Here is a 72089-nt window from a genome sequence, read left to right on the forward strand (position 1 = left end):
AATTTAGGTATAGTCTCTACTTGGCTGTCATGCATCACCTGCTAGGCTACTAATACATCCATCTCCTTCACCAACACGTTCCATATTAAAATGACTATTCATGCCCTGTGGTTGGGTGGCGACCAGTCCAGGGTGCACCCCACGTCTTGTCCAAAGTCAGCTGAGATTGGCTCCAGCTCCCCCACGACCCTGACGAATAAGCGGTAGAGATAATAGATGGATAATGGATGTTTCCTTGGTCATTTGAATGTAAACATAGTATGGAGAGTTTTATTCAGTTCATACCATCTCATTCCCAGGGTGCCAAATACTTCTGCTTTGTCACCTTCTTTGGCATCTGGTACCTATGAACAAGGCACCCTTTAGACGCCCTTTCAATGTCTGTATGAGACACTAAAACACAATGTATTATAAAACAGCAATGTCTGAAACTATTGCTCCAATATCTAATATATAATGTTTTTCAGAACAAATCAATTTTGGTTATGCATTTGTTTTATGACAATTCCGTTTTTAACATCCATGTGAATTAGGGACATTTTGTGGTGATCTTTTCCCTGGTAAGACACAGAGAACATGTACACGGGACTCTGCATGCTTTGTCTCTCTAAACATGCAGGGAAGTTGTGCTGGTTTCTAGTGCCTTTCTAAGACAGTCCAAGGAAGCTTTGTCCATGCTCACTGTGGCTTATAACACAACAAAGTTAGACACACTACACAAGAATCGCAAGAAGTGCTTTTGACCTTCCTCATAATGGGGCCATGGTTGCCAGCTCTAAATGGTATTTTCATTTGATGGCAATACGCTCAATATTGGAGCAGGCAAAGTTAGGCTTCTCAAAGGCAGTGTTCACACTTTCGAGCCATTAGCGCTGAGTGGTGGATCAGACATCTCTTTAAGGCCCCTATGCATCTGTTTTCCGTTTAAATGTCATAAATGTGAAGTGTATATATGCCAAGGTCATGACAGACAGATGGTGCTATAATGATTTTCAGAACTTGGGCCGTGCAGTGGTGCAGGGATTGCACGGGCCTGCTTAGGCTCTCCTCATAGTGCCTTTTCTGTAGCCAACACTGAAAGCCGAAATGCTCATTTTAACCTTCAAAGTACAATTTGTCCTCTTTTTCTCTTTGGTATAGGGAGGAGGGTGCGTAATTATACCTAAATTGCAGCATATTCCGCCAATATTATTTACATGCCTGTCACTTTGACTTGTGGCGGGGCCGCTCACATCCCTTTTTATGTCCATTTTTGCTGATAGCTCTGGGCTCATCCCTGAACTGTCATAATTTGCTGCCTCTCTGTGCTCTGTGTCTTGAGCTGCCGCACACTCTGGCATGCTCACATACACACTTAATTTCTCTCAACCACTGTTTTTCTATCACTTTTTTCAAAGCCCCCCACAGCACTCTCTTGTTCCCACTCCCCTTCTCCTTGTGTCTTCGTTGCCTTGGTGGATGTCTGCGTGGGAGGTGACCTGAAGTGACGGCAGTAGAGATTCACTGAGTTCAAACGCATATGAAAAACCACCAGATATAACACGATATTGCTATACAAACATGCCATGATCAAGCCCTTGCACTGAACCCATATATAAAAAAAACATGAAACGATGATCACAGATCACACAGTGCATCAGTGCAAATCTTTATAGCAGAGACAGTAACTTTCATTCATCAGCTTAGGGAGGAACTGGAAAGATCACCAACTGCCCTAGAAATATTCCTCACAGGCCCCTTACACACTTTTCACAGTAAGTCGGCGTGTCGTAGTGATATCTTTTTATGTATTCATTGATCTCTACTTAGGGCTGGGTTATGTGTTCCCTGTCACCCCCCATGAGTCACTTGGATTCACCTCCATTTACTGAAAGTAGAAACAACAAAACAAACAAAATGTCCAACAATAAAATGATGAAGGAAGGGGGAAGAAATGGAGAAGTGACAAGTGAAGCACCAAGACGGGCACATTCACAGGGGTACAGCAGGACTGCTGAGGCCTATGGAAAATCAAAACTTTGCACATAGTTCTGTAGATGAAGCAAAAAAAAAGGGTTGCTGAGTTTGTCTCTCTACCCTCTCTCTACCCTCCAGGCTATTAAGGTGCTACAAAGGACCCCCCCCCCCCCCCCACACACACACACACACACACACACACACCTCTATACAACACACACACACACACACACACACACTGTCATCAATGTTTCGCAACCTGACTGACATTGACTGACAGCTGGTTCACTTTTGGTTCTGGTGCACTTTTATTTCCTTCACTTTTTCCCCCTGTCTCCATTCTGGTGAGTTATTCTCTGTTTCACATTATGCTTCAATGATCCCCGCAAAGAGGGCATGTGGGTTTAATGTATCATTTGATAATTTTTTTGGTTATTTCTTTTCCAACTGTGCTGGAATTTGAGACAATGTCAAATGGAAAATTGGCAAAGAGAAGCTCTCAATTTCTCTATATCCTAATCTAAATTCAATTTCTGTCCAAATTCATATCTTCTTTCTGTAGTTTCAATTGCTTACCCTGATCAAACCAATAATTAATGTATGGACCTACAAATAATGAAAAAAAAAAAAATCCAAGGTGACCTGAGGACAGTCAGACCTGATCCAAATAGAACTATACAAAATGTGATAATTAGAGGCAATGCAAACACTGCAGGTAGTGTCATATACACATTTTTCACCTCCTGTGTTCATGTTATGTTGTGATGGTTATGACACACCACGCAATCAAAGCGAAAGACAGACAAGGTTGATTAGACCAACTGTAACTTGGACCTGGCCAGAGAGCAGGCTCATAAAAAGCGCTAATACCGGCGTAGTAATGCTGCAGTGACAGTGGTAAGAGAGCCGCTCTGAAACCAACAGTGAACTTAAGAAAAGCATCCAACCACTAGAATTCCCTTTTTGTTTCTGTTTGCTTTGCATTCCACAGTGGACCTCTGTCACTGGTGTAGGGCAACTTTTTGATTGGAGCCTTGGCGTTAAATCCATAGCCGAGTTGAAGGATAAAAGTTAATGACCTTAGCATCTCATTTTCTTGGGGGCCCATCTTTGGTGCGCCTCCTTTGAAAAGCACCTTGCAGTTCAATGGGACAGAACAGACGAGAAGAGTCACTCTGCCATGGAATGTATAATGACATCTCCTGTTATAGCCCAGAATGGTTATAGGCCATAAAACTGCAAGAGCTCATCAAGGAGATCCATGGTCAAAAAGGAGATGAGAGTGTGGTCAAGAGTAGGACAGCCATCTCTCCCTATCTGTCTGTCTCTCTTCCTGTCTGTCTTATATGCATTATCCAATGTGCATCTAGAGACTCCTACAAAATGCATTTCCAATTTCAATGGAGAAGAATTCTTTCTAAAAAATAATCGACCAAAATCTACTTTCCTTTGGTAAATGGTCTGTATTTGTATAGCGCCTTTCTAGTTATTTCAACTACTCAAAGTGCTTTTACATCACATCCTCATTCACCCATTCACCCATCATTCATACAGGAGGAATGTAATTTGGAGGAGACTATTCTTTCATACTCATTCACACACTAAAGCCATGCTTCAGGAGCAAGTTGGGGTTCAGTGTCTTGCCCAAGGACACTTTGACATGTTGATCCATAGGAGCTGGGGATAGAACCCCCGACCTTCTGATTGAGGGACGACCCACTCTACCACTGAGCCACAGCCGCCTCTTTGGTGCACTTTTGCAGTTCAAATATATAAGCAGCTTCTGGGACTCAGCTTGAAACTTTTCACATCTGCTTCAACTCTGTTTATGACTCACTTGTATTTACACTACAGTGAATCCTAATGTCAATGCTCCCTGCTCTTATATGTAATGTGGTCTGGCCACAATGTATTATCTCCAAGTATCAAAGGTTGTAAATCAGAGTTCCACAGGCACTCAAAGGACGCTGAAATTAAATAAGTGTTTCCTCCCATCAGCATGAAGACTGAAATCCAACACCAGGAAACTGGAAAAACATGCATACACACTGTTAGCCCTAGGCTCACACGTTCAGAGCTGTTAGCTCCAGCTACCTTAACCCTGACTGTTTAGTTGGGTGTGAGCCAATGCTTTTAGTCATAGTCCCAAATTTTCACCTCACTCCCTCTTTTTCTGTTCTGAAATATAGCCTTGGCCGTGCTCCCAAACTTAAATTGCTGATTTGCTGTGGGTTAACTGTAGAATGGGAGGGTGAAGTCATATATATTGTGTGTGGGGAGGGTTAGCTGAGTGGTAGATCAATTTGAGAGAATAAAGAAGGAGCCAGATGGCCATTGGATCTCAGTCCAAAGCAGATGGGGGAAATTAGCAGTAGGTGAAGAACTCAGGTACTTATTACACATAGAGTTTGAATTTGAATTGTGCATCACTGCAGTTTAGCTTGACATGATAAAAACACCTGACTGGTATTGTAAACTGTGTCTCGCTGCCACACGGGCAACATTTGCTCTTGTGCTTGTGCTAAAAATCAATGCACATCTCTTAACATGATGCGATCTTGACATGTTGCGATAGTAAATAAAGGCTGCAACAGATATCTTATCTGTTAGATAGAAATTTGATAAATGGCGTAGGAAAAACTGTCCAGAGCCATTACACTAATCACACATCAGCTCTCATTGAGAAGGTGAAATCTCAGGACCTTTAGTTTTATTCAATTAAACTGGAGCAGCTCGTAAACCGCAGCAATCAAATGCCAGATCAATAGCGGCCCAGACCTCGTCTCCCTAAGCCCCGTCTTGTGGGCTATCCAGCCTGTAAATCACAGGGTGCGTTTGGGGAAGACAAAGAAAAAAGAGTGAGGGGGTGATGCCACAGGCTTGTGTCAGTCTAGTGGCACGAGCCAGGGCTGCTCTCACCCATTTCCTGAGAGAGAGAGAGAGAGAGAGAGAGGGAGAGAGAGAGAGAGACTGATAAAGAGCTAAAGCTTCAGCGATGAAGGACGGGCCTACTCCCAGCAGCATACGCACGCACACACACACACACACACACACACACACACACACACACACACACACATTCATTTCTACATTAACATTAACCCAGGCACCATTACTGCTGTGAAGTGCCATTAAGAGCCAGACACAAGGCCAAGGGGAGCAGATATTACTAAACTGTCTCCTCCTCTCAGGCTGCAGCTCATCTCATGATTCTTCGGCTGACAGGGGAGGAACAACTGAAATGATGGAGAGGTGCAACTATGCAGGGGCAATTTAATGGGGTTGATTTTAATAGTCAATTATTTTTAGGGTATTTTAATTGCCAAGTTATACACAGTTTAATAACTCATTTGTTTCTCAGATACACCTCTGAGAAACCCATTTTTTTTTAGCATGTCACAGAAAGTGTCAGATCCCACAGATCTCTGACCCTAATATTTACTCTTATCATCACCATGGAAGTGGCAGAACTACCACAGTGTTGCTGTGCTCCCAAGAGGAATTATTAAGCTTCAAAAACGTACAAGAAAATACACACGATTCATGGTTTCAGTCTTCGCTGAAGACGCTGCTCTTTTTTAAGTAAATTAATTCTGTTTGATTTCTTGATTTACATTACTTAGTTAATGCTTAGGGGCATTTTATTTATCTTTTCACGTGCATTTTAGCACTTTCCATTATTTTTTAAATCATTTCAGGCTCCGTAGTCTTTGGTTACCCACATTACATTAAAGAGCCTTTGTTTAATGAAACAGACCCTAAACTCCAGCTAATCAAAGATATCCATCCAAAAAAAGATTCAGAGCCTATACTTTTGTGTTGCTGCATCAGCTATCATATCAGAGAAGTCTGTGTGGGCCAGCCCAACATACCTTTAGCATATAACTGATTTATATCAAAATTATTATTATTATTTTTTATCAAAAACAAAAAAGACAAATTCATCCTAATGGGAAAATCCTCTTGTTGGCTAAATGTAGTATAAATAATCACAGGCCAAGAGTGGCTCTGGGTACATAAATATTAAATCAGTTGTTTATTTCTGAAATTGGAAACAGATAGCTGTGGTGTAGATGAATAAACACTACTAAGAATCTTGTCATTATTTAGTACTGGCAGGCTGCAGTATGTAGTGTGTGTAGGTTTCACTAAATTGGTATACGGACGTCTCGCCTTGCTAAACATTAGTTTCAGTATTTTCCACAGGAGTGTGATCAAAGTAACATGAAGTGCAGCGCCTGAACAGACAGATGTTTAGCTTGGTTCCTGATAAGATGCAAAGGAGCACTCTATGTCGATGCCTCTGCTTAAGCTTTAAGTCTCATGACGAGTCAATATTGAAGATTGAAGCAAATCTTCTACATCTGGCATTTCTAATCCATCCCTAAAAATCACTCCAACTACATATAGTATATTTAGATAGTTAAATAGATGAATCTCAACATGTTGCCATCATCAAATGAAATTACTTTTGGCATATTAAAAATTGCAACTGCAGTTTTTTACACGAAGAGAAAGAGCTCAAAACACGCAAAGAGCATTTCATCAAATTAGGTATATCCCATGGAGATTTTGAATACAGTAAGAGTTTGCCTGGTCTAATTAGAATATTTTTCCTCAGCTATAGTTGTTTCACACAAAATAACATGAGACATGGTCGCAAGGTAACATAGGGACAGATCAGTTGTCCCTCTTTATACTTCTAATTCCTTTTTTTCCTTTTTTCTTCCTTTTGCAGATATGCAACACAGAGCAATAGTCACACTCCAGCACTGGTGATATGTTGCTTTTTTAAGATAGAACCACAACTGTTTTCTTCCCACTGGCAAATTGTTCATCCTTGTTTGACAAAGACATTTGTCTGTACAGAGTTCAGGGGGGACAACACATCTGTCTCAAACAGTCTGGAAGAGACTAGCAAAGGCTAGAAATAACACCCAAGACAAGACATAATCCTGTTTCTGATCAAAGAAAAAACAAACAAAACAAAAAAGAAGATTTTTAATGTCAGCATTCAGTCCATTAAAATACTCTAGTATATGTAATCTCGACTTAAAAAAAACAGGCATATAAGTACTTTTCTGGTGTAAGTTGCTGCCAATTTCACCACGTTTTTGTCCAAACATGTCTTTCCTGTCTTGTGTTAAAAAAGCAAAGAAGGAAGATTCATAGCAACAACAGATGTCAAAAACAATTACCTTCATCGAAGTGTAATATTTCCCAATGAAGCTGGGAATGCATCTTGTTTCAGACAGGACTGCCCAACAGGGCGATGGGGGCCCAGCTCAAGTACTTTTTTTATTTGGTCTCAAAACACATTTGTCAGTCAACCAAGTCGCAATACAAGGACAAGCTGTCATGAGACACTAGTCTACCCTTCTTTCCTGTGAGTAAAAAATGTAAACAAACAGTTTCAGGTTACAAAGATGACAGTGCTCTTTCGAAATGCATCTCTGAAGGCCCTCTGCGGGGAGACAGGGAATGCAACACCACATTCCTTCATGACTTCCTCTTCCACATTGAATGAATGAGCCAGTGCATGATTCCTTTACGCAAGTATAATTATTTAAGTTGCTTTTACAGCTGCACATACTTATTTTTCATCAATAAAACTGCTTTGTAATTTACACTTGTGTGTTTTCACGTGTCATTTAGTCTTAGCTGGAAATGCTCTAGTCTTACTGACGGCACATAGGTGTTTGCTGTTCTTTCATTCCGAGCATGCTGTCGACATCAAAGCAGTAATTATGGAATAAGCTATTAAAGGCTTGTGTCTCAGCCTGATGCTGTCAGGTATGGCATGGTATTGCCTAAAGGTTTGCTTTGTTTGTTGTCTTTGATTGGGATGTTGCTATCCTCAAACCAGTCAGTAAAAAAAGACGGACTGTGTTTGTATGGTGGTTACACTGAGCATGTGATATCAATAATGGATTGCTGGGAGAAAGCTTCAACTGGCAGGTTGCTGTTGTAATTGGCATGTAAACATATTTGCTTTGGTTTTCTAGCCTGCAACGGAAAACGCAGATGAGCAAACACAAATTCATGCACATGTAGACACATACAGGACAATGCAGTTCACCAGTATTTGGAGAGTGAAATTTTTTTTTTTTGCTTTATTGGCTCTGCTACTGTAGCACATTGAATTTAAATGAAACAATTACTATGAGTTAATGACTTTCAGTTTTGATTTGAAGGTGTTTACATCCATGTCAGGCAAACAGTGTACAAGCAGTGTTGTTTCGTTTTTGACATGGTCCCACAACATGAATTTAATGGCCAAAATCAAAGCAGCAGAGATTCCTGACTAAAAAAAAACTCTATCCTCCATTTCCCATAATGCATATTGTAGATTTTTTTTTCAATAACACCTCTGTGATACACACACACACACATCTTTTAAGCTCTATGTCCCTAGTTTTTAAACTCCCTTTTTAAAAAAGGTCTCATATTATGCCCATGGTCAGGTTCATATTTTTCATTTGGGGGTCTTACTAGAATAGGATAACATGGCGAAGAACACATTATATTTCTCATACTGCACACTGCTCTTTTCACCCTCTGTCTGAATGCTCCATTTTAGCTCCTATCACTTTAAGGCCCCCCTCCCAAAAAGCCCAGTGTGCTCTGAATGGTCAGCTCTGCCAGTGTTTTTTAAAGCTAAAGAACATTTATAGACAGATTTAGCTGCACTTTTATTAGATTTTTACGTTTATATTTCATAATGTTTTGTTTTAATGCACAGTTTTTGAATACAGGCTGTATGCATTTCTCCATGGATTGAGCACTTTGATACTTTGACAGTAGTGATTTAGCACCAAGAGGAGGCCGGGACATCATCCCCACACTCTGAGATTGGGTACCAAGCCAGAACAAGCTCTTACATGAGAAATGCCATTAACACAACTGACCTGAGATTGAAGATCATGAGAAAGGTGGTCACCAGTCCCCTGCAGCCAGACAAAGTACCCTCTGAGAGTCTGCTAGAGGATGTGGATGCAGTGCAACAGACTATCCTGACTAGGACCATAAATGAGAGCAATCAGTTGATATAAACCACAGCAACAGTGATCCTAGAGATGCTTGGCTACAAGATGAACAACAGAAGCCAGAAAAAGCATTACCCCCCTGGGAGAAGGAAGGTGGAGGCGAACATTAAGGCAACACAGTGATAAGTTAGTCAACTCTCAGAGCTACAGAAAGGTGTGGGGAAGTAAGAGGTGCCTAGGAAGTACAACAAAGTGTTCATACCTGAGGCAATGGAGACTGCCAAGAAAAGGCTAACAGCCCTGGCCCAAATGAAGAGATACACAGGAGAAGCAGAAGCCAGGAGAATACATAAGATGTTCTCCACCAAACCTTCCGTACTCTCAGTGGCAAGGTAATAGCATGAGAGCAGATCTGCCCAGAGCTGAGACAAGAGAGGCCTGAGAACAATCAACATTTATAAAACAAAAAAAAAAAAAACCACACAGAGCAAGAAATGTACACAATTTAACAATAACTGGACAAAGAAGCAGTTACATGAAAGATTTACAATAATCTAATATCTGAGAGTAATGAGTGACTCTAGTTTAAGGGCATTGTCCCACTATTTCTACAGTTTAATAACTTTTTCTTATCAGCTAGCTTAAACAGCTAACCTAACTAAACACTCAGTGATGGCTTCTCTCTCTCCCTCTCCCTCTCCCTCTCCTGCTCTCGACCTCCTTCTGGCATCCAACAGAGGACTTCTCTCTGTACTTGTCTTGTTAGATCTTTTTTACTTTTTACTAATACTAGTCGTGTTATTATTATTCATATATTAACTATTGTCATGTTTTTGAGTTGAGTTGATTGAGCCACATAACAATACAGAATCTCTATAGTCAAGAACTGACATTATGGGTGATCGCACAATAGGAAACACAGTTTGATTTTTAATTTTTGGGCCAAATGTTTAATGTGACTCTTGAATAAAAGTCTGCTGTCAGTGTGAAGAGTGGCCAGTATGAAGAGCTGGACAGCACCAGGCCCAGACATGATCCACACCAAAAGAATCATCTGGCAGCATAGATGAACCAACTGCTGATGGATGGGAGTGGTTAACCCAAGGACGACCAGTCCTGATCATGAAGGACCCCAATTCCATCTATCTACTGGCCAACTACATGCTTTTGTACAACATGGAGGCTCCTGCCAAGTATCACAGCAACTGAGTAGGCTACATAGCCCAATATATGCGCAGTAAGTAAGTAAAGCAAAGTTTATTTAGTATAGCAATTTTCACAGAACAAAGTCACAAAGTGCTTTACAGGAGTAAAAGAAAATAAGCAATATCAATATAACAAAATAATAAAAGAAACAACAACAACCAGCCATAGGAATGAACAGATCTAAAAACATACCAAAACACCGCTCTATATGTAAAAACAAGAACCTTAAAATTAACCTGAAACTGAGGTAGGAAGAGAACCAGTCCAGGGCTCTCCCAGAGACACCCACCCACTGCTTGAGCCTTTCAATTAGGATGCTGTGATCTACAGTATCAAATGCTGCGGTCCAGCAGCACCAGAACAGATCATTCACCCACATCAGATGACATCATTATGTCATTGCAGACTCTGAGAAGAGCTGTTTCAGTGGAATGCCTCTGACGGAAACCAGATTGAAATTCATTAAAAGTATTGTTGACAGTTAAAAAGGCAATGAGCTGCTCAGCAACAACTTTCTCTAGAAACTTTTTTAAAAAAGGTAGCTCGGATATAGGCCTGTAGTTTTTGGGGAACATATGGATCAAGGTTGGCTTTTTCCAGAAAAGGCTGAACAGCTGCATGTTTAAAATAAACTGGGACACATCCAGATTGCAGAGAGTTATTTAATATAGTGAGTAGGCATGAACCAAGATACCCAAAAGCATTTTTGTGAAAATAAGTTGGTATAAAATCAGCAGGGCTTGAGGAAATTTTCATACTGCCCGCCAGATCAGAGAGGAGGATTGGAGAAAACTGGTTCAAAATTGATGGCCGAGTTGGATAGGGAGATATGTGAAAAAACAGGAACATCAGGAGGTGCTGGAGAGACAATGTTATTTATGGTGTCAAACAGGACTTTAGGATTGCGCTTACTAGAGGAAATAAGGTTGGTGAAATAGGTGGCTCTTATATCCTTAACCATGTTATTAAATTCAGCTAAAAGGTCCTTAAAATAGAGACAGAGAACTTGGAGTTTGGTGGATTTCCACAACCGCTGAACCCTTCAACATTTACACCGGAATCAACGAATAGTGTCATTCAACCAGGGGGATGGAGTGACAGAGGGCATGAGTCTCATCTTTCTGGGAGCTATTTGGTCCAGGATGTCAGAGCAATGGGAGTTAACAGAGTGGACTAGACTGTCAACATCAGTATCAGAAAACATCAGAAAACAGTACAGCACTCGGGTTAAAAGTTTCAGTGAACTTCTCAATTGAAAGGTGGTTTAAAATACGAGAGCAACGCACATCTTTACTGGGCAGAGAATCAAACGTAAAAGACAGGTTAAATAAAACACATTCATGGTCAGAAACATGCAGCTCCTCAGACCAAATGAAATCAATATCTAAACCATGTATAAAAACAAGGTCCAATGTATGACCTTTTATGTGTGTGGACCCAGACGTGTTGAACAAAATGAAAAGCAAAGTTACATGAAGCGTCATCAACATGAATATTAAAATCACCAGCCATAACTCTGCCCAGCATAGTAATAGAGGATAAAAAACCCCCACTAAAATCAGACATAACAGAGCTATTAAAGCCTGGGAGACGATAAATTAAAAGCCTTGTTTGTTTGGGTGGATACCATCAGGCCTGAAAAAGGAGAAACAATTCCAGAACAAGTTAAAAATGTCAATAAAACATAAATTGTGAGCCCAGCAGGCCGACTGGAGCCAGATGTTGAGGCTGAGGAGTCTACTGAAGCGAGCTGCTCTACGGGCCAGTGAGGAAATGGGAGGAGATAAAGACGGACTTTCCACAACAGTTTAAAAAGTTAAAAAGGACTTTAAAATCATTTTTAGTCAGCTCAGACTGCTGATGAGGTATATCACACGTCCTCACATGTACTAATACACTGGTGGACGGGTAAGGGGTGGCTGTGGCTTAGGAAGGTTGCTGGTTCGATCCCTGGCTCCTATGAGTTAGCATGTTGAAGTGTCCTTGGGCAAGTGAACTGAACTCCAACTTGTAATGTAAAAGGAGCAGTCAAAATACAAATACAGACCATTTACGGGAGTGGGTGCAGCAGCCGCTAGAACTTAACCAGGATGTTCAGGACGGTGGCAACAGGTGTGAAAAAGCAGATATTTCTGATTATAGAATCACCAACTATTACTGTAATTAGGGAGAAGAGTGGATGAGGAGATGAAGCAGTTGGTAGGGGCCTGGTCTGGGCAAGTGATGGGGTTACAGGACTGATAGAGGGTTGCTCACAGCTGGACCAGAGAGCTGGTTGCTGGGCGAGGGGTGAACTGTAAGTGGCCAGGTCTCAAAGAGGCAGCGTGTCATTGGGAACGACGGCCAACAGACATGGGAATGTTGGACGGAAGCTTGAACAAAGCTGAAGTGATGAGAGGGAGCTGTCACCCTGTGGAAATGACGGGTAGATGGAGTGACCTCCGAGTGGGTGGAAGTCCTGGTCATCCAGGATGGAGAATTTGTTGGTCAGCTGGAGGACTTGAGTTGGATTGGGAAGAAAGAGAAGTTTCCCACCATGCTTACCCTTACAGGCAGTAGTCCATGACTCCTCTTGGCTCGGAGTGGAACTAACCAGGGTCTTGGGCTTAGCTCCCAGCTGGGTCCAGTGGTCAGCAGTGGAAATGGGACAGTGGAATCCAATTCAGTAAAGGGTCCGGTGGTGGTCACCAAAGACTGCAAGACCAGGCTGACCTCTGCACCACCTGGACTGACTAGAATAGAGCCTAAGACTCTATGCCACACAAATGGATATGCTGGAACGCTTTGAAATGTACAACAAAGAGAGAGAAGATGATCAACACAGAGGGGGTTGAAGTACCAGAAGGCACCATCACAGATGTTCAGGACAGCTACAAAAAAACAGCTCTGTCCGGAAGAGCACAACCCAAGGAACTGCTAAGATACTACATAGAACCCTCAAATTTGTAGTGGTTGCTGGCTACTGAGCTGGTGCACCAGTCAGTTTTGTCTGACAAAATGAATTTTACATAAACCACCAGCAACTTGTATACAGGAACAGCAGCTAAGTCGTCAACCTATTCCAGCACACAAAATATGGTACCAAGCACAGAACTCGCATTGCCAAATTCAGTGTTCCCACAGTGTATTACACAGGCAATCCGTGAAAAACACCAACAGCTTTAAGCTCACTTTGGACAGACCAACGTTACCTACCATATGTGGCTCAGACGAGGCAGCAAGGGATCAGGGCAGTGAGCGGATGGTAGATGGCGGGAATGGGGGAACATATGGACGAAGGAATGGCAGGTGAGGACAGAATGACGGCCTAACAGCCGGCAGATTTACACGTACGATGCCAGAGGTAGGCAGATTAATGCTTGCTCGCAGTGACAGACTACCCCCGGTTGGGGGTGACGGCATGTAATGTAGGTGCCATTCCGGTTTATCTTCCCCTTCATTCCTCACTGTGAAGATATATAAATACACATTTATTTACAAAATGCAAAGTGAGAAAAATCTAAATCAAATCAATATTTGGTGTGACCCCCTTTGCCTTCAAAGCAGTATCAAATATTCTAGGTAAATTTGCACAAAGTCAGGGATTTTGTAAGATTGTAGTCAGGTGCTAATGATCATCAATTTCATATGTAGGTTGACACACCTACATTAACTGAAACAACGAGAAGAAACCTCGAACAAGACCAGGCTCAGAGGTGGTTTCTGTTGGGGTCCGTGTTGGGTGGAGGTTGGACAGAGGGGGGGGGGGGGGGGGGGTGCACAAACAAAACGGCAACCAAAACAATAACAGCAACTATAGTACTGATAATAGGAATATGACTAGCAATTAATTAGAAATATGGCAACAGTGAAAAACATGACAGTAGTTAACATGAATAATAATACGACTAATTGTAAAAAGTGGCAGTGGCCGACGATCCGCACCAATGATTCGTGGAAGCCAGAGAACCACAGCCAGGAGAACCATCACCATGATCCACAAGAACTTGAGAGATGAGAAATAAACAATTAAATGTTATATTTTTGAAAGCATTCTTACTTTACAGCATTTCTTCTCACCTGCCTAAAACTTTTGCATTGAACTGTGTGTATACCGCCACCCCTCAGGAATGGTGGTGTGCTTTCCTCAAGTATCTATGTGCGTAGTAAGATTTGCTACAAGCTACAGTGCCCAAGTGTGGTCCTTGTCTTTTCATGGGAATAAGAAATAATATATAAAAATGTCCTTATTCTTACCCTTACGCTTAAGTCTTAATCCTAAACAGACCTTTGAAGCAATCAGAATTGTCCAAACTGTCACTCACAAGGTGTAAAATTCAAACTAGTCTCCCAAAGATGCACACACCATGTCACAGCATAATATCATATTTCACTGGACAACTAAGCGAAAACCTTAACAGCATGATTCACAGTCAGTGGTTTGCATATAGCCTGATTCTTTACAGGTCCATATGGAAGTCTGCTGACTGTCTTTAAACTTGGGGAAAAAACTAACAATCTTTCTTTCACTTCCATATGTGAGAATTTCTCCTTTTTTCCATTTGAATGTGCAGTTTTTCTCTTCCAGTGTTCCAAAACTTTTATGACAGTTTTCCTGCTATTTTGATGTCAACTATGAAGCTGTGTTTACTCAGGACAGAGGCAGGGACTAAGGAACGGATGTGTGCGTCAGGGAGGTAGAGGGAGGATTTTGTTAACTGCCAATCACAAGACAACGACACCGATTAGCTTGTGACTCAGCCTATTTACCATAGGAAGGGTGACGAGGGCTGTGTGTCAGTGGATGTGGACCCCATTAGGTAGAACGACTTCTACTTTGCAGAGGGTAATGGTGACAGTAATTCAATCAAATATAAAGAGTGTGGGAGGGGAGGGGTGTTATTACAAAGAGGGCGACACAGGAAACAAGAGGAAGGCTGGCACAATGGAGCAGGGTTGCCGTGGTGATTGTCATTTCTGGCCACCACATTCCGTTTTGATCTTCACAATAGACTGCATCCGCTCTGTTGGCAACTACTCCATATAAACCAGGAAACTGACAAGAATGTCTCCACACTCGGGATAAAAAAAGCCTGACTGAATCCAGAAAGAAATACTTAGAATGTAAATCTAACTTCACAAGTACCTCACAGAGGAAGTAGTAGTGGCAACTGCGACTGCACCAAATTTTCCATTTATATTCAGCAGCAGACACAGCTGTGAGAAAATGCGTGAGTGGAGGAGCAGAAGTAATGTAGCACAACCAGTCAAGCTTAAGTTTGCTGGAAGACTCAACCTGCATGAGCATATTTCATTTTCTATGCATAAGATATCGCAGGGCTGTGTTTGTATAACGCAGGCCCCACCACTTCCCTTTCTCACTCTATTACTTGTCGTCATCCAAAAAAATCAAAACAGATCACAGGATTTCAGATTCAGTCCCATGTCCCAGTACTTATTCATATGTGGTCTTACTGTGCCGTGCACATCTAGTAAAAATAGGTTACTTCAGAAAACTATTTCAGTTTTTTTTCCTTTTCTGCATCTATTTCTATATTTTTTTCTTATTCTTTTCAACAGATGTTATGGAGACTAATCTCTCGTTGAGTCAAGTTGAGTCCCTGCAACACTGGGAATTCCTATACAGATAGTGACATGTAAGCACTGTCACACAGAAAAAATGTGGTTCAATTCCCCAACAGGGAGGTTTGTGTATTTTTTTTGTGTTTGGAATATCTCATCTCATCTATGCACTTAATGGAACTCAGACACTTACATTGCAGAGGCATTCATACCCTTAATACACTGCAGCTGAAAAAAGTCCTGCAGTTCACTAAGAAGGAAAAAATCCTGCAATCTTTAATTGATGAGGCCTCTGTTCAAATAAATCTCGTTGTTCAACACTCCTATTACTACAGTACAATGTCCGGCATCTCTGTTTTTCATCTTGAAAGTTTCAACATGCTTTCTATAAAACATTTCATGAATCCCAGAGCGACTTAATAGCTAGGTCTAAACCTGTCCATGTATAGGTCTGACAAGTGTTTTACTTTATATACAGTAATTGTCAGCGCTAACCCACACATCACAGTGTAGTTACAGAAGCAGCCTGTCAAGTCACAAGTGAGTACAATACTTGCTTAACCTTAATAACAAAGCTGATGAAATAATGATGTTTAGAATCAGAGGCTATTCCTTATTCCTTATTAAATTGTTATTTTTTATGGGTAGAAAGATGGGCTTTTCTTTTCTGAAAATATGTAATCATATATGACATCACACACTGTCAGCTTCTCCAAGCTTCTACCTTCACATTTCACAATATGGGTCAGCAGGTCAGATCTATGGGTCTCGATCGACAAAACAGGAACAACAACAACTTTTAATCTAACTCCCCTTTCATTTTCATGTTAGAAATCTTCTCTGACAAGAACTGTTAATGGTTATATGTTGTAAATGGCCATTGGTGATTTTTATTTTTCCTTTAAGTGAAATGTAATATGGGATAGTGTGGTTAAAGAGGTACACATGCACTTCTAAGACAGGAAGAGGCATGGATTAATTTGGCCCAATCACATGACTTTTTATCCATAATGAATAACAATCATTGCTGTTTAATAAAAGCTTCCCACTACGAGCACGGTAATTAAAAGAGCCTTCATATCTTCCAAGCTGTCGAAGAACAGCGATGTTAAAACCCTGTGCTTAACGCAAAAGACATCCGTGCTTACCTGATGATGCATGCACAGCCATGTGAAAATGAAATACTTTCACAAAGATTAAACTCAAGACTTGAATGAGAGTGAATGAGATGCGTATTAAGCAATTTTAACTTAACAGCATCATCATGATTTTTTAAAAAATTTCAGGAGCTATTTTATTTTTTAATTCTAAATTTTTAGCAAAAGTGTGCATTTCAAGTATTTAAGTACTTGACTTCATTTTCTGTAGTTAACGTGATTATTGAGTCACATACTTATGCTACCATTTCTCCTTAGCCACAGTGTGACATGTCATGTTATTAGTGTGGCAGAATTGATGTACTTGGGGCACTGGGGCAAAAATTACCCATGTTAACCAACCTGTTCTGCCAATTCTGTGCACTGTGTACAGTTTTGTTATGCTTGAATAATGTGTGGCCCCAATTATTCTCTGTGGCAATTTAATTAAACACAATCATTTCAGAATATGCAAACTCTAATAATAATTCTGAATAAAAGAAGATCTTGAAAATAGATTTTAACTCTTTTCAAGACAGGATCTCAAGGTGAACTTGTAAGACCATTAGGAGAAGTTTAGGGGAGATGTAAGATAGGGCTTCAGTGGACCTGATAAAAACTCATACATGTGACATGAGGCCCGAACCAGGCAGCGTTTTTTTGTTAAGGGTATGTACAGTATTTCACTTCATAATGTATACATAAAGTCCAGCTTGAATAAATGTGCTTAGTTGCATTCCATCACTAGTTTTGGGGTTTAAACCCTACATTTATAATGTGGAGACTTGTGATGTACAGATATGATGAGTAATTTCTTTTTCTGTGATAAAAATCCAAACAACCACACGTAAAATCAATATCTACTTCATTTATTGCCAACATCACAGAAAAAATGGACATGTGACTGTAAAAGTGCTCCACTTTAAAGTCCAAGGCTGAATTACCTTGCTAAGCAGTGTGACTGCTGTGGGTCTCCAGACCCTCATTTGCAGAATCCAACTCTTTGTGTGTGGTTTCTGATCACAAATCTGTTTGGAAACATTCACCATTAAATGACAATTTCAACTGAAATTGAAATAAGATGGCCAGTTTAACTGGATCCTACATTTACATGGTGGATTATTGTGGTGGCATGAAACACATGCCTAATGACATTTTATTTCTTTACAATAGTCATTTTATTTTGCTTATTTGTGTCTTAAACTGTAAAACCTAGTGGGTAAGCATACATTTTTTTAGGGAGAGTGACTGATGGACAAAATACTTTGTCAAGCTTAAAGTTTTCTGTCACAAGGATTGGAAAATTATATTTGTGTCTTTTGATTTGCAGAGCTAGGGCATTTCTCCCCTTATAGAACTGCTGACACAGACTTCCAGAATGGCTGATTTCTATTTTGGGAATAGCTGGCTGATTAGTAGGTCAGCTAAACAGCCCCCGGGCCAGCCAGCAGCAACTCAGGGACGGGCCCTGGTCTTGAGACCTGACTTGAAAATGACTTATTTTCTAGTGTTGGCTTTGATGCTTCAACTTGCTGATGTGTCAGACTAAATTAAAGGTGAGATGTAACAGTTAGGTCCAGACATGTCAAGTAAATCACCCATGCATATAATTTGCATGATATTATCACAGACCTTGACCATAAGGGCAAGGAAGGGAGACTCTAAAAGTTCATGGTGATAGGAAAACAAAGGCTGCATTTTGGCTGAATGGTGCCCATACATGTCTGTAGTTTTCATCAGGAAAGAAAAGTATGTTCTGAGAAACCTGTGACATTCCATATTCTCATTTTCTCATGAAATGTGACCATAGGTGAGCCTAAATGGACAAGAGTTCAAGGCTTGCTCCATTTGCTTTTATATTACACCACTCGGCTCAGGGTCCTGAGCACAGCTGCTTTTGGCCAGCCAGGAAATTGGGCCTGAAATTGGCCCTGTGGTCTGCGTGGCTTATAAGCCACCTTGCAGGTATGGAAGTAAATGAGAGAGGCAAACCAACAGCCTGTCCACTTCTCTACATCTACCACAGGCATGTTCTCACCCATCTACAAGAATCTCCTGTCTGCCTGCAGCCAATGGTTACCCGCCAGAGAGACATGTAAGTATATAGTCTGGAGTTAAGGAATCCAAAATGGAGTGGTATCCATTTTCTTTGGCCACCAGTGCACCTACGAATAAATTCCAGATTCTCTGTTCTTTTCTTCTTGTCTGCAACTCACCCTCTTGTTTTCAGTTTCTCTGCTATTGCTGCAAATCGGCTCGGCTTCTGGTATGCGCTGCCTGTTCTCAGGGAATGAATTGAAGAGCTTGAATTTCACTGATCTGGGCAAAAAATGCAGTTGAGTAGAATTGAGCACTGGCTTTCATTATGAACCGAAATTGATCATTCTCTATTCACTGTCTCCGGGGTTTTCAGGCAGTGAATGAGCAAAAGATATATCTTGCTTAGCTGGACATAAGCCTCAATAGAGAGGCAGTAACTGATGGCTGGAAACCTGGTCGTGAATCAAAGCCAAATGCTAGAGGAAACATACCTATAGTGGTTAGTCTTTGAAAAAGGGCCAGTGCTGTCATGTTGGCTGTTCTATCATTCAAATGTCAACCCTAGATTACCACTGAATTAACATACAGCTCAGGTCCTCTGCTTATAAAACCTTTTTGCATCAAAACCTCTACCAAAAGTAAAGAAGGTTAAAATCTGGATAGAACTCAACAAACATATTAACCTTTACTTAAACCTTAATTTCAATCACCATCTGCCCTTCGGTATTGCATACATTTTTCTAGCATACTCATGGATGGATTGTTGAACAGGGCACAGACCTGAGGGCGTGAGGGATCAGAGGGCGCCTGGGCCAGATCTGTTTCAAATAACTGTTAATGTTTAGTTATCGTTAGGAAAAAAACCAAAAAGAAACTAAAATTTAATGCAAAATGACCGTTATGACACAAAACAACTACTAAGAGAAGCAAAATGACCACAATAAGAAGCAATGCAACTAGAAATTGACACAAAATAACTGCAAACCGTACCACTCACATGGTATACACAGTATGTGGCAATGTGGCTGCATCATTTGCCGTTGTTTTACGTCTCTCTGTAGTTGTTTTGCGTGCCTTTCAATGTGCATGGCATGCTTGCGGCGGCAGATCCATCCATTGTCCCATAATCTGTCTGTAAACACCATGTGTACACAAAAGACCCTGCAGTAAGTGAGTTTGCTTTGCAACCTCCTCTAACTTCCAGTCTTAGTCTAATCACTTCTCGACTCTTCAGCCTCAGTGGAGCATTTAACTCCAGACAGAAAGCCTTGAGCTAACACCTGAGAAGAGACAGAGATGATTGCTGCTACTTGAAATAGCTGCACCAGACAAGGAAGAACACTCCAGAAGTCCGATGGGTCTCCAGCCAATGAATTGGAACAAAGGAGACGCAAAAACATACAGTAAAGTGACAGTGACAAAAGAAAGGAGAGAAAGAACGCAAAAGCTTGTAGAATACATACAACAGATTGTAGATTTTAGCCTCCTACCAAGATTATTTTACATTTGGAGAGCTTATTAAGATCATTGAAATCTGAGACCACAGGGGTTAAAGTACGTTTTCCTTGGTCTGTTGAGTTTTTTCACATTTGAGGAGGAAGGGCATCTCTGTCTCAGCCTCACCTGTTCATCATTGACCACATTTTCTTTCTTCTTTTGGTTGCCATGATTTATTTTTTGGGTCTTCCTTTTTTGATGCTCAGTTTGTATCCTAGATACTGGTTATGATTTGTATCTTCTTTCTGTCTCCTTTCCAATCTTCTAAATATGCTTTTTGTCTTTGAAATGGTAGATGGTTTTGGAGCTGGATTCAGGGTGATTAAAAAATGTCAGTGCTCTCCTTTGAATGCCAAAGATCAGTGGGCATGGACATTGCATTTCTTGTTTTTTTTTCCTTGGTGTAAATTTGAAATGTATCTGCAGAATTTAGAAGACTTGTTAAAAGCTCTGATGACTGACTGTAACCCATACTTCAGTTCCATAAAGTAGAGTGGTCGGGATGACACTATCATCCATTCATTCACCATCTTTAACGCTTATCCTTAAGGGTTGCAGGGGGGCTTGAGCCAATCAGAGCTGACTTTGGGCACCCTGGACTGGTTGCCAGTCTCATGGAGTACATGCAAACTCCACATAGAAAGGCCCCAGCCGGCCAACAGGTTCAAACCCTAAACCCTCTTGCTTTCAATGCTAACCTCTGCACCATATATATTACAATGGTGTGGGATTGTGGAAACCATTTTGACTTTTACTCAAGATGATGATGAAGATGGAGTGTTGATCAAGGAAATCTAATCTGCTATTTAGAATGCTACAGAATAATTGACCCAGACAAGTCCTGACACAGATGCCAATGTAATTACCAGAGACTGACATATTTGCACAATATGTTAGGAAAATATCCTGACTGGGGTGCTGCATTTCAGTATTCCACAAGCTTTCCTTGCTTTGTCTTTGTGGTCAATTCTTCCCATATAATTGGGGAATCAAGTGGAATATGGTTGTAGTTGTTTCTTTTAATGTTTGGAAATCTTCTTTTGCAATACATCGATCTATAATTTATTACCACTTTGATTGGGTAATGCTTGTGTTGAGGACCTATATTAATATAACAATCAAGTATCCCAGTAGGATTTTCTTCTTGTAACTCCTCTGTTAGCTTCTCCTTTTAGCTTATTTAGTACATTTCCTCCTTTGGACTGGTAGCAACAGTGGCAGTTAGCAGCTAGACGTTGATATCTAGCTATTTATTTTGATTTGAGAAACAGACCATTTCCTTTTTATTATTATGTTTAGAAAAGTGTTCACAACTTCCAAAGTCTAGGGAAAGAACAACTCTTATTCTTTAAAAACCACAATAAACAAAACTAAAACTAAAATACATTTTTATCCACTGAATATATCATATATTTAATACACCTGAACTGGTAATCACACTGCATCTAGATAATCCATTTAAGTAGATTGGTTTGTGTCAGATATTTAAGCTAGTATTCTAGAAAAAGAGGTTTTGAAAAAAAAAAAGTAGAATCTTTAACGTGAAAAATATCTGATACCCTAATTACCATAGTTACTATGGCATTCTGGCAGAACCAGTCTGTTGCAGGGAAAATGTTATGGGAAAATGAAAGTGTCAAAGTGTCCTTGGGCAAGACACCGAACCCTAAGCTGTGCTTTGGTGTGTGAGTGTGTATGTGAGAGTGTGAATGCTTGCTTTCCTGATGGTAGAATGGTGACTTGGCATCAGTGTGTGAATGGAGTGTGAGTTAATTAATGTGTCATTTTAACGCTAGAGAGGTGCTATACAACCTTACACTTACTTCTTGATTTTTACCTATTTTTTGAGCACCCTTTTTTAAGTTGTTCTGTTCAAAATTATCTGCCTTGTGTGAAGTTGTGGTGCTACAGTCATGATCTCATGTAGCAGTGTTGGTCAACTGTCAGAGCAATACCCCAGAGGGAGTTTCAAAGATTCGATGAGTACATGTCTTACGAGTGAGAAGGACAGAGACAAACATGATTTATTCAGTAATTTGAGAAGGCAGAGCAGGTCTGTGAGTGGCTATGAGCATTGTCAAAATGTCTTTTCAACAGCACAACCTGTTTTGTTGGACTAAAGCTTTCACCAGTGCTTCACTGGTTTCAGCACAATCATCTAAAATATTGTACTTTAGAAATATCTCAGGTGGTAAATGTTTGACTTTTTCCATGGTTGAGAAGGCCGACAATTTAAAATCCAGCGGGAGGTTGACAGAACTGTCACAGCCAGCCAACCTGCTTTAGCGTGCTAACTAAGAAATGCCTGAGCTGCAGTTATGCCCTTGAGAAGTGCTCTTAAAAATAATGGTCGTCAAATATGCAGCTGTGTAATTGGAATATTAGATAAACTCAAAGAAATGTGAGTTATGACAACCGCCTTGGACAAGAAGCAATAAAACCCCTCTTTGAGAGTGCAGTATAAAGGGAGATGGAGGTAGGGCAGGAGAGGAAAGGAGGAGGAGGAGGGGAGAAGTGATATATTTTCTGCCCTTCCCAGCCCAGATTTTCCACAGTGATTGGAGGCCCTCTGCAAATGATGGGGGAGGTAGCTGTGAGAGTGCAGAGGCTGCGCAGGTTCACGGCAAAGTCAACACCGTCCAATCCCTCTAAACCCTCACACTGCTCACCGCAAAGCAGCATGCCAAAATAAAGCCTGTGTATGTATGTGAGCATGTGTGTGTGTTAATGTGTAATAGGAGTGCATTTGCCAGTGCCTGTGAGTTTGCTTGCTGCACTTTTGATCTGTGACTATGTGCAGTAGAATGTGTGTTATTGTGACTGTGTGGCTTATGTTTGTATGCACCTGTGGCACACACTTTTCAAGAGGATCAGTATTAAACTCTTGACTTCTCACTGTATGTCTGTGTTTCCTGTGTGGATTTGTATGGTGATTTTTACCCAGTGTGGATTTGCATATAATGATGAACCAACCAAAAACCAATGTTGTTGTCTATCATTCAATACTTTCTGACATCCATACCCATAGAGAGGCACGTTGATGTGGTTTCTACTAGTTTTGAAAAACAATGGAGCTCTTTGGCCCAGAGGAAGAAAATATCAAGCTTTCGATACACACACAATATTTGTTAATACACTGTTGCCCATAAAGTTGGAATAATTGTTCAATACCCCCAATTTTGTTAAAGCCTGAATACAGAGTTTGCAAAGGTTAATTGTGGTTCAGGTTTCACTGTGATATGTTTGGAAGAGTTTGATCAATAAAGTTGAGAAGATATACACTTTATTTATCAAGAATAAGAGGTAAAAAACATGTTATTCCAACTTTATGGGCAACAGTGTACATACATTAACATTTTCATCCTCAAATGGAAAGGTGCCCTTGAGAAGCACTTTAAAAAACACATGAAACTGGCTCCCTCGTTTGAACCAGAGTCACGTTAGATAATACCACTCCTATGTCGGTACAAAAAATATGAAGCTGCTACCAACAAGCCTAACTCTGTCCAGTAAAATAAAAGCACCTACTAGCAACTCTGCAGCTTTCTAACTGTAAATGTGTTGTATTTGCTAAAAAATTGGAAAAACATAGCCAAAAAATACAAAAATAGACGTGTTAAAACAACTAGCTGTGGTTTTACTTACTGTACCTATTCCTTGGCTATAAGGAATAGCAGTTTCCACTGCTTAAGTCTCTAAGTTTCCACCTCCATGGCAAGCTTCTTATTTAGCACATGATTTTCAAAGGAGAGGAGGAGGAGAGGGTCTCCTCCTTTAAGTTTTTGGGGACCCACATTTCAGAGTCACTCACATAGACTGTCAACACGACGGCGCTGGTAAAAAAGGCTCAACAGCAGCTCTACTTCTTGAGGACACTTAAGAAGACCAACCTGTCTGCAGAGCTGCTTAGAGCCTTTTACCAGTGCTCCATCGAGTCAGTACTCACATACAGCATCACAGCATGGTATGGAAACTGCAGAGGAAGCGACCGCAGAAATCTCCAGAGAGTAATCAAGACATGCCAAAAAATCATTGGACTCCCACTAACCACACTGGATGACATCTTCATAACACGCTGCCTCCGCAGAGCCAGCAACATCACAAAGGAGAGAACTCACCCATCTCACCACCTCTTCACTCTGTTACCATCTGGCAGGCGCTACAGACTCATCAAAGCCCGCACCTCCAGACTTAATGACAGCTTCTTCCCAAAAGCCATCACAGTACTGAACTCAAACCCTACTCACACACATCAGGCCTGACCACCACCCACACACCTCATAGGTGCAAGCACTGTGGTCACTATGTGCAATAAATGTGAACATTGCAACATTTGCACTACTCACTGCTGCTGCTCTTTTATGCCTTTTTATTGTTATTTATTATTGATGCACAAGTGAATGAGCAAATGTATGTTTGTGTGTGTATGTTACATAGTGTATTTGTACGTTTTTTAGCACAACACATTTCGTTGCACTACTTTGTGCAATGACAATAAAAACTTTGACAATAAGGATCTTTAGTCATATACATGGATACTGTCACTTAGCCAAAAACTAATTTCATATGTGTCATCTTGTTTTATTTTTCTGACAATAAGTGGAAAAACCCTTGAATGCATTACTATGTGCAACAGGTCCCTACAGTGTCTGCCCCATGTTGCTTCAATCATGGCTGAGTTTACACCACAAACAAGTCTAACCACATCAACAACAATATCTATTGTCTCTCGATCAGTATGGATTGTTAATGCTTTTTGTGGAATGTGTTTGCATCACTGCACAGGGAGGCTCAGACAGAAAAACTCTGGGAAATCGAAAGATGAAAAAAAATGTGAGTCAAACACAACTGAGGATTATGTTTTACTGTTTCCTGGATATAGCAGCTAAATAAATTGCTGTATTAATGAGGTCCTGCAGTGCTGTCAAATTTTAGTGCCATGCGTCACACTGAATGGTTGAAGCACCATGCCCATAAATGACAATAACTGATTCATTGTTTTTCCATGGGGCAACTTATACGCTGATTCGGCATATCTGAACTATTTGTCTATTTGTTGCCCGCAGTGAATCGCCACCTTATCGTGGTGGGGGAGTTTGTGCGCCCCTGTGAACCAGGGAGCTGTGTTGTCGGGGGCTATAGCCCCTGGTAGGGTATCCCAAGGCAAAGTGGTTCCAGGGGAGGGGCCAAACTAAGAACGGTTCAAAAAACTCTATATGAAATTCAGTGTTCCCTCGGTTAGGGAAACCGGCGCCCCTCCTGGAGCCAGACCAGGGAGCAAGCGTCTGGTGGCCGGGCCTGGATCCACGGCACCCATCTAGGCCAAGCCCAAAGGAATAATGTGGAACTGCCGCCCTGTGGGTCTCAAGGAAGTTCTGCCAAACCATTCAGCTGCTCAAGAAGGAAAAGCGGGGCTTGGCTCAGGCTGTGTTCAGCCGGGGAGGAGAACTACTGACCCGGACTGGGGATATCGTCGGGAGGTGGAAAGAGCACTGTGAGGAACTCCTGAACCCGATCAACACGTCCTCTGTGGAGGAGGAAGAGTCTGAAGACTCGGGGGTAGCCTTGTCCATATCCCTTGCAGAGGTCTCTGAGGAAAGTTAAGAAGTTCTGCAGTGGCAAGGCGCCAGGGGTGGATGAGATTCGACCTGAGATGCTGAAGGCTCTGGACATTGTTGGGCTGTAGTGGTTGACCTTCAATTTTGCATGGAGGTTGGGGACAGTACCTGTGGATTGGCAGATTGGGGTGGTGGTCCCCATTTTCAAAAAAGGAGACAGATGGGTGTGCTCCAGTTATCGGGGTATCACACTGCTCAGCCTCCCCGGTAAAATATACTCCAGGGTACTCCATCCAATTGTCAAACCTCAGATTCAAGAGGAACAATGTGGATTCCGTCCTGGTCCTGGAACAGTGGATCAGCTCTTTACCCTTGCGGGGTTGTTGGAGGGGTCATGGGTGTTCGTCCATCGAGTCTACATGTGTTTTGTAGAGTTGGAGAGGGCCAATGACCCTTTCCCAGGATTTCCCTTGGCAAATTCGTGGGGGGTACTGGGGGACTATGGGGTACGGGTTTGTTGCTACAAGCTACTCGGTCCCTGTATAACCAAGTTGAGTGTTGTGTCAGTGGGTGTTGGATTTCGTCGAGGATGTCCCTTATCACAGATCCTGTTTGTGATTTTCATGGACAGGATCTTAAGGTGCAGCTGAGGTGATGAAAGCATCCGGTTTGGAGATGTCAGAATTGCATCTCTGCTCTTTGCAGATGATGTGGCTCTGTTGACTTCCTCAGACTGTGACCTTCAGCATGCTCTGGGGCACTTTGCAGCTGAGTGTGAAGCAGTCGGGATGAGGGTCAGCACCTCCAAGTCTGAGGCCATGGTTCTCTGCTGGAAAATGGTGGATTGCCCGCTCTGGGTTGGGAGCGAGTTGCTGCCCCAAGTGGGGGAGTTTAAGTATCTCGGGGTCTTGTTCACGGGTGAGGGTAAAATTGGCCGTGGGATGGACTGGCAGATTGGTGCAGTGTCAGCAGTAATACAGGCGCTGTACAGGTCCATTGTGGTGAACAGGGAGCTGAGCTGGAAGGCAAACCTCTTGATTTCTACGTTCCAACCCTTACCTATGGTCATGACCTCTGTGTATTGACAGAGAGAATTAAATTGCGGATACAAGCGGCTGAAATTAATTTTTTTCCTTAGGGTTTCTGGGCTCAGCCTTAAAGATAGGGTAAAGCTGGAAAGCGTTACTCGGGAGAAGTATGTCTGGAGTGCCCTGCTTGACCTGTTGTCACCGCGACCCAACTCTGTATAATTGGAAGATAATGGATGGATTGAGTCTATTTGTGTAGCTTTTTGCAAAATGTGTTTCTAGTGTTTTTATCATTGTAAAAATGTTTTGAATAGCTACCTCAGTGTTGCATATGTTGAGGTTTCTGGATGCATGAATGAGAAAAGATTTGCAAGATTTATAAAAAAAAAATCTATGTTCCTAGCTTGCATGTGCTAAGCTGATATTTTCCTTTTTATGATGACATGAATATTTTTTACAGCAAATCCAGTAACTTATCAACTACCCATAACTGAGACCACAAAGATATAGTCTGAATATTGCATTATTATACAGGTTTATTATGTTTTATACTGTAAAAAAGACTTTAACGTGAATACATATTTTGTTAGTTTGCTATTTTAACTCTGTGACACATTCAGCATAGTGTTACATGATTGTGTGTGTACCTACATCTGCAAGCAAAAAAAAAAAAAGAAATGCTTGGGTACTCATCTCTCCACCCTCAATCGTTCACGCTCCACTGCCAAGTCAGAGGTCTAATTATGCATTTGAGCGTGAGAGTTTAATTTGCACTTTTCATTTGGAGTGATTGGCACTTGCATAAGTTATGCTGAATACTGTTTAACTACAGGGGAGGCAGGCGGTAGGCTCCATCACCGTGCCACCGTGCCACTCAACTCACCCTAGTTATTCTTGTTGCAGCTAAATGTATATTCATGTCTCTGCAAACCTGAGTATTGGAGTTAAAGGCCTTGTGTTGAATTTAGAAGGTGTGTGTGTGTGTGTGTGTATGTGTGTGTGTGTGTGTGTGTGTGTGTGTGTGTGTGTGTGTGTGTGCTTATGTGTTTAGGGGGAGGTCTTGGAAAAACATCGTCCTTTTACCTCTGTGCTGGTGTGATTCCAACATCATGATCTCATGTAATGCACTCGCTGGGGTGTGTGTGCACCTGGAAGACTGAAATATTTTATCTGAGCACTGGGAGACAGAGATGGGATTCCCAGCATTCCTGTTGTGAGGGCGAGGCCTGCCCCTTGGGTGCCAGCGGGTGCCGTTGTGAAAAACACATAAAAAGACAAACAGTCTCATTGAAATACATGAATTCACAGTATCACTCAAACATATCAGCATTCTCACTTGAGCACACATACTGTAAAGCAGGCGCACACATGAAAGCAATTGCTTCCTTGCGCATACACTGCCGCCTCACCCCACCTGCACTTTCTGTTCCACTGTGAGAACCAGCTTAACAGCCAGTATCCACTCATCTTCCCCACCTCATTTACCTCTTTTTTCTTGTCTTTTGTCAACTCCCAATTTTTTGTCTCTCCCAAAACAATAATTCATTTTTTCTTTCTATTTATCAGTCAGACACTTAAACTCTTTTCACCACTGAAAACTGCATCACTCACAATTCCCTTCCTTTCCTCCTAAGCAAACCTTGCTGTGGTCAAGCACATTTCAGGAGCACACTGCCCAGCACTTGCCACTTATTGCCCACCCTTTTGTGTTTTCATTTTCTGCACATCTCTGCTGACACATACACATAACTCCCTGATTAATAAACAATTTGTAAAGGGAGGAGGCAGGCAGATGTTGGGGAAACAATTGAGAGAAAAGAAAATTGCTGCACAAAAGGTTTTTAGAAGCACCCCCAACTTTTCATAATCCTGCCTGTCTGTTATGATGATAGTTAACCGTGTCTCATCTTTTTATAGAGCTCTGCCTCTTTTCTGGCACCCCGTGGGCGTGGGGCATCTCATTCTAAGAGATAATAATGGAGCCATCTGAAAGCTGTGATGGTCACGTGATGCAGAGAAATCAGTGGCGTGTCAATCAAGCTTTGTGCAGCAGGACTCGAGAGCAAATGTGAGTAAGCTGAACTCTGTGAAGTAGAATTGACAAAGTGTTGTTGAAGAAGTGTGCGTCCTTGTATTTTTCCATGGAGAGTTTTTGCTGATAATGCATGCTCTTATTTTAGCACTGCCCTACTTCACATTCAGGTAGTTGCGTTCTCACCCGCCCAGCACACCTGGTCCTGCTGATGCTGCTGGTCACCGAGCAGCTGTACGAGAACATTTCTTTTGTTTGTTCCTGTCATGTGGCAGGTTGTGGTTTAAAATTACTTTGTGCTTTATTGGGGCAGTCTTACAATTTAGTATTGCACTTCCACGAAGGTGGGAAATGCAAAAGAAATATATTTATCCTCCAACTCCACCCTAACTCTAATCCCAATTTGAAACCAAAATGCATGTACAAGGTTTCTTAACCCTAGCCCTAACTGCCCTATGTAGTTTCAGTTTTGAAAAAAAAAAAGGTTCAGTTAACAGGTAGGCACTGCATTTTTAGCAAAAATCACTCAAGCAGGAGGAAATTGTGAGTTTTTAGCCAAAAGCAGGACGGTGTATGTGGAATGAAGTCAAATTAAGCAACAGTAGTTTTTTTTTTAACTTCTTAAACTCCCCCTACCTACCAGTAGGTTAGGTTAGGGGCAAAATAGGGTTTGGGTTATTTAAAGATCTTTGTCTACCTTAGGAAGCAATTGGGTTTGAGTGTGACAGAGCAGTGATGTCAAGATGTATTAAAGGCAGGGTCTGCAAAATTGGAGAAACTAGAAAGAGTAGCTTGATTTTGAAAGCATCTAACTGAAAATATCCCACCCATCCCTTCAGGCCTCCCTCCAATGTCACTCCGCCACAACATATGAACAGGCACTGCCTGGCTACTGCTGGAGGATGAGTCCAAAATAGTAATGAGAATTCATAAACACAAGGAAAATAGTCATGGCAAATGTTACCTTTACCTTGTAGTTACAGCTCTGTTGGCTCAGAGGCAGTGATTTGTGCTAACAGGTTAGCTCACTTCATGACAGTCAGTTGCAATACATACATTTGAGAACTAGTTCACTCACTTTAGCCTTGTGGAAGACTGCGGTCGTGTGAAATGAGTGCACTTGCAGAATGCACACAGGTCAGGTATGTAGGTAGATATTCAGGGTTCACTCTGACTCAATAAAATGATTGGACTGGTTTACTACACCCCAGTGGCAGCCACAAATACCTTTTCTGTTAAATATTTCCTTTATTGTTTGCTGTCAGACTGTTAATTTGGATGGATCAATGAAGCTTTACTGCCCAAACCACAATAAGAGCATTCAAATCTTAGTGACTCATTTATTTGATATCAGACAAAGAAGGGGACTTTACATTATATGTGCTGCTTCATAGTGATATGCCGTACAACTTGGTTCTCAGAATAATGTGCTGTGTAGCTGTATTTGCATTTTGTCCCTGTGTTCCCCCAGGGCCTCTGCTCATTGTTTATTTCAGAGAGGCATGCTGCATGTTTGTGTTGCTTCATGTACAAGTCTATTTCAAGCTCATAAAACCCCCACAACAATCATGTTCACGACTGTATTTACTGTTACGTTGTTTCCATCAATTTTTCAGCACAAACCTTACTTTCACTCTAATTTCTGTGGCATGGCAAAGCTCTACAACCTGATTTGAATGACAAGACATTAGTTTGTTAAATTGTAATGGAGAATCCACTTATCTTTCCCTCTGACTGTGCACTGTAGCAAGAATAAAATTGTGCAAAGCTCATTTGGCAATATGCTAAAATTCTTGGTAAAATGTTAAAATTATGTGCCGCCACCACAGAAACAACGTCAGTGTCAATCAACAACACATAGAAGTCCGTGTAGTTTCAATGCCATACTGATTTTACTCATTTAAGAACTGTCCATCCAAAACTTCATTTTCTAGAATACTAGCTTACATATCAAACATAAACCAACATCTTTACTTTTTGTTAATATACATCATGTAGATGCAGTGTAATCACTAGTTCAAGTGTGCTAGATAAGTGATATATTCAGATGATATATCTTTTTATGACCCTATTTGCAACCCCAAACTGAGAACTACAAATGGGGTGCTGATTTGTATCAAACTGCATGGCACGGCTCTAGGCAATTGTAGTTTTTAGAAGATGTAACTACTGAACTGAGAGTTCACAGAGGAGTTCCAGTGGATGCTAAAAACCATTTGTGTAATCAGATTTTAAATAGGTTATGTAATTGTTAAATGGATGAAAATTAGTTTTAACATATTTGACTACCCACTCAGTTCTTGCCCATACTCATATGATACCTGAAGTCAAGAGGTCCTTAAAATGCTGTATTATAAACCTTAAAACAAGCACTGAGGTCAAAGGTCAGAGGTGAGTATTACAATGAAGGAGCCATGTAGAATCTCAATAGTGATGTATGTTCCTTGCCAAGTTGAGACCTTTCTAATGATGTCTTTGGTTTATTTCTATGACAAAGTCTTTTTTTCAGTTTTTCATTTCATGCACATTAGGCATCCAAGGCCTGGTCTCAGAGAACACGTTGAAGGCCCACTTATAAAGTGAAATAAATAAAGTAGCCTAATGTTGAAACTAAATTGAACATTTCAAATGTATTTGCAGAATGAAATAGTAGGCTAAAGGTAATGAAATTGAGAAAGTTGAAATAAAATACTGACCATACAAAGGAAATATAAGTTTGAGTGCTTTATTGTTTTAAGAAAGTTAATTTCAAAATCCTAAAAATCCTAAACCACATATTCTACTAAATATATCTCAAAAGGGTGTAGACTAGGGTTACGGCCAGCCATCCGAAATGGAATGAAGCCCAGAGAGTCCAAAACAATACTCAAATGCGGCCACAACACGGTGCACTTATTTAAGATATATCTATTGAATATATCAAATAGAACAGCCGATTTAGCTGTACTAGATACTTAAGATACTTTAGAGCTAGATGATCTATGAACAAATTCAGTATGTAAACAACATAAAAGTGTCATGGTAATAATAAAAGTTATGTAAAGTAAACGGGCGGTGAGGCTTATGGGTAATGATGCTGCTTCTGCTGTGACAAACGAACAACAAAACTTGATTGTTTTTAGAATCGAGGAGGTAATAATTCAAACTGATGGCCTCGACGGTAGTCCATCATGCTGTTGAGCTATCAAGGACACCATCGTGTTTTTATGTTGAGAGATGTTTAACAGGAAAGCGGTGACAGTGAGGAAAATCGGAGCACCTGTGTCTCCGGTGAAACGGTCTAGCTGCTTTCACTATTAAAAACTGGCAAAAATGAATTGAGACGAGATAATTTTTCAGGATGGAAAGTTGAATGGATTAAAACGGACGGTTATAGCATTGACTAGTCATATTGCTGTCTTGTAAAAGACACGGACCGCCGCTGATTGATGTCGACCGATAAAATAAAGAGAGGACAACAAGGACAAAATCTTGCGATCAAATGTTGAAGAATGTACCGGTTGTAGTTAAAAAAAACTAATAACAAGACAGCCTCTGTGCTCCCAGGTCCTACAGAAGTCCCGCTAATAGATAAAAAGACGTGATGCAGACAGAAAGATAATCCAATTGAAATATATTAGTTTGGAAATTGTGCTGAGGGATGCAAAATTCATGTCCACTGACAGGGATCAATAGATTAAATTTCAGTTATTAATGTCCATTAACTTTGTTTCATAGTTTGTGGTGGTGGCAAACAATCATTTTAACATATTACATGCCACCACCACAGATTCAGATTCCAACCTGATCTCTCATACCATCTGAGAGACCAGGTTGGAATCTTCTAATCCTCTTCTGCTCCCCATAGAAATAGATAACATGCTGTCTCTGTAAATCTTTAAAAATGTCTGTTCCTCCCATATAAGTGCGGATCTATTTGTATTTATTCCCCCACTTCAACAGCACTGCATGTAGATTGCCTTGTGAATTATTAAATGGACCAGATTGCCCTATCACAGTAGAAGAATGGGAGCGGCAGTGGCTTGCTATAAAGAAATCAGAGCAAAGAGATTAGGAAAACTAAAACCATGTGATGGGGTGGCGATGTCTTTGGAAAAGACGGGGGAGCAGATAACAGCCCCACTCTTTTATTCATTTTAGGAGTGAATGATAGATGAGCAAGCGAACAACTTTTAATCTTCTTTGAGGCCATGCGGCAGAGGACAGGAGTGAGAAGGATGTTTATTTACGATCTTCACCATGCCGATGCAGACTTGGCATTCCTGCAGCGGACTGAGATGTAGTAGAGACATATGGCTTAGATCAAAGTATTGAGGATGTTCGACGATAAAACGGAATCTCATTTTGGAGTGACAATGTGCTATCCCTGCTGCTGCAGCTGCATCTGCTCTGCATGAATCCACTGTTAACCTGGAGAGACACAGAGAAGCCGCCATCGGGGGTTTGGCGATATACTCAGACTGGTTATTTTGTACCTTTCCTTTTTTTTTTTAGCTTTTATTATTTTTATCTGACCTTTGATCTCATACTCTTGCCTCTTTATCTTTGTCCTCCCTCGCTCTGTTTCCTGTATAGCATTTTTATGAGTCTCTCCCAAAAAACAAGTGAACTTAATATCTCATTTTCCAATATTTTCGATGTTATTCTGTCTCAAAAGCAGTTTTGCCAGGTGCCTTACTCTCCTTCCTCTCCTCCGCTGACCCTGTTTGTGCACACTTTCACAGTGGGGCAGAGAGGCTTTGGAGCAGAACAACAGCAAGCAAGGCTCCTTGATGTGGCCCCTTTGGGACTTCCCTGCAGTGGGGCTGGTGTTTAATCAAGCCCCTGGCTTCAACTCCCAGCAAGCCTATGCTCCCCTGACCCCCGCCATCTGTGGGGCTGTGGAGGTTCATAGAACCCACAAGCTCTATTATAAGCTACCTGTCCTTGAGCGTTCTCCATTTTTACAGCAGAGTGTATTTAGCTGACATTGCTAATCCACAGTATATAACTCATGTACACATACTTTATGCTTACTACACACACACAGCTGAGCTGTGAAATGGTCAAGGGGACAAAAAGTTCAAAAGACAAAGATAGAAAAGACAACAGCAGCAATCAAGGGCAGGCATCCAATCTAGGTGTCGGTTCTCACAAACTATCATATTATTCCTCAAAAATGATCCACTGTCCAAATGTGAAATATCCAACTTGGCTCCCACTGAAGCAAAAACAAACAAAAGCCAGAAACCACAGATGTATTTTTTTCCTAATGGTTCTCCTCTATTACCGCTGTTTTAACTTTATGAGTGCTTCAGATAGCCATCCAGCCAGCAGCGGCGGCTGTTACTCTGCTCCTCATCACAGGGCCCTGACCAGAGAGAACTTCTTATCAGCGCCACATGTGCCACCTATCTTAAGCCTGCGCCGATGGATTTGGCTGAGCGCTCAATGGCAGTAGTTTTAAGCAGATTCATATCGGGGTGATTGAGCGAGCTGAGGCTTTGGTCGGCTAGTGTTAGAGCTGCGGGTGCTGTTATTGCTTACGCAAAGGGGAGACAGTGACACAGCAATCACAGTGTGATGGCTGGAGAGGCTGAGAATTCCCAAAAGAAAGAGGCAGAGATGCGTGTGCTTGTGTAGTGGCTTATAGTGCATATATGTGAATTGTATTGCATGTAGGATAGATTGCACTCAATATATCCTCAAGAGAACACTTGTTTAACTCTAAACAGTGGTTCCTTCTGAAGTGGCAAGATTATAATAATCCCTTAAGAGAAAAAATGCACAAGCACATAGTGTGACATAAAACTAGACAAACATCAGTGAGGGTGAATGAGGGTTGTCAAGATGACATGACATGAGAACACTATCATATCAGACATGTTTGATTATTTTCCCTTTTTTGAACTATTACATAATTCAATTTCCAAATACATATGGAAATGTGGAACAAAGTTTAGGTGACATAGTGACTGAAAAATGATTAAGGGGTTAAAGGAATAGTAAAACATTTTGAAAAAAAAGATCAGTACCACTCGCATGTTTGTGTGCCAAGTGTAGAGCAATAGATGATTAGCTTAGTTCAGCATAGCATAAAGATCAGAAGCAGGGGGGAAACAGCTAGCCTGATCTCTTCAAAGTGCCACCCACTGAGTGCTGACTTAATCCCAAGGAAAGAGGTTCTTAATGAGGAATGCATTTCTCATATGACGCAGGAATAAAGCTCAAACCTCAACAACCTGTAGTCGATTATTTTTACAACAATGCATCGAGTGGTCATTTGAAAACAACGTGGCCTCTTTTAGGACAGGACATCTTTTGATTGATTTGATGGGAATATAAACTGGTAAAGTATCCAGCCTTGTGGGACCGAAAACGAGGAACAAGTACGAAAGAAATGCATATTAGCGCACTGTGGAGTGTTTGCTCCCAGGGCATATGTGGCTCCTGTGCTGGGACCTTTTTTCATTACCCAGTCTATCAGCATGGCAAATAAGAGCTTTGACCCCTCCTGACCTGGCCCCCTGACTCAGATAAGCGCTGCAAACACAGTGTGAAGTGGCACAGGCAGTTACGGTCACACACCATGGAGCACACTAAGCCCACCATTCTGCCACACTGACAGACGACACCCGCACCCTTGAAACAGTCTGAATGTTTCTATGTGTGTGTGTGTAGAGGGGGGGGGGGGGTAAGAAAGTAAATGTGTGTCTTTGGGAGTTGGGGCATGTTTCTAAGCTTCTGCGTTAGCTGATATTTATGTGTGCACATGCTCCCCTGCACACATGCATGTCACTTCCTATTTGTTGTTGTGATGTGTTTTCCCTCACCTCTATCCCCAACATACCATCACGGCGCTGACAGATACATCACTCTCTGTGCTTTATAGCCACCGAGGAAACAAGGTAAACAAAGCCTGCAAAAGAAGAAGCCATGTTTCTCTTTTATAGTCTACAATTTTTCACGGGCTTTAGGAAAGGCTGCACCTGAATCATTGGCGAAACGATGGCTGGCGAGCCGTAACATTTTTTAAACAAACTTTTGCTGTATATCTCCCGGTCTTCTGCACTCTGTGGATGGATTTTTCATCTTCAGCTCGGCCCCCTTTTCCTCTGCACAGTACTCAAGGCCTCTGTCGGGCATCATGGGTGATGACAATCTGGCCTCTGTGTTTAATTTGTCTGTCCTTTGCAGATAATGGCGATGGCACCAAGGCTATAGGGAAACTATGGGAAGATACACAGGGGGGGGGCACTTTCTGACAGAGAGAGTCCAGGCTGCTCTCAGCAGTAACCACAGATGAGGGCAAAGCTTTCAGAATAAAGCAGCAGAGTACACACAGGGCTTGGGTTGATTTAAACACAATTTCTAACTCAAATTTTGTTTTTTGTAGCTGTGAAATCTGTTTCTCAACCAGGACCCAGTGGACCCCCAGTGGTCTGTGTCATTACTGCAGGGATTCTTTGGCTTTAGGAAGGGTAATATCAGTATGTTAATCAGTCAGATGATCTACAATTTTGGTTCTGACTCACATATCTGTACATACAGCCATGGTTCTCAAAGGATGAATCCTACTGACTTTGGTGATCCCGTGACTTTTCATCTGGCACTATAATGAAGGATACTTTTGGTTTTTGAGTGAAATGTCTTGACAGCTAATGGATCGATTGCCATGAAACAATGTTTAGTAAATGTTAGTATGCTAATACGCTAAACTAGGATTGGCAACCATGCTAAAATTTCGCCCCTACATATCTTACCGTTGTCATTGTGGGCAAATAAGATCACTGATGTTAGCATTTAGCTCAAAGCACTGGGTGTACAGCCTCACAGTGCTACTTCCAGAGAAGGAAATAAAAAAAAAAAACACTTGTAAAAGCACTCTGTGTTTACCCAGCATATAGTCTTTAAGATACAGATTGTGTAGATATATCCAGTGCTGATCCTATTCAACATCAACATCAGTTGCACAGTGAAAGCTGAATGTATTCGGATAGAACTGAATTCAAAAGCTTAGAGCCTAATAACTGGTAAATGTAATTACACACGTCAATCAGCAGAAAATATGGAAAGGATGCATCGGTTTGCCGTTAAAGATAAAGATGAGATGTTATGTGGTAGTTGCAGGTACGCACTGGACACATTGCATTTTCAAGCCTCCACCCCAGCAGCCAGAGTCTGTGGTATTTTGTTCTCTTTTGTGTGATGATGATGATAATTGTGTTCAAATATGTCTTTTACAAAATTGTGCCTTTGTTTTGCCCTCTTCTTCATAATCACAATAGATGCAGCATTTTTATTCTTATGTGACAGCTCAAGTTTCAAGTTACTTTTTCTGTGAGTTAATTGGTTATTCTTTCCTTTCTGAGCACTTCCATTCTCTTGCAGTGGAAGGGAGGGACACTTGTCAGGACTGCTTTCTTTAAATTTCAGACAATTGTACAGCCACTTGAATGTGGCTTTGTATATACAACTTTAATGTTCAAGTGGAGACTGAGCAGGGGATGCCAACAGTTTACCTGAGGGAGGGGGGCTCTTGAGGAATGTCATCTCATCACAAGGGATCCCATTCTCAAGGCAAGGGTCCTTGTGACATGGCTTTTTTTTTCATTTGCTTGTTTTCGTGACGGCCTGAATCTATTTTGAAGTTTGCCAGGGCCTTTAGCTGATTAAACCCTCTTTCATGCCCTTGTTGCACAGTTGACAGTACAAACATCCATTAAACTGTAATTTCTGTAATTTCCCTCTGCTGTCACAGCAAATCTTTAACAAGGACAATACTGGTTCTTTATGTTGCACAAAAGTGTATAAAAACCTTTTCAAAAACTCACTATTTTAGATCACAGTGAATAAATGATCCCGTGGAGTATCAGCCCTCTAATTCCTATTCCTAAGAATAAAGAGTTAAAGAGAGCTCATCCAGATCAGCATATTTTCCTGTGAACAGACTGGTCCAGTGGTCTCTTTGAATTGTTGGGTAGTCTTGGCTTTATTAGGAGGAGTGTACATAGAAAGCAACTTGAATAGAATAGTGGGTGTCAGGAAACATGGATCCCTTTCTGCCGTGGCTCTGCGAGTGAAACAACACTCCCTCTTCCGGTTTAAAACAACAGAGGGTACTAGTAAAGCAAGAAAATACACTGGACCTGAACATAAGTGCTACATGTCTAAAGTGAATTCTGAGAAATGACTATGATCTCTAGTTCATAGATTGGTATTCAAAGTTGTTTTTTTTGTGATTTACCTTCCTGTAGTCTCAAACAATTCAACAATAGCTTTCATTACTATGGATTAATTGAATGTATTATGACATCTTGAATAAAGCAAAAATCGTAAGGATACGCAAACACCAGTTGTCAGAGGAAATGATCACTCGGTAATTCATTCAGTTTCAAATAAATTACAGACGAAGACAAAATCTGGTTTAAAACTGTTTTGTACAAGAATTGCCTCCAAATGGAGAAGCGTATATAATCCTTGACTCTCAGAGGTAACTCGCATTTACTGTGTTTTTTTTCCTTCTTCAAGCATATGGTAATTAGCTGCACTTCAGCAAATATACAAACAAAAAGCTGAGGACTGAAGCATATGTGAAGGCTTTTAGTTGGGTCATATTTTCCACCAGACACAGAAAACAAATGAGGAAAAGGAAAAGCAAGCTGAGAGATTTTTTTGTCATCTATCTCTGGGACTGACATTTCAACTCTGTTACTTTCAGCATCTATTGTTCTTGGTGGGGCGAGTTTTCTTTTTCCTCTTCAGGCACGACACAAGGAGTGCAAAGTCATATCCCCAGCACAGCACCAGCAAAACAAAGATGAGATGCAATTTCCATCTTGAGGACCAATTCACCCCCACCCCCCCCCCCACACACACACACAACCGACACATACACACACTTTTGTGAGCTTTTACTTCAGGCCTCTTCCAAAAATATAAAAGCACTTCAGATATTGATTTCTGCTTGACATCGGGTTGTGAAATGTGGACCAGATCAGTGGTAATCCTACAGAAGTGCTGCAAAATGAAATACCTTGTCTGTTATTTCAATAAGATTCACATCTTTATACATGCCGTGCATTATCCCCGTGTTTGCCCGTGAATGCAACTCCTACACTCACAGTCAAGATGAAAAGGAACTATTTCCTTCTTCATCAAAGTAAGACACTTGAAGAAATGACACCAGCTAAAGCAAAAACACCAGTGTGGGCACAGGTGGACAATTTAAATCACAGAGTTCAAAGGGTTTAACACAAACACAAAGCCTATGCTTACGTTACGGGATCACCATTAGCATTAGCAGTTGCTAATCCTTCTGGGCGAAGCTCATAATGCATTCCTAAATAAAACACTAATTTTAGTAGAGTAGAGCAAGGTAAACTTTACAAAATAATAAAATTAAATGAATAGTACATTTTATAGACAAATTTAAAATGAATCCGATCCAAATACATTCTTTTACACCAGGTATAAGAACAGGTAACTGATATCGTACATGTTTGCTTTGAATGACCATTTACTTTTGAGCTTTTCTGAGCAATTCTGTGGTGTCTTTCTTTATTTGCATTGCAAAGTGAGGCCTTTACTCAGCTAACCTGGCTTTGGCTAAATCCCTTGTAGGGCTGTGGGGGGAAGAATGTGCAAACAAGCTCTGCATAATGCTGTCATTAATGGACTGCACTGACTTAGAGCATCTGGCCATATGTCATCTGACCTTTGAACTCCATTATCACTCCATAATGCAACTCGTCAGGCCTCAAATTGAGAATTTGTTTTTCAAACTCATGTGAGCATCGGCAGTGTGAACATTAATGACCTAAATACACAAGGTGACGTGGGCAGATGGTTGTTTTCGGCTTCATCTATTCCGTCATTTTCTCCCAAGTGTACCATTCTCCTCGCTGCTCCCATGTTAAGCGTCATTCCCATTTTTCCCCAAGCACTTGCTGACACCCAAGAAGAGTTGGGCATACCAGGAGGGATGGTGTGATAATGACAAAAAGAGAGAACCAGACATTTAACAAAATGCTATGTGAACACTAAAAAGGATGATTGTTTCTGTGTGATCAATAGGTTTTAGACAGATTAGCAGGGTAGCAGTCTTTTCCTGGCTAACTGGGTGGGCTTTGTGCATTGTAGGCTGGTACCATGGGAGACGCGGCACGAGGGAATGGGAAATCAATGAGATCCGAGCGCACATAAACAGGAGATGTAGGTGTAGGTGAAAGTAGGTGTGGATGGGTGAACGATTGAGATTGAGAACAGACAGGCAGCATCAACTAAGCCAATGCCATCCCTTAAGACATTACAGTATATCCTTATTCTTCTCTTAAATTAAGGAGCCAGTACACTCCATTAGAACTGCATTATGGAAAGTCGGATAGCTTTGGACCCTTCCAGTCCCAGCCGCTCATGCCCCTTTCCTTTCTAGGGTAATCCAGCCCTTTTCTGTTTTATATTCCTCCTTTGTTCCATTTATACAAGGTCTCAGAAGATGCCTAAAATGTTGGTTCCCAATCCCGACGCTATGGGGGCTCGTTCCAGCCCACAGAACATTGCTATCAGGTAGCGGGGCAACAATATGATTCAGCAGAAAAGCTTAAATAATTTAATAACTTTATAGACTTTATGTGCAGTATTTATCTTGGAATAGATGTTGTTAGTGCTCGATCTTTCCTCATCACTTAGCGTCAAGCTCACACCAACCAAATACTGATTTCAGACTAAGTCGTGAGTATGCAAAGTAATCCGTGTGTAGAGTTCTGACACCGAAACTGGAGCCCAACCTGAGCCTGAACGTTATACAACCAAGTGGTCCAAGTTAGTCTAAAATCTTTATGTCTACAGTCTAATGTCACTCATTTGTTTTAAAGGCCCTTATGTTCAGTCCATCATTCACCAGTCTTTATCGTTAGACCACTGATTCGGATAAGAAAATTGACTGATAGTAATAAGTACTGAGTTATAATTAGAAGCCAAAAAGTACAGCTTCCAACAATGCAATGTTTACTAGTTTCAAGCAGAAAACATGCTCTGTTTTAGTCTTATTAATTGCCACCGTCCCTTACACTGTCTTTACAATAGAGTCACGTCACTTCCTCAAAATTCATGGCCCTTTCCCCAAATACTGATACTTTTTTCCACTTAGAAATCCCCGAGTTGTTCCACAGCAGTTTGCCCCCCTGCTTAGTGTCTATGTCAATCCCCTGGCCCCTGGGACTAATCTGCATAGTTATAGGTTAAAGGGTCAGCCACTGGGTCCTGATCCTGTGGAACATACTGGCTGGGATTGCTTCACCTCTCCCCCCATCATTTCACAACACTTAGTTCCAATGTGCCTCATATTAAGTCTTAGTGCAAGGCCCTCTACCCCCCCACCCACCCATCCGAAACCCCCTGGTAATGGTGTTAAATGGGAAAATGCAAGCCTGGAAGGGGCCTTAGGACTTTCTGGAGCCCAGAAATAAAGACATTCCCTGGGCTGAGAAGCTGACCCAAAGCCTCGGGCTCAGGACCTGTGTGAACCTGGTTTAATTATATTAGCTGCAGCATTTAGACCCCTTAGCCTTGGCTTTCAAAAGCACTTTAAGTCAGGACGGTTTTCATCACCACCTGATTTGAAAAGCCCCCCTCTGGTGTTTTGGTGTGCTGCACTAAGCTCTGTCATCATAACTATTTGTCAGACAAGGTCATGTCACATTAACTGGTGATGTACATAAGGCCCCTTCTCCTATTTTTCATCTTTCCATCACAGCTTCTTTTGTAGTGAACCACTCCTGACTGACAAGTCCTGCTCTTATATATTTCATTTTAAACAGGCTGGGTGGTCAGGATCACACACACACATCTGAGAACACACCGGCAAATATGTGTCAGTGCAAAATGTTGTTTGGTGCAGTTGCCATATTCAACTTCTTCCTTTCACACACATCATGTATAACGTGTTGAAACATGATGTAACCTGGCAATCAAAAAGTAATTTAACTTCAAGGAGAATTAAATGACATTCTGGTGGATAACTTGTCATTGTCTATCAACCACTGTCAATTACAAGAAAATAAATTGTGTCACTGATCAAGTGACACAATGTATTTATTTATTGTTTTATTTATTGTTCATACATTTGCCTCCGTGATGGAGCTACTCTCTTACAGACAGTTGCAGTTTGGTGAGCCAGCTGTTGACTACAAGCCCAGTTGGACATGGTTAAAAAAAAAAATTAAATGAATAATTAACAGTCACTTGAAAGCGTGAACATGCAGTGCCTACCCATGTAATGCTCCTCTGCATAGTGCATTATCATATCCCAAAGGACTAGAGAGATGAAATTAGTGTTGTGTTCCACCTAATTGCTCAGCTCTGGCAAATTAACATGCCCTTATTCAACCTTATGTTTGAGAAATGCTATTCATGCTGTTTGTTTCATGTTTAAATCAATGTATTTACACATGAAAAGATTAACCACCTCTCGTAATTACACTAAATTTTGCATTCTGTGTTAGCTGCCTCCACGAAGCACTGCCGTCATTTTTATTGACAGACATAAATCAGTAGAACACATTCTATGGGAAATATATATAACAGGCTCAAAGCAATACTAGCTAGTCCTTTGCCTGAGGGAACTGCAAGCTGCTCTGATCAATGCTAGCATTTTTTGCCAATGCTTAATGCAAAACTAACTTACAAAGATATACTATACTGTGTGTACTGATAGCTCCTCTCTGAGACCGGTTGTACACACACTTGCTAATAAAAACTAAGCTCTAAAGAGCACTACTAGGAATGAAGTCACTTCATATTTATGGCTCTAATGACATTAAGACATTAAAAATAAATGTCAGCTAAATGTGTGTATTTGAGACAGCTCTCTTTAAATCAGGCAACACTTTGAATCTCTGTCAAAGTTAGCCTATATTTTCTCTGACTGATGTATAAGTTGGCAATCCAGCCATGAATAGGCATGAGCCGCCTCTCTTTTTACTAGTGTCCACTATTTATCAACACTGGACTTATTCATGTAATATAATACTGTGAGAAGACAGCGGTGTATATTTCGGCGCTTTATTTTATTCATGTCTTTTTAATTATCAATGTTTTTAACCTTTTTTTTTTAATGGAAATAGAGAATTTTGTGTCATATAGTGAGTCAAACATGAAAAATCCAGTGTACATTAAATAAAATGTAAAATTAAGGCAATTTTGAATTTAAAAAAATATATTTTTTAAACCGGAGAATCATTCATTGTGTGTATTTTTAGTAATGATTTTTAGCCTGAGTAGCAGCATGGGTATTTATAGCGTAAGGTTGCCTGTGCCTGTGCTTTGTGCCACAGATAAGGATGGAGAGGCCACAAAGCAAAAGCTGACAATTCTAACAGCCTGTCGAAAGGCACTGACGCTGGGATGTAGTCACAATACATTGAAATATTCCGTATCAAATCGTCCTACCAGTAATGTATTGATTCCTACTATTTTTGTGCTCTTGTAATGTGCATAAAATTTGGCAATAATCTGTTGGTCCAAATCTGGAGAGAAAGCAGAGGGAATCACTGCTGGTTCAGATCATGTGGAAACTAAAAAAAAAAGAAAAAAGAACACAGTCCCAATGTTTGCTGGGCCATTACAACTAACACTACTTAGTGATGTGGCGATGGAGAGTGCAGTTGCCATAGTGCTGCTGTGGTAAGGACTCGGCCCTAAGGGTAAGAATACAGTTGTATCTGTGGGCCCTGTTGTGAAATCAGTCCTTCCATAAAGAGAGGCACTGGGTACAGCAACATAACCTGATTATTTAAATCTCTAGACATGCCGACATGGTCGATCTAATATAAATGTACTGTGTTCTTCTACGCATCCAAAAGGTCACACACGCACACACACACACACACACACAGTTTATACAGTGAAACTGTTTGGAATGATGCAGTTGTCCTCCTAATAATTCCTAAACTCTATCAAAGCTAAAACAAAGATATACCAGAAGCTAAAAATCCAATTCTATATATTTCAAAAATATTGATAGATATGTTTTTTTTAAAAAAGGCCCATCATTAATTTTCTGATTTTCATTTCAGAGTAGAAAATCTTTTGAGGCAAAGGTACATAGATTCAGGAATGGACTTTAACATTTGTAGATTTTTGACAAAAGATAATCAACAAGTCTTTTTTTGGTCAAATTTTTAATTGAAAAAAGCGACTCAATATTACAATACAATAATAACAACAACAATAATAATCATACTAATTACATCCCATTTACTGCTGCAGCACTGAAAACCTATTAACATCCTCTTTCCATGGAGTGGATTATTCCTTGATATTGTTTTTCACACATGCACGCACACGAGTCAAAAAAGGAGTGAGGGAAGGGAATCAAGGCTTGAATGCAAATAAAAACTGCACAGGTTAAACAGACCTTTAGAGAACCACACATAAAAGCAGAGCATCTGACACCAATATAAATCTTCACAGAGATCACATTTACATTTGACCTCTAGACCGAATAAAGCACAGAGAGGCTCACTAACTCCTGTTCATCAGTGTCATATTTAGCCTGCGTTATGTCTCGTTTAGGTCAATCACTTCCCTCTTACCCAATATGTTCGCTTGCATTTCCCATGTTGAAGGAACTTATCCTGCTAAGTTCTTTAACCATTCTTCAGAGAGCTGATGATTTATTCATTACGTCCGGTGGCCCATCTGCAGGGCTCAAACACAAACGCAGTGTGGAAACACACACTTGACCACTATGAACTTTCAATTACTTTCTGTTTGTCTTCATGCCACAGGATGCAATGGTCAGTGTAAAATCAGAGGCAACCAGTGCAAGCCAGGTCTTCTTTGGAGCTGATTTACTGAGTCTTATCAAGATGCTTTAATGTCCAAAGGGATCAGTATATTACCGTTCATGACATTGCGATGTGTACTCCTTTTTCAGACTTCATTCAGTTCAATAGTTAAGTCTGTAGCTCATTAAAACTGTTCTGTCCAAAACTAGGCCTAGGCTAGTGATTTGGTCAGTGGCAAAGGTGATTCAGTAAGTAAATCCAGTAGTAATTGCAACCATAAACAATTATGGTTTAAATTGATCCAATTTTATTAGTGGTTTTAGATGCAGTTGGAGATATCAATAATAATATGCTGGGTTAGTCCAAAAAATGCTCAACATATATTTATTTCTATATATACTGAGTATACTTTATATATACAGTATATGTTGGTGTACACTGATGCTAATGCTAATGCTAATGTAACCCTTGGTATTACGCATAAAAACTGACAGCAGTAATGCACATAGGTGACAAACAGTGATGTAACCATCAATATTGCACACAAGTGACAAGAGTAATTGGAACATTCAATGCATTTATGGTCACTACCTTACTCTGATGACCTGCACTGAATGGAGTCAAATATCCTTCCTATCCTATTCCCCATCCCAGAATATCCCTTCTTTAGTAGATTGGATAAATTGGAAGGCTAACTAGGTCACTTCGCTCGCTGGAGTTTTGCAGTAGCTAGCGCATTTGACCGCGCATGTCCCTGCCCGCGACCCGTAGCAGAGAAGAGATCTCAGACTGGCCGCCCTGTACGTCAATCAAGTCGCAAACCCCAGAGGGAGGATACAAACATTTATTCATTTTCTAAACCGCTTAGTCCTAATTAGGGATGATAGATGATAGACTGATGTCACACGATCTACCCGCACTACCGTTGCGATCGACCGGTAGATCGCAATTGACATATCGGGCACCCGTGATGTAAGGTATCCACCAGATTTAATTCTCCTCGAAGTTAAATTACTTTTTGGTTGCCAGGTTACATCATGTTTCAACATGTTATACATGATGTGTGTGAAAGGAACAAGTCGAATTTGGCAACTGCACCAAACAAGCAAAAAATAGATAATATAAATATTAATTAATATTAGTCTCTCTAGTCTTTCTAATCAATTTAGGAAATCCTAAATCATCACAAGAAATCTAGAAGCAAATCATGACCATGGTGTATCAGTGAGTGATGATGCTGGGGATGCCAGGAGCACGATGAACAAAAGGTTAAAGGAACAGAATTGAACTATTTGTCCAACCTCCTTTCTCCTCTTACAACTTTCTCTACAGCAAACTCCTCATTGTCCTTCTCACGGACTGAAATGCATGATGTTACTCTCACTTTTTCTGTCTCTCGACTCTTTCTTTCTCACCTACTTTCTCAAATACGTTTATAAATAGATATAAAAACTGTGTGTTAAGACAATAGCTGAAAAATGGTAGAATGAAGCACTACTGTGTGTGTGTGTGTGTGTGTATGTGTATGTTTTGTATTGTTATCTTGGTTTCTTAATAGGTTTTCTCTCTCCTATGCATTATTCCTAATCTTACTACATTTAATTCACAAAATGATTACACATTCTGATGTTTTGTTGCAGGCTGTACATCACACAGCAAGAGCTGTTGCCATCCTGCAGCAAATATCTTAATCCCAGCGAATCAAGCATGAAGAACTTCTCTTTGTTCCGAATTTTATTCGTTCATCTCGCCTCCTTGGTATGATCTCTCTTCCTTAATCTCTCTCCATTTTCATTTCTCACTCTCTCTCTCTTTCTCTGTCGCAGCCTTTAGGTCCTTCATACATTCTTTCTTTTTTATTCTCCCTCTACTTCACATGCTTTACTGGGCGGCAGCATAGGGGTCTGGAGAACTGCCTACTTCAGCCAGCTTAGGTAAATCAGTTACCATGGCAATCAAACACAAATAACCAACAATGGCATGTTAATTATGGTTATTACTGTATGAAGACTGTTCCAAGAAAATGAGCGATGTTACTTTTCTTTGGAGGGATTAAAGAAAGAAAATGTCAGAGGTGAGGCAATTTGGACAACATAATTCATAACAGAGCGTTGATTGCAGTGTCGGGCCCCGCAAGCAGCACTGTTTTGGTGCAAAACTGATGGTCCATGAAAAAGCTTGCTGGCCTTGGCTCTAAGGGGGTGACAGGAAAATCTGGTGTTAGCAGTGTGGAAATATTGCCACACTTAAACCACACTGTAACGTCCCTAAACGTGACTGATCTAAGTGAACATACCTTTGGCTAGTTCCACTGGAATTAATAAAAAAAACCAAAAAACTACAAAACATGAATGCACCAAGATATAAAAGTTAAATCCACAGCACCTGTTTGGTAACTGTGTCGAAAGTGACTCATGAAATTACATGCAGTCTGTGAAAATATAATAATAAACAGAGGGATAATTATCACATCTCTGCTGTTGCTGCTAATAATGGCCCTTTTTAGCCTCTTAGAGCTTTTGATTCTACAAACCTTCCTCAGCTTCATTTCCAGCCACAGCAGACCGGAAAAAAAAAACAACTCACCAAAACAACAAGAAAAAAGTATCAAATGATGGGTAGACAAAGCTGGTGAACATAATCCTGATCATCAGGGGAAATGTAGACAAGTTTCTGAGACATTTGCAATAGAGGTCAAACCTCTATTCATTTCTAGAGTATGATGAAAAAAATATGTATCATATTTCCTGCCTCCCAGGTACTAATGGACCTCACAGGCCTGCTAATGTACCATAGCTGCTACCTATGTGCTGTTTGATAGCTGTCTCTGTGGGGCTGGTACACATCAGTACACATCTTCAATTGATATTCCGGCTCTCAAATCTTATCTCACAAAAGGCTTTGATAACAGCCATGTTTACCACTGCGGAAGGCCTACATTGACAGGGAGCGAGGAGGAAGCAGAGAGACCGAGATGAGAGAAATAACAGGAGGCGGATCAACAAAACGAAGCTTTGCCATTTCCAAACCGTCTGTTCCTCTTGCATCTAGCCATTACTTTCTCCTTGTCAGCTTTCTGGTTAATTAGATCTAATGGTGTCTGTGTGTGTGCGTTTGCATGTGTGTTAATGCTGTTTCCATGGAAATAGTCTCTCTCTATTACCCCACAAACAGAACACTAGCAACTTGCCACCTTTCATACACCCACGTTAAGTTGACTAATGTGATACTTACTACAGCTTCTAATGCTATCTTTTGTCAGGCGGGATTTGCTCATCAGGGACTTTCCAAGTGTGATTCAAACTCATTTTCCAAATCTGATGCACATGTGTGGTGGAACCACATTTTAAGTAGTTTCACAATAAGAGGAAGGGTCACGATGTTCATCAAGCTTATCAGTTTGATTTGTTTTTTTCTCTAAATTCAATCGCAGGTTTATTTTAGCAAAGCACAAAACTAAACTAAAGCATTTTCTGTCATTGATAGAGGTCGAGATGCAAATGTCAGGTCACGGAACGAGGTGAAGAAGTACAAGGGTCAAAAGCCTGGAGGTGGTGTGTAGCTTCCTTTTTTTTCTATTTTCAGCGGAATAAAATGAGAGTGTTGTCTATCTTGGGAAGTGCAGCAGCCTGGGAGGGAGGGGTATCACCGGGAAGGTTTAAGCTGCTGTCAGTCAATGTCACTCCTTGCTATTTAGATTCCAATTACACCTGTCAGCTCAGTCTGAGCCCTCATCTGTCTCTCTCTCTCTCTGTCTCTGTCTGTCTCTCTCTTTAAACCCTCACACACTCCACGTCCCTGTGTTCAACAAGACTATATGCTCATTCTCTTCCTTTCTTTATTCATCAGTAACTCTTGCTGCGTGTCAGTCAGTATTACCGCCTCGTCAATTCTTTGCCCCACTCACACTCTGCATTCATTGCCGCTTTAATCCTCGTTGTTTTATACTAACATGCACAATGGCGATGCATATGTTTCACTTCAGACTTAAATATGGTGAAAAATAGCCGAGTGATTGAAAGATTACTGGCGTTGGCATGTTACCATGCTGAAAGAAGTAGTCACAGCTTCTCTGGTCATTTGTCCTAACTGACAGTTAGAAGAAGAATAAACAGCCCAGTGTGCAGGTGTGTGGATGGAAGAACAGATTAGAGTTCTGATAATCAGTTTTAACCTGGGATAGCCCTGTCTAGAGTGAAACAGGCTCTAATTTCTTCCATTTTAAGTGTAATTTTGTGCATTGGCCAAAAGTTTGACTCATTGCAGCTGCTGGTGTTAAGTGTCTAACTTAAAAATAAATCAGTGTAAGCTAAACGTAAATATTCCGATTTCATCCACAATTATAGTATTAAGCAAAAATATCAAATTTACACGTAACACAGCTAACTGTTTCACCACATCACTGGTCTAGCAATGTTGAAATATACAGTATCTACAGCAAATCACTCCAAATAAGGCCAGGGATGAGCCAGGGGCTTGCAGGGTAACCAATGGGAGACCTGGCTTTACGAATGGATACCTGCCCTACCCAGCAGGATGGATAGATGGATGGACAGACAAATGAATGAATGAGAGGCTTCAGTTGCGGGATGGGTAGCTGGAGGGTTGAATAGATGGATTGAGGGAAAGGATCAGGATTGGTGACAGTCTCTGAGTGTTTATATCCTGCTATCCCTCAAATAGAAATTCTTGGTTGGGTGGGGTATTACAATGAGATCGCTCCCGGGTATTAAGGAGATCCACAGTGTCCATGAAAATCATGTTTTCCTTCTTTTTATTGTGACCCTTCAACACTCCAATGTATCTTTTTCAGTTCATCAGCCTTCTAAGGTTAGTACTTTGTATCTGTGAAACATGGATGGCCTCCCCACATCCACTGCCCTGCTCGCCTGGTGTCCACAGCTATATGGCACCTGGCCATCCGAGCTGGAGGAATCCATTGAAAAAAGCAACAGCAAGGTCAATACAGGGTGTGTGATGCTATTTGAAGCCACAAACGGCTCGCTTGCACACATGCAAAAAAGCGTTGAGCATAGGGATGAAAGGGGGCATCTAAGTCCTGATGTGTGTGAAAGCTGTTGGGTCCATCTGTGGCTAATAATGTTTAACACATTGGAGGCCTCTCCACCACAGTGTCTGCCACTCCATAAATCACACACATCTGGTTGACTGATCCCCCCCCCCAGCTGGATACTGGTGGCAGGGAGACACACACACGCGCACACACACACACACACACACACTTATACACTTCTACGTTCACCCCATCACACATACTCATTTATCATTGCTTAGGTTGACTTCTGCCTGCACGTGTGCAGCCTGAATGCTTAGATGTTAAGGATGGAACCAGCTACTAATTCTTTGAATCTGAACATGTAAAAAAAAAAATCAACTGACTTTTTTCAAGTTGAACTTGCACCTCTTCTTCTCAGAGTCATAAGCACAGATATTAAGCACACACTGCTATAATGAGAATGTGGAAGAACTCACTCTAGCCCATCCTCACACTTAAAAACAATAACAGCGGTGTTTAAAGGGGGTCAAAATAATCATAGGTGACCTCTAATGGCTCTCATAATTATTACTGGGTCAAACACAGGACGCCACTCAATGTAACTTGCATCACAAATGTAATATAACTTAAGCCACGTACTTAACGTGACTTAACTTCCGTAAATAAAGTACTTATGTCAATCCAAAACTAACCAAGTAGTTTTGGTGCCCACACTTAAGCAAGTACTAGTGGTGCCATTATTATAAACACTAAAAAATTACTTTATTTTAATCAAAGCTTACTTGTATTATGTAAACCATTCAGTAGTTATTAATTAATTGTAAATGTGAATAAATTCTTCTTATAATTTGAGTTTTTAGTTAATTAATTATTTTTTTCTGTTTAGAAAAATCATGCAATATGGCCTAATGAATTATTCTGCCTTCTGCTGTTGAAACACTAGTTCCATGTGTCTCCACCATTTATTTCCATGAACTCCATAATGAGTCACACTTCTATCTTGTTTTTCTTGTTTTGGAGATTGGGTTCATTTACAGTTTATTCTTTATTATTCGATTAGTATAAATGGCAGTAGAAAAATAATTTGATACAGAAAACAACAACTTCAGGTGTCGAGACCATTTACTTCCTATGTAAAACCGAATAGAGACAATATACACGTACAGATAATGGAGTTGCATTGCTCCTCTCACCTGTTGCTTTCAACTCTATTACTTAGGGGTGAAATGTGTATTTGCAGCGATCCGTGATCCACCAAGCGTATTTTTAAAGTTGTAAAGGGTCGCCATCAAATCTTACAATGGCAGCTTCATTAGTAAATGAGGCTGCTTTGTCATTCACGTCAGATGCAAATTGCAAAAAAAGTATTTTCTCCTGCTTGATGTCTGCAGGTGATTTGTGGAAAACTGTGTGACAAGCAAATTGGAAAGCACTTCCTTTTCCTTATATTTTAGTTAGCCAAGCCATTAGTCGAACAACATGAAAAATGCAGTTTTCACGACAGGAGCAATTTCGCCAACGCTGAGGCCAACTCATTAGAAACAATATTCCTGGCTTCATTTTTCCAATCCCGGGTGCTGCTCAGTAACATTTATTCATCATTTCCCCCAAATTTGTTCCCTTGATCAATAGTTCATCTTAATTTTAGCTGCCTCACCTTCTGATCTGAGTGCCACAAAACATTGTTTGCTGTTAATATAGCTTTAATTGAAATGTCAATGAAAGGGGCGAAAACAGCCCGTCTGGATCCCTTGTTTGTGAATGGCTTAATCGATATAGCAGCGCCGCTCTGCCTGCAGAGACAATAGACACATTATATGGAGCACTCTGTCATAACCCGCAATCTCCCCCGGTGATGAACACAATAATCTCCACCATGTGACGACTAAGTGGGGCATTCCTGGCCCCCCTGACAGCTGCCCACCTGACTTGATTGATGATATTGTTTTTAAAAAGTGAAAATAGTTGAAGGTTTTCACTACGGGGTGGGGGGGGTACTCTCTCTCCCTCTCTCTCTCAAAAAAAGTCACATTCCACCAGGAATAAAAGACAGCATTGTGGAGACTAATCCACTTCAGTAAAAGGACTTCTATTCTGTGGTCAGCTAGTGTGTGGGAGAGGACATCAAGTTATCCTCTCAGTGTGGCTGTGAGTGTGTGCGCATGACTTTATAGATTCATCATGTGTGATGTCATTGTAAATTTTGTGTGTACAGTGTGTTCTTCTAATGTTGATGTGCAAACGACTCTGCCCACGACCCTGTGATGCTTTTTTTTTTTTTTTAAGAGTATTTGTTACCAAAAACACATTGTGTGCATCCTTGAGACATATATATACATACATATATATATATATATATATATATATATATATATATATATATATATATATATATATATATATATATATACAGTTTGATACCTGCATTGTTTACATGCACGTTTACATTAGCAGTCTTTTGCCATTTGCTGGCACATTATTGTGTGTAGGTGTGAAATGATTATTTGTGCTATATCTCTATCTATCTCTATCTCTACTCTGCTCTCTATACACATACACATTATCCTGTTATCAATAAGCATTATCATTATTAGCCCGTGCTATTTACTCCTGGTAAACAGGGCACTCAGGCATAGATATGGTACAAAATGTTACACCAGATTACACGCAAAGGTTCACAGGTTGTCATGTAGCCTGCTCATATGTTGCCCAGTTGCCCATTGCATTCAACTTGGTGAGCTTATGGATGTATTAAGAACTGTGGCACAGACTTTTTGGCACAGAGTCGTACGTTTCTGAAGTAATATGAGGGGTCACCTGAAGTAGTCCTGAAAACCAAATCAGTACTTTGAGTTTGCTCTGTTTTACTATTAGTGTCCATTTTCCGCTGGCCACTGATCCAGGGTCTGGGCTTGTCCCCCCCTGCAGTGCCTTCCAGCTCCTTCAGGGGGGGACTCCAGGACAGGTCAATTGCGTCAAAGTCTGGTTTTTGAGCCATCCAACCAGCCATCTACCTCTATCTCCATACGCAGACTTTCATCGGACTTTTATCTCTTATGGGGCGGCTGCTGCTCAGAGGCAGAGTGGGTCGTCCATCAATCGGAAGGTTGCGCTTCGATCCCCGGCTCCTACAAGTCAGCGTGTCGAAGTGTCCCAGGGCAAGACACTTAACCCCAACTCCTGAAATATAGCTTCAGTGTGTGAATGTGTGTGAAAGAATAGTCTCCTCCATCTTGGATTCCTCCTGCGTGAATGGGTGCATAAGGATGTCATGTAAAAGCGCTTTGAGTAGTTGAAATGACTTAGAAAGGCACTAAATATAAATATTTACCATTCATACGCTTTATTGCCCTTCAGCATCCCATGCAGATGTTTCACACAGACATTACAGGGTGCCTTGTGTATCAGTATCGAGCCAAAGAATATGACAACAGCAGTATGAGGATGGAAGAGGCCTACACATGCTAAAAGGTGTTCAGTACCCAGAGAGCGCGTTTCTCCTGTGTCAGCTTGTTTCAGGTCTGGATTCCCTCAAACCTAGAGACTGATGCTCATTCCACACACACACACACTCACTCCAATGGCACTGCTATATTCCTCCTTCCTATTCTCTTTCTTCTCTCACACTCCCCCTTTTCTTTGCCTTTACACTCCTCTCATTCTCCCCTCCCCTTCACGCCACTCTCATTTTCTCTTCCCCACCTTCTTTTTTCTCCACTCCCCTTCATTCCGTCTTTCTCTCTGTCTTTCCCCAAGTGCCTGTCCTTTTCCTTTCACTCATCTTGCTTCTCTTTTACCCCTAATGCCTCTCACTTTCTTTCTTTTTTTTTTCTTTCCCTCTCGGCCTCCTTGTCTTTCTCTTCGCCACCCCCCACTTCTCTCAATCTCTTTCTCTCTCCTTATCAGAGCTGAGGATGAATAGTGAAAGGCAAGGAGGCGAGGCTGCGACTCAAATCCAATGCCTCGTGTGTGGGAACCTCATTGTGGCCGGCGGCTCAGAGAGAGAGAGAGAGAGAAAGAGAGAGAGAGAGGGCTAAGGTATCACACTTCACCCCCCGTATGGTCGATAGAGCAGACCCTCTCATCTTTCCCCGTCTTGAATGGCATCACTGTGCCAGCCAGCCTGGGGTGGGAGGGGGGAGTGTGGGTGATGCATGACCTGACAAAAACAGAGATGGAATGGATATTTTCTTGTCTCATATATTTTCAGGAACACGTTTTATTCTTTTTATTGTTTATATGACTTTACCACAAACTTTCTGACATGTCATGTTTTGCCAGATGCTTTCATTGCGATGAGATTGGCTGACTACGAACTTTTCAAAGGCATCCAGCTACAAACAAACATATTACATGCGCGAAAAGATTTGGCTCAGGTGAGTTGGTTTACCCAAAGTGACAGGTACTGTAACACCAGTGCTCGAAACACATTGGTCACTTCAGTTCAACCTTCTCATGCATAGAGGTCACTACAGTGTACGGTTTTCTTGTATATGCATGAGTTTTGATGGCATAGTTGCACATCAGCCACTGCAATGGATGCTACTGCATCATCTCATACACTGCTACCCAGTGGGAAGCCATTGCAAATGAAAAAAAAAGATGGTCGACAGACAGCCAGAAACACCAAGTTGCTCATTTTTTTTCTGTTCAAACCTTCTATAAAAAGAAACCCTTGCAGGTATGAAAACTATGGGGACATCAAGTAACATCTAAGGAGTCATGCAATTGCTAAATTTTCCAAGTATTGATTTTATATTGGGAGGAAATTATGATTAATCACATGTCCACTGAATTGTACATCATGCATCACTAGTTATATTTCAACTACTGGACATGTAAATGTATCTTTATAAAATATGGGTTGAAAAAAAAAAAAAGTTCAAATCTTGTTTTTCATGCCTAAAGATGAATAAAAATACTTAGTAAGTTAGTTATCATAATTCATGCATGAAAGGGTTCATTTGGATTTTCCAACTTAGATCTTATTCTGAAAGTAGTAGTAATTTTCCAAATAGGATGTAGGAATATTATTCTGATTTTTAAGAGTATTTTTTAGCATACAGCATGCTCAGAATGTGTCTCAGTTGGGATTTTTCACAGCAGTTTGGGTCACACAGCCTCTTGCATATTGTTGGCCCTCCCTGCTCAGCTGCCAGACCATAGTCGGGAAGCACAGAAGAGATTTTGTTGTTCTCCAAATACCTCTGTCTTGAGAAGCTGCAGTCTTTATTCATTGACACACTGTAACTTGCACTGTACAGTCATTGTTAAGCAGTTAACTAGCTGTTTGTCTGCAGCCTATTTCTCCTTTGCACCGTTACACACACACACACACACAAACTCTCCCTGTTCGCTCTCCCTGTGCTCCATCACACATGCACCACTTACACCTCATGTACTACCTTGTCTCTTAAAGGAGCCACGCTACTCTTACAATGGTAAAAGAACTGTACTGTACTTGTGTAGCACCTTTCACGTCTCTTCGACTACTCAAAGCGCATTTAACACCATATTCATATTCACTCATTTACACACCATTCATACAATGATCACAGGGGTTATACCAACCTGCTCATCAGTAGACTAACCTTTCATTCACACATGCCAAGACACAGCTTCTGGCACAGCTCAAGGATACTTTGACATGACCTGTTCCCTCTTACAACATTATTTATAATCAGTTCTGTGTGTTGGAAACAAACCAACCAGCCAACAGTAAGCCATGCTGGTAGAGATATGCATGCCCAAAAAAAGAAAAGCCCACATTTCCTGTTGAAAGGAGAATGATTGTAGTCCATCCATCCATCCATTTTCAACCGCTTATCCGGGGTCGGGTCGCGGGGGCAGCAGTTTTAGCAGAGATGCCCAAACTTCCCGGGCCCCAGACACCTCCTCCAGCTCATCCGGTAGGACACCGAGGCGTTCCCAAGCCAGCCGAGAGACGTAGTCCCTCCAGCGTGTCCTGGGTCTTCCCCGGGGCCTCCTTCCGGTGGGACATGCCTGGAAAACCTCCCCAGGGAGGCGTCCAGGAGGTATCCGAAACAGATGCCCGAGCCACCTCAGCTGGCTCCTCTCGATGTGGAGGAGCAGCGGCTCTACTCCGAGCCCCTCCCGGATGGTCGAACTCCTCACCCTATCTCTAAGGGTGAGTCCGGCCACCCTGCGGAGGAAACTCATTTCGGCCGCTTGTATCCGAGATCTCGTTCTTTCGGTCATGACCCAAAGTTCATGACCATAGGTGAGGGTAGGAACGTAGATCGACCGGTAAATCGAGAGCTTTGCCTTTTGGCTCAGCTCCCTCTTCACCATGACGGACCGATACAGCGACCGCATTACTGCAGACGCTGCCCCGATCCGCCTGTCAATCTCACGCTCCATCCAAGGAATGATGGTAGTAGCGTGCACAATCTTTGCTATGCATAGCTCCCATGGTTACATCGGCATTACCTTCACTAAGTAGCTGGGTCTGGATCGAGACAGATGAGAGTCTGTATGAACCTCACTGGACCACCCTGACGCATCAAAAACCTGGTATGAGCTTGTAGCACGTAAGTGAATCGAGGTTGGTGTTAAGATCTGCAACGAGGGTGTGAAATCATACCCCACCTGAGGCTAAAGGTAACTCATGACTGGCAATGTTAGGAGACAAGTAAGGGGCAGGTCAGTCTTAACTTTAAAACCACCAGGGTTTTTTTGTCTAATTCACAAATTCCAACTCAAAGTAATTTGTCATTCTGAAAGAAATAAAAGGTAATCCAGAGGACTACCTGAGTCTCTGAGAGGTACTCATCTTCAGCTGCTCCAGGTAATGTGCTTTGCTGTGTCAGTGTTTTGTAAAGATAAAGATAGAATGATTTTACAGTGATGTGGAACTTTGTCTATATTTTGAGTATCTCCAGGAGCCAATTAACTCACCAACAAATCCAAACGATACAATAACAACATATGACAGTTTTCATAATTCTGTTGTAATTGGACACCAGAAATGATTCTTCTTTTCCCCCGTCATGAGAAATTATTAGTCATTCCATTTATTTTTCACAGCTTGTAGTAACACTAAGTGGCTAAAGGTATATGGTCACCTGAACAATAATCATGGAGTCAAATGGAGTCCATTTGATCCCTTTATCCCCGTGTCTGACTTTGCATGAGAAGAGAACAAGTGGTCAACACAGGCACAATTGGGAGCAATTGAGTGAGACTTTGTTTAAGCTGCTCTCTGTTCTCTAGACTGTGCCAAGTTTATGTCATTAGAGTACCAGTCCTGACAGAGTATAAGAGCTTGTTTGCACGACCAAATGAACTGAATAAACTAAAAAAGCTTAAATTGGCTGAAACTACCAACAAAACCCCAGTCAGCAGTCTGAACCAAGCTGTTTGCTATTTCAGATCACCAATAATCTGACCGGTTTTATTGGGTGAGGAGATGAGAGAGGCAGACGGCTGAGCGACAGGGGGTGTTTTCAATGTACACTCACCTGTCTGCTCATATTAAATTATGCATCCTGTGAGTTTAGTTTGCAGTGTGCCTCATATGGTCAGGCTTTGAAAACCCTTGCACCCTCCACAAGTACAAACCCCCTGCATTCTTCTCAGCATCCATTATTCAAGTAGAAGTCAGTTAGGATTGTATAACTGATCTGTGACACTGATGTGTCAATATTTGCTAAAACAATCTCATGCAACATGAATGGAGACTTTGTATTGGTTGTGAAATGCTGTTAAACACTTAAAGAGTTTACTTTAAGGACCATACCACTGGTTTTGCGCAACCATCTGTGATTACAACTTACAACCATTTACCAAATCAACCAAACTCAACGAATCTGATGGCCGGCAACATGTGGTTTACAGTTTGAACCTGGGGCCTTTCTGTGTGGAGTGTCCATGTTCCGAGTGTGAATGGTTGCCTGTCTCTATGCTGCAGCCAAATCCTCGGCTGAGATGGGCTCCAGCCCCCCTCGACCCTAATGAATAAGCGGTATAGATAATAGATGGATGATAGATGGATAAATAGATAAAATAGAGTAAGTATAAGTAAGTAAGTAATAAGTTTTGTCATTCATCTTGGGCAGGGGTGTCAAACTCAAACTGGCTTGGGGTCACTGACAGCACTGTTATCTTACAGGAGGGCCACTACAAAATTCAAGTTCAATAATATAACTTGTCATGTAAACTGCAGTTTAGAAACATTTTCCAAGCAGTTTCAGCTTCTACAGGTCTACAGGTCTTTTGTTCTTGCTTTTTAAAAAAAAAAAAAAAAAAAAACTAAAATAACTTAATTACAATAATCTAACAAAGCTTCACTCTCCAGCAACAAAGTGAACACAGCCACAGCCAGTGTTTGCTGAAAGAGGAAGACACTGGACATAAAATATTGCTAACTTGCAGCATGCAATCCTTCCGTGAGGTTTTCCCTGCATTTTGGCAATTCATTCACTCACCATGTCACACTGAACTTCCGAGGCAGCGTCTGCATCCTCTTCGGTTCTGCAGAGACAGGAGTCCTCTCTGCAGCTGTGGCCTGCTGTGTGCTCTCCTCTCCCTGCTACTTCTCATGTTCATCTCCGTGTGTAGTCCAGTGATGCAGCTTGAGCTTATATTCCTTTAAAACTGCGACTTTTTCCTTTCCTTTCCTTGGGCCGCAAGTGGCCCGCGGGCCGGCAGTTTGAGACCTCTGATCTTGAGTCTTCAGCTATCACCATCTTTGTTGGGTACTGATTCCAGGTGTTTTCCTCTGCTGTGAGGTTGACTTTATTCTTCAGTTGTACAGCAGAGTAACTTATCAATGGGATGATTAACATTTCCAGGCAAGCATTGCTCTCTCTTAAGAGGAGAAGCCATTTAATTTTCTGTAGATTATAGATTAATTTAATGGCAGTGCATAAGGTCAATCAGCTACATCAACTCCTGAACAAGAGCAAAACAGTAATTAGTTCATATATATATGTCTTTCATATCACTATTACATTTTTTTCGTTGACTAAAAATGTTATATTGATGTAATATTACAATACTATTACAATAAAACTCTCTTTATCAAATGTTAGTTTTTATTTTGTATTTTCATTGTTAAACGAATAATTGTAGACAGTTTTCAATGACAAAATCAACACTGGTGACAAGCTATACTAATTTCTGCACTCTCTAGCAGGTATGCAGTGAAGTTGATGAAGCTGTTCATCCTTCCTAGCCACAATGTTTTGGACAGAAAAGTGATTTGATTCATGTAGCAGTGTCTTCCCAAATACTAGGTTGGGTTGTCATAATAACTGATCCAACATGGGACCAGATTTGTCCAGATTTTTAAGGGTTATTTGAAAATATTCAATTGAATATTTAAATTAAGTTAAACTTCTTACAACCCATCTGTGTCTGCGTCACCAGTGATATAGAGTGTTCGCTCATACAGTGATGACATGCCGAATACTTGCCCACTGTCTTATCATTGTTTTTTTAATTTACTTATTTTTTGTTCATTCATTCATTCATTTATTCAGACAAGTGCATGTTTGTCCACTGCAGGGTAAAAGCCTTTTTAAAAGCCTTAATGGCATTGTCAGGATGATCTCCCTTGTATGCATCACACCAGCATAAATTATTCACATCAGTACAAAACGATTTCTGACCTTTTAGCAAAGGTTGATAAACAGTAACACAATGTGTATGTCTAGGGCTTTTATTGTGAAGGGAAAGAACAGAAGATGTGGAACTGAGAGGTACTACCTTTGTCAATGAGGACGGAAGTAATATAGTTTGCTGTCTTCATTCTGACTACATAGACTCCATGTCATTACCCTCGACTACATAGCTAATGTTTAAGATCAAAGTAAGAATGAATCAGTAAGTATGAATGAAAATCAATGAAAGTCTTGTCTTGTAAAATATATGGTGTAATCATAGCAGCAATCCTATCACAAGTGTATTAACCAGTGGGAACATTTCCTCATCGTGGTGTCCTTACATACATTTATAGTAAAATACAATTATGGCTGAATACAATGTACTGTATAAGCTGACCATGAGGTCCTGTGTCTCTAATGAATATTTACTTTAACGCAACTAGACTGAGGACACACTGAGCAAAGTGGACAACAGGCCCACATTCACCATAAGCTTCTACCAGGTGTGAATCTTTAGCTGCTTTCAGCAACTGGGATGCAGTGTTAGTCATATGGACGCCTATAACATAAGTTGCCAAAGCAATGTCTTGTGTGTCTTTCATCGTTCAGCCCTAGAATAAGCTAATGCTAACAGATCCACAATAAGTCACCGCTACTAGCTAATTGAATTACTTAAAGATGAACTTCATTTTATCAACACTCTTAAATAATGTGAGAGTGAAACAATACAATGGGTGTAGATGTAACCCCAGAGTGTGATTTGCTGCTGATTTTAAAATAAGTTCTGATAGTCTATGGCTAGGTTTGACAGTGTTTAGCGAGATTAGCACAACATTGTGCTTGGGGAGAAATTTGGCAAACGGGCATGTGCAGGTAGGGTGTGTGTGTGTTTCGCTACTCGGATGAATACAAAAAGGACTAAAAGATTACATTTTTACACACACACTGCACTCCCAGACTTAAGAAATGCTAGCAACACATCACATGGAGGAGCTGTAAGCAAATGTCCAAATCAGTTGGAGTATCTTAAACTTCTGTGCTTGCCTGCATATTATATAGTGGTCAAAAAAATTAACACTTAACACTTAATCATCACAGTTGTAACACCAAGTCAATTAAACTTCAGGGATATCAATCTGTACAGTTAGGAAGCAGATTGTGAATCAATTTCACCTGTATTGGTGCAAATGAAGGTGACAACAGGTGAGGCAACAGTAAGGTACGGAATGGTTTTTATAGGTGGTGGTGACAGACAATTGTTTCTCCTGATCCTTCCTGACTGATTTTTTCCCTAGTTTTACGTTTTGCTAGTGTCCTTGTCACCCCTGGTAGCATGAGGAGGTACCTGCAGCCCATTCAGGTTGCACAGGTAGTCCAGCTCCCCCAGGATGGCAAATCCATACGTACCGCCGCAAGAAGGTTTGCTGTGTCTCCCTGCACAGGCTCTCCACAGATGCCAGGAGAAGGGTTGTTACACAAGGAGAGCTGGACATCAACCCAGCAGCAGGGCCAGCATCTGCCAGAGCCCTACAAAATGACCTCTAGCAGGCTACTGGTGTGCATGTTTCTGACCAAGCTGTCAGAAACACAGTCCATAAGGGTGGCATGAGGGCCTCACGTCCTCTAGTGGGACCTGTGCTCACAGCCCAGCACCATGCAGCTCAATTGGCACACCAGAATTGGCAGGTCCACCATTGCTGCTCTTCACAGAGGAGAGCAGGTTCACAGTGAACACATGTGCCAGATGTGAAAGAGTCAGTGACAGTTGAGGAGCTCACTGATGCTCTGATCCAGTTCTAGGAGGAGATCCCCAAGGACTCCATTCGTCATCTCATCAGGAGCATGCCCAGACGTTGTTGGGAGTGCAGAAAGGCACGTGGGGCCATACACACTGCTGGATCAACCTTTGATTTTTGGTGTGATTTTGAATACAGCCTTCAGTTGGTTGCTAATTTTTGGTTTCCATTGACCGTTGATCATTTTGTTCTCATTGAGTTACACAATGTATAGTAAAGACTTTGAACTTGAATATTTATTGAGATCCCATGTGTGATTTAAGTGTTCCCTTATTTTTTTTTAACAGTGTATTGCTAACATTATTAACTTACTGTTGTAGAGCTGCTGCAATGCAATCAGTTAAGCTGACTTATTTCATATTAGGAGGCTTGTGTTGCCTGCTATCCCACCTGGTTACTTGGCACATCATTCTGGTCACATCTTCACTCTGATGCAGCTTGGTCATTAGTGTTGTCAATACTGTTTACATTCATTTGCCAAAGTGTCTTGCACACTTGTAAAGCTCAAGGTTATTGTTACGGATGTGTGAATACCTCTGAATTTTACTAAATGAAAGGTTGAAATGTTCTGTGACCAACAATTTAAATAGTGTTCTACTGTAAATATCTAAAAGTATTCTAAATATTTTTCCTCCACAGCCTCCTGGAAGCCCGGCACATCAGCTAAAAATGCATGGCATCCCCAGGCATCAACATCAACTGGTGAGTAGCTGTTCAGAGCCAATCGCAAAATTCAAGAAGGAAGAAGCCACAGCAAAGTGAAAGCAGAACCAACCTTATGAAAGTTCTACAAGCTTTTATTGAAAATCCATCCAAACAACAAGTAAAAAATAAATACCATATAAAGTAACTGTCTTTAAATAGCCAAATAAATTTGGTGTTGGAGCTCATCTTTGAGAAGGTTTTCCTGTACCCTGCCCCATATGTGAATGAGGTGCTTGAGATGCTGGAGGTGGTAGCCAGCTACATGTTGAGGTTCAGTCAAGGACAGGTCTACACCCCACAAACAGTCCTTGAGCATCAGGGAACTGTCCGTATCAAGACCACTCCGATTCCCCGGCCCAGAAAGCCCCAACACCAGCTTAAAAGCTTCTGTAGGCCAAGTATCTGTGACTTCTGAGCAAAGTATACATGATATTTAGTCAACAGTACATAATGACACATATTTGTAATTTTTCTAGTATTGCTTCTGTGAAACCTAACTGTTGTTTTTTGTAAAATATGTCTTTTTAATCTATTGTAATACAAGCAAGACTGCTGCAGTCGTTACGTTTAATAACTTTGTTTGAAAAGTTGTGTGGTATTTGCTGTGGCGGTCTTTCTGATTATAAAAGTTAAGTCTATATAAACTGTTCTATGTCCATCCATCCATCCATTTTCAACCGCTTATCCGGGGTCGGGTCGCGGGGGCAGCAGTTTTAGCAGAGATGCCCAAACTTCCCGGGTCCCAGACACCTCCTCCAGCTCATCCGGTGGGACCCCGAGGCGTTCCCAAGCCAGCCGAGAGACGTCTTCCCACCGAGGAGCTGTTGTTTGTGCATTAGGAAAATTATATTGTGCTTTTACAGTGAGTCAGTGGTTGATAAAGGTAGTTATTACCAGAATAGATGGATTTAGCCCTTGCTGTGTGGAGAAGTCACTTTACTTGACATCTCTGCATGTGACAAGTGGGTTTAACACCTTTCCCTTCTTTCTCAATGTCTTTTCTTTGCCCCCTCTCTCTCTTTTTTCCACTAATGTCTCTAATGTTTTTCTTTCTTAACATGCTGTTCTGCTTTTCCCATTCTTGTAGGTGTTGTTTGTTATTTCCTCCATTATTTAGCATTCTGCAGAGGCAGTTCTCCTCTTCTCCCAATTGCCCCGGCTCTCTTTCTTCTATTTATGTGTATAATGAAAGCCTATAATCATATTCTACACACCCACATACTGTCTGAGGCTTTAAGATTATATGTTGCGGGGACTAAGAACAACAGAATCATCATATTAATGGTAGCAGCAGAAGATCCTCATCATTGTTGCAGTAATGCTTATAAACCACTCTGTCTATCAAACTTGCCAATTATTTCCTAGATTGACTGTTGTAGGAGGGATATAAATGAGGAGCAACAGATGCATAAGTACGAAATACAGTAAACAAGTAAACAAAGGAGAGAAATTACTGTTACATATATCATTAGTAGTAAATGTCAACATTAGTATGAGTGGGGAAATTATGTATCCCTGCAACAAAAAATGTTTCCATCGTTTAACTAGCTTATGGGACATGGTGTATTTAGAGAACAACAAATATGACTCACATTCACAGCAAATTTAGAATTCATGCTCTCTTAACATATTAATTAATGTGCTATTATTGTATAAAAAAGACCCTTTGTCTTTGACAGTAGTCAAGATTCTCACCAGATTAGCAGATACGGGGCTAAAAATAAAAAAATTGAATTGCCAGAAAATCACATATTATTCTTTAAATCTTTAATTACTTTTCGCGAGCACATTTTTTTCTACATAGGACAAAAACGTATTAACACACGTCGGTCTAATGGGAAGTGGATGTGATGTGATTGATGTCTATCATGTCTGCTTTTTTTTATCTAGGATAATGCATACATATTTACACATTACACCCATAAAACAACCAAAAAAAAAAGTTATCTCTTCACTATTTGTCCCTTTGGCACCTTTTAGTTTGAACTCGTGACAGTTTGTAAATATGAACATGCTGTGCACAGTTTGCCGACATCAATTACCTCTGCTTATTAGCCATTCTCAGAACTTAAACAGATACGTCTTTCTCTGGCCACCAGCTTCAAAAACACTGCTGAGGCTTAATAGCATTGTGTATGTATATGTACCTTGTGTGTATATTTACCTAGGTGCACGGGTGAATATGTGTAATTTCCAAGCAGCTCTCTTCAGTGTCCCATGCCCAAAACTAAATAAACGCCCCAACACTTTGCCTGCCTCTCTGTCTCTGTGAATAGCTTCTCTGTGGTGCTTCATGCTGTGGGGTCTGTCCTCCCGTGGTGAGCGAAAGTTCGCTGCCATTGCGCCCCAAATCACTGAATCATGTTCAGTGTTTATGATTGAGCTGTTACAAAATGCCGTCTGTCACCTGACATAGCCAGACATTCCATAGCCTATGTAAATCATGTAAAGAAACGTAATGTCTTCCTCCTCCTACAACCTGGTAGGGTTGTCATAGTAGTGTATTATGCTCACATGGTCCATATTCCTGAATGGAGTTGCATATTACCGCATTGTGTGAACAGACACAAAAAACCTTGGGTCAGGTTGTATCCTTCCTACATACAGCAGGAATGGTTGTTGGTCTCCTGTATACTTTGCTGTGTACACTGTGTCAGTGCTGCATTATCTGTGTAATGCTAATTTAGCTAGTTCTCTCTACAACTGTTGGATTTCTATACTGCAATAGAAACTGCAGTAAATGTCCTAGATAACATGTAATAACTTTGGCAAAAAAAATAAATTAATATGGGAAAAAAAATAATAAGGCTGGCTCCAGCTGATGGATAAGCGGTATAGACAATGGATGGATGGCTGGATGGATGGCTAATAAGGAATATTTCCGTCAAAATTTGGGGCCCATTGTTGCAAAAACTGCATTGGATGCCAGTAAACTTACATTTTTGTGCTGGTGAATCTCATTCCAGCACTTGTTGTCTGGTCCAGTTCATGTTCAACACAGACTTTTTACATTACAAATAAACCAAGAGGTTTCTTTATTGCTTCTTGCATATATGAGTGTTTTCTATAACAATTTACTTTATTAGAGAGGCTGCTCTCAGTAACTGTAAATGTTTAGTAAATGCAGTAAAACTAAAAGCTGTGGTGATAAACTTGACAGGACAGCGGGGTCTCTCAGGAGAAACAGAAATAAACTTTTAGCTTCGGAAATAAATATTTTGGGCAGTTCGAATAGAGGTCAGGATTCATGAGGAGCGATGCAGCTTTACCTGGGCTCTGTTTGCAGGTGTAGAACATTAACATTAAATCCTGCCAATCATTAGCCAGCACCATTACAACCTGTAATGAACACACCTGTAGACAGATGAACTGCTAGACTAGAGTCTTTCTAGAGTCAGAGTACAGAGACACAGAACTCAATTTCCAGGCTCAGTAAAGTAATGTTACATGAGTATCAACTTAGATCAGGGTTGTCAAACTCAATTAAAGAAGGGGCCAAAATTTAAAACACAGTCTAAGTTGCGGGCCAAACGGGCTTAACATTTATGAGTCTAAAAGTGACTATTTTATTATAGTATATAATAAAATAATATATATTTTATTCAGAAATATGAATTTAAACAGCCAAACTTCAACAACTTTTCCTCAATAAAATAAATACAATTTTTAATTCTTTCTTTCTTTTTTGTTCTATCCTGATGTTTTGTCTCATAGTATCGTCTTATATTTATATTCTTTAATTACGGCTACATTAGCTCCACAAACAAGACACACAGGTTCACCTCCGATATCATCAAACAGGTAAAACTCTGCCTCCCACCTGCTTTGAAAGTCCCTGTTTTCAAAGTCCACTTTTCATTTAGCCATTTATTTTGGGGGGGGGCTAGCTTACGTGTCACTGTAAAGGCGCTGACCGATGCATTTATCCGCTGATCAATGTGTCATTGTACCAGCTGCACGGGTGTTGACTAGCGCGGCAGCTGTTCAGTGCATTGTGGGATTTGTAGTATGAGTGGTGGGAGCGCTATTTACAGGCGGGCCATTATTAATAGTCACATGAAATTATTTCGCGGGCCGTTTCTAATTGTATCGCGGGCTGGATGTGGCCCGCAGGCCTCGAGTTTGACTGATAATATCTGACTGAGATAATATTGCTGATTTGTGGTCACTGTTTTGCTAAAAGACACTTTAACATGTGGGCAAGAGGAGATGGGGTTTTGAACCATCAACACTTTTACAAATAAACAGCAATGCAAATAAATGGGATGTAATTGTAAATAATTCAGAGGCGAACTTTGATGCGGCTGACTATTCAGATCAAGTGTGATTTTGCAAATAAATGGGTTAAATATACTAGTCTATGTCTCCACCTTTCTGTGGAGTGTTGTTGTCGGAGTGCTTATTTTTTTTCCAACAGAACCTTAATAATTTATTAACAAAACCATGTTGCATGTTGATCCTTCTTCCTTCACTACCATACCACTGTAATCTAACTGAAAACTTCCCTCTCTGTTATACAGCCATTTTTTCCTCTTTCTTTTTATTTCTTTCTCATTCACCACACATACACACACACACACACACACACTCACACGTATACACGCACAGACACACAAACATACACTCACTCCTGGGGCCAATTAGTCAAGTTGAAACGTCTTCATTTTTCATTTGAGTGTTCAATGATCAGTATAATTGGAATTAATAAGCCAATTTCATTTGGCAGAGATAGGAATTTTTGGCACTTGCTTTGAGCATCCTCACAGTTGGTTATAGAGGAGGAAACCACAAAACAAGGGTCTCATTAACTTGGTCAATTACAGTCGAAACATATCACCTTATTAATCTTCCATTGCCTGGCATAATAAATATGCTTTGGTATGATTATCAGGCCACTATTTATACTGTATAGTATTCATCACTGCATCCCAGACCATATGTTCACTGTAGGTCTAACCTCACTGTACCAGGCTGTGCCTTAAATGGCTTAATAGATCTTTGTTCTGATTGTATTTATTAGGTAATAAAAAGTAATGCTGCTCTGCATTTACAATGGATTAAATGACTCTGTTTAATGTGAACAGTGATGCTTGTAGTGACAAGTGGTTCTCTGGCCAACAAACTTGTTTTCGGCGGCAGAAGGGACCTGTTTTCAGCGAAAAGCAAAGTTAGTGACTACCTAGTTTCTAGCTGGTCAGGAGTTGGAAACTAAAACTGGCTACCGCACTGAAACTGTTATCTATGCAGCATAAAAACGTGTCTTTAAAACAGTAAAACTTGCCATGAAATAATGCATAATGAGGGAAACATGGAAGGTATTCAGTGTTGATTGTACTTGAACTGTCTGAAATACCTCATCGTCATGGAAAGTGGCTTGTTTGTCCAGACGAAGTCTAGAAATGAAGGGATGTTTCCGGGAGAAGGTGTCAATCCTTGTCTAGGAGATGGCTTCCCTCGCCCTTTCATCTTCTACCTTCCCACACAGCTGTGGATGACCAAGAATGTCTCCTAACACACACACACACACACACACACACACACTTGCTCTCAGCACATACAGTACCCCCTCCCACTCTCTTTTATGCCCACATACAAGGGCCTGTACACATGCACCCACAATCACAAACTGTTCCCATCTCACTGTAATATGAACAGACATGTTCACAGTGCTTCTCATTTGGGTGTCATTGCACTGCCTGGTCCCCTTTGTTATATTAAAAACTCCACTCCTATCATTGTCAAAGCTACAAGCAGATGGTGGCGAATCTGCTTGGCTCTCACTGAGGTCATGTGAAAGCTGCTTTTTTCTCTCTCAGTTTATTTTGGAGGCAATACTTCATATTCCTCTCTGCGCGGAAAGGATATCTCTCATCTACAGTATGACACATCTTTGTGAGGGTGCAAGATTTTCTGCTGCTTCACACCATATTTCTTCACTCTCTCAGGGGTGGTATTTTTGTGTGAATTTGCACTCTCAAACACATTATAAATAACCCTGTTTGCAGCAAGTGGATGACTTGCCCATCTGTTGCAGAGATCTCATGGATGGCTACGTATCTCCAGAAGGTTGGAATTCAAGTAAACTCATGAAATATTGAAGGCATTCACTATAGCATGGTGGTTTTCACCATATGTTAAATATAGTGTGGGTGACACTGACTTCAGTCACATATTAGCAAACGTCTAAATTGTCCCCATGGGGTTGTGATGTCTTGTGACTGGCACGGTCACAAGACATGTATCTTATTTAAATATAACATCAGAAACAAAATGCTAATACTGTTAATACTCATTCAAAACAAAATATATAAATGTTAGTGAGTCATTAATTAAGAGGCATGAGTAATAAAATGAGAATAAATATAAATGAGAATAAAGCCAGAGAACGTGAGCACAAAGGAAGTAAAGGCAGTAAAATGAATAAACAAAAGCATTTCCAAAAGCATTCACGAAGAAAAAGGATTTAATTATTGTTAGTTAAAAGGTGACAAGTCGGAAACCACTTCTAAATTATCTCTGGAAAGTGTCAAACGAGTTGCAAACCTTGGTGTCACCAATATTAGAAAAATAATATCTTGTCTTCAATGTTACAGTTCAAATCATATCTAGAATGTTAATTACTCTTATGGAGTGCAGAGTTATGGCGAGCTGGCATGTGGAGAATAAATAGAAAGAAGGATTTAAAAATTCATTCGTCAGTTTTGCTGATTAACTGGAGCCAGCAGGATATGCAGCGCCACCTGAAACATCTCCAAATGCTTGATGGGATGAAGATTTTGGAGATAATTTAAAGCGCCTTATAATTCTCAGAGTAAACTAAAATCACCTTCATGTTGGTGTAACTTCTGCTTCGACAGAGGATGTCAGCGACGAAACGTGCACGTTTCATTTCCTCTTCAACATTAAAGCAAAGATGTTGGTTTATTTCAGATATTTAGTTTAGTTGATTTATTTAGTATAGCACTTTTCACAGAACAAAGTCACACAGTGCTTTACAGGAGTGAAAGAAAATTAACAACAGTTTATATTGATATACAGGTTTATATAGCTTTTGATTTTGTATGGCTGCTCCCTTGGCTAGGTCTCCCTTGTAAAAGAGATTTCTAATCTCAATGGGACTTCCTGGTTCAATAATGGTAAATAAATGAATAACTGTAAATATAATAAAATCATAAATAAGATCATAATAAAAGCAACAACAACAAACAGCCATGAGAATGAACAGGTTTTTACACCTGAAAGCACCCCGATCATATCCCATGAGCTATTAGACAGCACGAGACGCGGAAAAGGCCGGTTTGAATAAATATGTTTTAGGCTGCTTTTTAAAATCATCAACTGAGACTGCAGATCTAATGTCTAAAGGAAGGCTGTTCCATAATGTTCACCTTTCACCTTTCGTTTTTAGTCCAGTGCGTGGGGACTGACAGTGAACCCTGGTCAGAGGATCTCAGGGATCTACTGGTGATGTACGGATGAAGCAGCTCAGAGATGTACACCGGTGCCTGACCATGCAGGGCTCTATATGTAAAAACAATAACCTTAAAAATGTTTTCAATTCAAAGAACTTCATTTGTGCAGAACATCGGTGCGTGTACAGTTTACATACCAGCAGCACACCACAACTTGACATGTCTCTCTTAGTCCTGAATGTGAGTGACCTGCATCTCTGACCTGAGGGGAGAGGATTGTATTGGCTGTGCAGTGTGTGAGTGGTGCCGGTGGCTATTTGTGTTCCTTTTAGTTTAATCCTTCTATTGTAAATGCTGATGAGTGGTTCCTTCTCCAGTCCGATTATTTTGCCGCTCATTGCTAGTTTTAAGCTAGTATTTTAGAAAATGAGGTTTTGGATTGGCAGTCCAACAGTAGTCCTACTGACAGGCAAAATATGTGATGCAGACAGAAAGAAAGACTTGTTATCCATGGACACAAATCAATATATTAAACTTTGTGACTATTTCACAAAATTCTGTGAGACTGGGTTGATTTCCATTGACACTGTTTCCATGGTGAAGGCACATAATGGGTCAAAATTACATGCCATCACCAAGGAAGACTGTGTTAAGAGGTTGTGGCCATTCCACAAATATCTGTGAGATCAGGTTGATATGGCCAGACTGCCTGTAAGATCCATTTACAAAGGATCACAAAGGATGCATGTTAATGCCAAATCTGAACAGGCCCTCGACCAGCTAAACCCTCAGGTCATCTAGAACAGGTTGTCTTTTTACTCCATAGTTACTAAACTCTGGTTAATTTTCATGCTCCACTGGACCATTATACTAGTCTTGATTATTATCATTATTATCATGAGGCCTATTATTATGTTAGGCAAAACTGTACTGTAAAACTGTCTTGGTGAACAAGACCTCATGCCTAAACATGCCTAAGCCTAATGGGGAAGCATGAATGAAGCAGCTGGGTGACTTAAGTTCTCTCCCTGAACAAATACAATCTAATCACATATCATGCATTGTGAAAGATAGTTTAGCTTCCTAATAAAGGTGATTTATTTTTCAAGGAATCACACACATAAGGACTACATTCCTTGGAATGCTCAGATTGTATCATTTCATCTGAGTGCACCCAAAATGTATGTTTTTGATGTTGCTTTTGTTATCATACTTGAATTCAGTGAGGGACTAATCCGGCGTATAAATTTAATCGGGAATGCATGGATATCTTGGTGAATACTTCCACCAAAAAAAAAAAAAAAGCAACGACTTGAAGCTGAACCCATCACAAGCCCAACGCTGCCAAGAACATGCTGTATGCGAGATAGGGCTGCAGCTCTCCAGACAAGCAAAAATCAAAGAGAGAGGCAGACATGCAGAGGACACAACAGAGGAAAAGATCATGTCAAGCCCTCTGTTACCAGCAGCAGAGATGCTGCGCGTCTTGGAGTGTGGGAGTGCTGTGTCGCCATTGGCCGGAAGCATGTCACACTTCTCCCACTCATATTGGTAGCACAACAGCCTCCATCTCCCCAGGCTCTCCTTCTCTAACACGAATGTGTGCCCTCCCTCCACTCCTCTTCCTCTTTCCTCCCTGGTACACTCGGACGTGGCCAGACACACGCCATCTCTCTTTTTCAGTGGTCCCCATTATCAGTTTAGCCTGAGCGACCATCTCCAGGCGGCGTTAATGAGCCCTTTCTTCTTGTCTGCGAGACGTGTAGACAGACGTCGGCACCACAATGGCAATAAACCACTTCTGTATTTAAAGAGGACGTTTTTATTTGGCTAAATTGCCGAGCAAAAATTGAGCAAGTGAAGCACTTAGTGTGTGATATTTCGAAAGGTTTTTAAATAGACCAAAGGAATTAGAAAATGAACAAAAAGAGACTTTCAAAAAGAATCTCCACATCTCCATGCATGTAATGTTTCTCTGGGGTATGACTCTGCTTCTTGAACCATAGAGATTTAGTTCCGGATTGCAGAGTGAATCTCTTCCTGCCTAAAGACCTTCGTTCTGATGAGTCAGCATCAGTCAAAGAGCTCCTTCCCATTTGTGCTGGTGTCACTCCTGTTTGACTGTGATTATAGAGTATTTCTGTTGGAGCCAGATAACTTAAGGCCACTTTTTTCTCCCTAGTGATTTCTACCCACAAGGGGTTTCACAAGTGATACCTTTAACTTGATCAGGCCCGGTTTGGTATCAGAATGTGAATGCATTAGCTTCCACAAGCACTACCTGTGCGAATCAGAGAAGAACATCACCAGGGAGTTGATGACAGACAACATTAGAGAGCTGTCTCCGTGCACAAAGCCCTCTCAGCTGAAACCAGAGTTTTTGCATATGCTTCTTCGACACTGACAGACCATGATAAATAAACAAACTCTCTCTCTCTCTCTCTCTCCCAATTCCTCTCGAGAGTCTGAGTTCTAGTTCTTGTGGTGAATGAAGTAGGACAGAGCATGACAGAAATACAGTCAAAGCAGATGGCTTTATGTCTTAATCCTTTGCCCATTATTACTTCCCAGCAGTGAATTTCTCAGGCACTGAGAAGACAGTAAATATGAGATGTCATTATTTCCAACTTTTTCTGAGCTATATCCGCGTTGCTTTCATTTCTGCACAACACAGTACCAAACATGTATTACCAGCTATCAGTCAATCACGTATACAGCTCCAGTAATACAACTAAGTGAGACTAAAGCTGTCACTGTTGTAT

This window comes from Pempheris klunzingeri, chromosome 10, assembly GCF_042242105.1.
Source record: "Pempheris klunzingeri isolate RE-2024b chromosome 10, fPemKlu1.hap1, whole genome shotgun sequence".
Classification (NCBI taxonomy): Eukaryota; Metazoa; Chordata; class Actinopteri; order Acropomatiformes; family Pempheridae; genus Pempheris; species Pempheris klunzingeri.